A 72,089-nucleotide genomic window follows, 5' to 3' on the forward strand; every position below is an offset into this window, starting at 1 on the left:
GTTTCGAAATCAGCAACGGTATTCCTCCAGAAAGGATTCTTACTAGGCATGGTGGGAATTTTCTGGTGTACTCTTCCTGCCCCTATGGTGTGGAAGAGGTGACCTGTGACATTAGGAGGGAGAAGGTAGTGTTCAGAGTCAAGGGCCACTGCCTCGAATCCCCTTTCCAGGTCGACACCATCAAAACAGATCTCTCCACCCAACTAGACGATACAGCTGAAATTGCCAAGCCTGAGGTCTTTCCATGTTTCAGGCAGATGATCGAGGAAAGGATTAATCTGGCTGATGACTGTGAGACAGAGGAGCAAAGACAAAAGCTAAAACAGGTCTTCCTGGAATTCCAAGAGATCTTTTCAATGGACTCATATAACTGTGGATGCACTTCAATTCAATAAACCACCATTGCCACGGACTCCGAAATAGCTCCCGTATTTGTGAAACAATACCGGTTACCTCTCGCATCCATGGAGTCACTCACAGAAATTATTAAGAATTTAGAATCCCGTGGGATAATTAGTCCGATCCACAGTACCTTCAACAACTCGGTAATGGGGATCCTCAAACCAAACTGCCAATGGAGACTATGTGCAGACCTGAAGAAGTTGAACAAATGGGTCCACATGTCAAGAGGGCCCCTTCCCTACATCCCTCAGGGACTGGCCCAGATCCAAGGGTCAAAGGTGTACAACGCCGTTGACCTGACCAAGAGTTACTGGACAGTACTCGGGAGTAAGGAAGACCAATACAAGTTTGCCTTTACCTTCGGGGGGCAGCAGTACATGTGGACCTGAACCTCCTATGGATACATAAACTCTGGGAATTAGTACAACATCTTCCTACATAAGGACACGTCCGATTTGGGCGAAAGAAGAAACCTGGCCTATGTGGATGATGTTTTGAACAAGAGCTCAACTGTGGAGGAACATATAGCAGAAATCTGCTATATTCTTACCCAGTTGCAGGAGGCCGGAGCAAAACTGTCCTTTCAGAAGGCACAGTGGTGCAAGACCCGAGTTAACTTCTTAGGGCACGAGATCACACCTGAGGGTCTTAATCCCCAGACGAAGAAGGTAGAAGCCTTATAGAAAGTAAATGACCCTACCACTCTGTGAGAATTAAGAAGCCTTCTTGGATGTACTAATTATAGTCGAAAGTTCATTGAAGACTACGCAGAGGTCACTCGACCCTCGGCTTATTTATTAAAGGCCGGAGTCAAGTGGGAGTGGGGTCCAGAACAATCTGAGGCAGTTAAACAACTGAAAAGAAGCCTTACCCAGGCTCCTTTTTTGGCTTACCCCATAAAGAACAAGGAGTTCTTCTTGAAGACGGGGTTCTCAGATACTTCCCTAACAGTGTTATTGTACCAAAAGCAAGACAAGGTCAACAAAGTCATCTCATACGCGAGGAAGACTTTGTCCTCTGTGGAGGAAAAATTCAATGACTGCGAGAAGGTACTCCTGGCAATGGTGTGGGCGCTGAAAAATGACCGCCCATTCACACAGGAGGAGCACATTATTGTCGAGACTCCTCACCAACCCTTGCAGTATCTACAAAGTGACAGAACCCGGATGGGGAACGTTAGTAATTCCAGAATTACTTCCTGGATTCTGTCCATGCAAGGCGTTTCTGTGGAGGTCAGATATGGCCAAAACAAGAAGAGTCCCTTAGTGCTAGGGTTGGCGGATTTGAATGATTGTGCTCAGGAAAATTGTCTCAAGGACGAATGTCTAATGACCAACAACAACTTGGAGGCGCACTTAACTTCCCCACACTAGGTCTATGAAGAAGACATGTGTCAGGGGATGCCCACAGTTCAAGTGGATGGGTTCTCCTACCATGTTGATAGCAATGGGGAAATAGAACTGGTGACTGGCATTGGGAATGCCTGGGTGAATGATACCATGAACCCTCTGCTGGTTATAAAATAGGACCCTGAAGTAGTCAGGTTGCAGAGTTGATGGCTAATTATCAATCCATCCTCACTGCAGTGCACCGCCAACTCAATGAACTGGTCATAATCACTGGCTCTGATGTCAGGAATGGGTTTGGGAGCACCTGATTAACTGGAAGAATCGAGGCAGGCTTTGCGGCAACAAAAAACCCCAAGGGCATGTCAAACTGATCCAGTCAATCGACGATCTGGTGACCTCCAATGAGATGACCATCTATTGGAAGAAGATAAGAGGTAATTCCAAGATAGAGGGGCCAGATAAGACTGGGAATGACCTGGCTGACCAGCTGGCTAAAACCAGAGCTCTGCAGGGAAATTTCATAGAAACTGAATCCCTGCTGGGTGAAATCAAAATGGCAGCTGTCACCAGGTCACAAACTTGGGCTACAAGTGAACTCTCAACAACCCAGTAGAGTAAAGATGCCCCAGATGTAGATTTGATCTCTGCACAGAAAGAGGATCCGATCATTGGGAAATGTTATCGAGTCATGCAAGACCCCATAAGCTTTTCTCTAACAGAGTCGGATTATGCCAGTAAAGAGGATCTCTGGGTGTTGATGAAGTTTTCCAAGATTTTTCGGATCCAAGATGGTTTGTTGGTAAGTAGAACCTTATCTGGCTGTGACCAGTGGGTGGTACCTGCCTCATTCCGAAGAATGATGTTGAACCACGCCCATGACGTGGCCACTGCCGGTCAGAGGGGTTTTCATATGACATTGGAAATCTTGCGCGATGTTGCCTACTGGCCACACATGGGCCAGGACCTTGACACTTACCTAAAGGGATGTTTTATGTGTGCTCAATTCCAACCCAGTTCACTCACACACAGAGCTCCCCTACAAAAAAGAGGAATGACACTGCCTTGGTCATATGTGCATGTCGATTTCATCGAGCCAGTGAATCACTCCTCTAGAGGAAACAAGTACCTGTTGACTGTGACATGTTTGTTCACAAAATGGGTAGACAGTCTACCAGCCCTGAATTGTAAGGCAGAGACAGCTGCTGCACTAATGATCAACCACATCTTCTCTCATTTCGGCCTCCCGCAAAGGATTGAGTCAGACGAGGAAACCATTTTACCAGTGAGGTGATGGCGAAGATGTGGGAGATTCTAGGGGTAAAAAGAAAACTCCACATTGCCTACCACCTGCCCTTAAGCGGGGGGTGGAGAGATACAACAAAACAATTGTGAGTATCTTAAAGAGGTTTGTGGCAGACTCTGAACCCAGCTGGGACATCCAATTGCCGCTTGTCCTGATGGCTATTAGGTCTACACCATCTTCTGCAACAAAGATGTCTCCATTTGAGCTCATGACCAGACGACAAATGATGTTACCACAGCATCTGCTTGTCGTGAAAAGCATCTAGGCACTTGCGTTAACCTGCACTTGCGTTAATCTACTGAGCTATCTTGCGTGTATTTAGAGCGTATTTGAAGCATGGAGGAAAATGCTGAACCAGCCAGGCCTCTCGGACTGAGTGCGCCAGCATGCTTGCGAGGGGTTAACTGCGAAGGCCCTTCTTGAGACATAAACATCTAGTTTTGCAAGAGCCCTACGCAGCTTTTAGGAGCCAGGCACAGCCATTCTCTTCTGCGCTCTGCGAGTCAGGTGCACTGATATCACAGGAATGTAAAAGGCGCTTCCTACAACAACGTACACGGAGCCTGAGAGCCAAGACTGGCAGTAACTTTCCAGGCGAAAACATGTTTTGCTGCATGGAAGGTTTGGCCTAGAAGATTCTCGAAGAGCTGGTACGTCATAATGATTGATGTGCAGCCCCTAATAAGAGATATTTTCCTGGGCCAGTTAGGGGAGGACTCTTCCTGGGCTGTTTGAGAGAAGCATGTACGTAGAGAAACAGCGCCTGGACAACCAGCCAGCACTAGAAGGCCGAGGCTCCTGGCATCACATTCCCGCTCGGGTGCAGGCTTTCGGGGGCTAGGCCAGTCCCTGATCGGTGCCAGGCACTGAGTGGCGTCGGTCCTGAGTGTGATTCTATCATATCAGCATCAAAGATTCCTAGGAGCGTAAGAATAATTGCATATTCATCTGTGACTGATAATTTGTATTACTCAGCTTGCACTTTAATTCTCATACTATTGAAAACTGCTGCTTGATTCTAATTAGTTTATGTAGTAAATAAATGCAAGCATAAAATCTTCTGAGTGAGTGGCTTTCTTCCAGTCTGAGTTCATTGTGTCTCGCATAGTTTCGTACTTGTGAGGGAAGGTGATTAGGAGTTATATTGCACTAAGGGCTGGCCCCAGGGCGGTGCGGTTTCCCCTTTTCACTACATTTGGCATAGTCATTGGCAGGATTTGCAAGCACAATGCCTTTATGGAAGAAACAGGGGAAGGATGAATGCAATGAAGGGAATAGTGCACCCTGTCACATTCTAAGGTGGCCGGCAACAAATGCATGGTTGGTTGTGGCAGACATTCTGCATCGGTACTCTGCGCCGAGAACATGGGATATGCTTGAAAATGATGTTTCCCCGGCGGTAATTAGTGAGTGTTTGGAGAGTTTACCGCTTGGGAAATGCTGAAGAAGCAAAAAGCAGCAGGAAACGTGCACTGGTTGTTTCTGCAGGCGCTCCGGAAGTTGCATGAGAAGGAATTGCTTAAAGATGCACAGATACGGAAATTAACTGATGAGATTACCCTGCTCCAAGACCAACAAATTATAATGAGGGAAGCCCTGGAATCCTCCGTTAAGCGGGCTGATCAGATGGAGGATAGATGTGCCTCTTTAGCTGTGCGTGTAGCCATGCACAAGCGCAGACAGCGGCGAGGCAATCCGTCAAAGATAAGAATTCGAGCATTAATTAGGAAAGATACATGGGATCCAAATTTGTGGTCTGGTGAGGTTAGCGATAGTGAAACCGAACAGACATTTGGCTGGGACGAACCAGTTGAAGTTAGAATGGCAAAGCTAGACTGTTCCGAGGAAGAGGAGCTGGAATGTGCTCCAAAGAAATGTGTTTATCCAGCACAGCCATTAATCACTAACAAATCAAAAGGCCAAGCTGGTGGTGGAAATATACAGAATACTAGAATTGTCCCCGATTATACACACAGAGATTTTAGACATTGCCAAATTGTTTAGACAAAGAGCAGGTGAACCAATTTTGAAGTGGTATTTGAGATTGTAGGATACCGGCAGCGATAGCATCTTCCTAACCCCAGAAGAATTATTGAAGATAGGTTCAATCACTCCTAATGTAATGCTGGGACAGATGTTGCATGGCGCACTAGGGCAGCAAGGGTCGCATTCCTTGTTTAATTGGCTTCAGACTGCATTAACAACTTTGTATACCAGTCCAATGGATATGGAGGAAGTGTGGGGGCCCTGGAACTCACTGCCCGAAGCGACAGAGCAGCTTAGAGAGATGGGGTTACAGTGCATGATGTACAGTGCAAATTTAGCAGGACCCGGTATGGAGATGTTTACGGCAGGGATGCGCGTGTGCATATTGCAAAATGCCCCTGAAAGGAGCATTGCTTTCATTGCTGGGTCCAGCACAAGGTAAAGCAATTGGTGAGGTTGCACAGTTACTGGGGCAATTAGAAGGCTGGATGTGTGCAAAGCTGTGTGCCTAGTGGCTGCGAGTAATGATTCAGAGAAGAATCTTAGCAAAAATGCAAAGTCTAAAGAGAAAGCTGACACCATTCAAGTTAACGCAGGCAAATGTGGGCAGAACTGATAAAAGCAGGCATTCCGAAGGAAGAGATAGACGGTAGACCCACACCTGTGCTGCTAGAGAAATGGAAGAAATTACAGAAGCGGGGGCCAGGGAAAACTAACCCTACTGCACCCCCTGAGGAAGAAGTGTTGAAGCCCAAAGTGCAGGCAAAAATTTACCCTGATTTGGCAAAGGAGAAATGTGAGGTCCCAGACCCCATTTTTGATTGAAGGGCTGGCTCTGTCTTTGAGGTACGGTTAAATAAAGAGAACCAGGCCCAGAGACAGACGCCCTTTTGTGCCACTTACATTGTATTTGAATGACAAAGTGAAACAGGTTTTGGCTCTAGTAGACACGCGAGCTGAGGTAACCATTCTGAATGGCAATCCCAATAGATTATCTGGTCCCAGAATTTTGGTCAATGGTTATGGGGGAGCAGAAACTGTTGCAAAAGCTTTTAATGTAAAGATGTCAATTGGCGAGGGATTGCCCTTCACAGCAAATGTCCTGATTGCAGACATACCCGAGTACATACTAGGGATGGATGTGTTGTTGGGAAAGAGTGTGACAACCGATTTAGGTGAATTTGTGTTTGGCAATCGACAAATCTATGTAAAAGTAGTTAACCCTGTGGTGGTTGAGCATGCAAAATGGTCCCCCTTGCATTTACCTCCTCATGCTGAGCCAGTGTGCGTCAAACAGTACAGACTGCCAGGAGGCCACAAGGAGATTGGTGAAACTGTTGAGTCGTTGGTGAAAGCTGGCATAATGAGGCCGGCAGTCAGTCCATTCAACTCTCCGGTCTGGCCCATCTGCCGCCCAGATGGGGCGTGGCACCTAACAATTGATTTTCGGACCTTGAACAAGAAGGTGCCACCTTTAGCTGTGGCGGTGCCAGACATCATTACTCTGATTGAAAACCTCACGAGAGAAGTGGGTGAATGGCATGTGGTCCTTGACTTGGCCAAAGCATTTTTCTCCATTGATATTGACGCTGAATCACAAGACCATTTCGCTATAACTTGGAAAGACAGACAATTTACGTTTGCTAAATTGCCTCAGGGGTATTTGCATAGTCCCACTCTGTGTCATGGATTGGTTGCCAGAGACTTGAGGATGGTACAGTTGGATGATGTGTATGTTGCCCACTATATCGACGACATAATGCTAACCAGTGTTGAGAAAGAACGTGTGGACAAAGCTGCTGAAAAGTTGATCACACACATGCAAAACCGGGGGTGTGCCATAAATCCCAAGAAAGTACAGGTGCCCGCTCAAGAGGTGAAATCTTTAGGTGCAATTTGGTCTGGTTCAGTTAAGAAAATTCCTGAACCTGTGATTGATATGGTTCAACAGATGAATCCACCAGCAAATAAAAAAGAGGCTCAAATATTCATTGGGTTAATGGGTTTTTGGAGAAATCACATATCTCATTTAAGCCTGATACTGAAACCGATCAACAAAGTCACCAGAAAGAAACATGGTTTTACATGGGGCCTAGATCAACAGTCTGTCTTTCAGCAGGCTAAGGACGCTTTGCAGAATTACATCACGCTGGGCCCCATGACAAAAACTGATCCTTTTGAACTGGAAATTCTTGTCTACAATGATGTTGCTATGTGGAGCTTGTGGCAAAAGCAAGGACAGAAACGAGTGCTGCAAGGTTTTTGGTCAAGAAAACTCACAGATCCTATGACAAGATATCCTCCGCTTGAGAAACAAGTTACTGCAGTGTACTGGGCTCTAGTTGAGACTGAAAGATTCACAGGCGAGCAACCAGTGACAATTTGCACACAAATTCCGATCATGGGCTGGGTGCGCGACACTGCCGCGAGCGGAAAGAGTGGCAGGGCGCAAGACGCCACTCATGTCAAATGGAAATGGTATTTACAGCAACGTGCGAAAGCTGGCCGCACAGGGGTTTCCAGACTGCAAGAACAAATGCTGGAGGCAGTGGAACTGGAAGTGATGCCTGAACCTAGCACCCCAGTTGCGTTGCCAGAATCTCCCTTCAATGTTGCGTCCGCCTATGATACATTGACGGAGGAAGAACAACATTTAGCATAGTTCACGGTCGGCACGGCAAAGTATGATAAAGGGCAAAGACACTGGCAAGCTGTTGCATTCCAGCCCCACAGAGAAACACTGCTGATGAAAGAAGGTGTGGGAAGATCCAGTCAATATGCTGAACTGCAGGTGGTGGCCTCCTTGATTGAACAGGTGAAAGAGACAGAGACTGTATACATATGCACGGACAGTTGGGCCACATATCAAGGTCTGACGCATTGGGCTCCGGCATGGGGAAGAGACGGCTGGCAGATCAAAAACACTCCAACCTGGGGAGGGCCAGACATCTGGGAAGAGATGTGGCCCAAAGGTGGGAGGTGCAAAATCTGCATTGGGCATGTTGATGCACACATGCCCCCTGACACCTCACTGGCTGCACTGTTTAACAACGAAGTGGATCAAATGGCAAAGATTCGCCCAGTGACAACACCTGAAGAAGCTGAGGTATTACAAGGAATGGCGGACTGAGCACACCAAACCTCAGGGCATCTGGGGCAATTAGGAACCTATGAATGGGCTAAGAGGAGACAATTGCCCATTACCATGGATCATGCCAAGCAAGCTGCCTCCCAATGTTCCGTGTGCTGCGAAGTGAAGCACTATCAACTGGAGAGAAAGCCTCAAGGCCCTTTGAGAAGAGGTGAAAGAGCTGCTAGCGTATGGCAAATTGACTACATTGGCCCTTTGCCGCCCGTAAATGGGAAGCATTATGTGTTGACCGTGGTAGACACATATTCTGGACTGCTGTTAGCCTATCCAGTCGCCCATGCAGATCAACGGGCTACCTTGCAAGAAATGGAATACCTCATCAGGCACTATGGTATTCCGGATGAAATCCAATCAGATCAAGGCAGCCATTTTGCTGGACATAATGTGCAGAACTGGGTGCTAGAGCAAGGCATCAAATGGACACTGCACATCAGTCGGCACCCTGAAGCTTCTGCTCTGGTGGAGCGCAGCAACGGGCTGCTCAAGCAACAAATAAAGAAACTGACCGAGACTCACACTCTCAAGGGGTGGTCCAAACACCTGGCACAAGCACTGTTTGAACTGAACAATCGTCCATTGGGAAACCGGCAGACACCATTTGTTAGACTAACAAGTGAGAAGGTGGAATACACAAAGACTCTTATTGTGCGGAAAACAGACAAAGAAGCAAAGTTGCCTGTACAAGCTACTGCAGGCAGCATTGGACTTGATCTATCTACCTATGAAGATGATGTGATACCAGCGGGGCAAACCAAATCCATATAGCTGGGTATTGGCATCAAATTGCCGGCTGGCACTTATGGACGCATTGCTGCACGATCCAGCCTGGCGAAAAAAGGCATTGACATTTTGGGATGTGTGATTGATCCTGATTAGCCAGGGACTACATAATGCTGGTGCATCTGAGGTACCATTAACCAAATATGACCGAATTGCACAATTGATTTGTGAGCACGCAGTGGTTCCCCAAGTGATTGAAAGTAAACAAGCCCCAGACACCACGCTGAGGGGTGAGGGAGGCTTCGGTAGCACAGGGAAAAAAGGTGTGGGTTCACCAACCAAACAAAAAGCCTGAGGCTGGGGAAGTGCTGAGTCAAGGTGTTGGAAGTACTTAAGTGTTTATTGCAGAATTCTGACTTGCCTGTTTATATCCCTGCTACTAGGCTCACACCACGAACATAGTGCTACAGGACGGGGATGGGACTTGCCTTGCTGTGGGTACTCCTGACCTGCCAATCAAACGATTTCTCTGCAAAGAATGGGTTGATGCAAGACGCTGCATGGACTCTGAGAATCGCATGCACTACACCTGATGCTCCAGTCCTGCGTGATGATAACAATCGCACCGCAACCTGTGAGAAAAGCGCTACAAATGGTTATCTACATGGAACTGCTAAAGTACTGGCTTGGCACATTGTCGGACACCTTTTGTCACTGACCCATATGACTGGTGCTTATACAATACTAGGCCCAAATGTTTCAGTGAATGGATCCAACAATTTGTTTGATGTTTCATGTTTTTTCTGCCCCAAGAACTCCAGCAAGATTTTGTGGACTATAACTTGACTAAATGCATTTCATACAATTGTGCAACGAAACAGCCACTGCCGGATGGTAGTATGGTGTTTGTATCTAAAACTAATATTGTATATGGCAGGCATGCCACCTGGAGAATGGTGTTCTTTAAATCACAAAAGTTAGAAACTGTGCACATGCTAGATTTTCCAGTAGTAAGACAACATTTTAAATTGTAGGCCCGTAATGCACGTCTCTATTATTACAGAAGTACACTTAGATATAGATTTGTCACGAGGCAATGTTTCATTATTACAACCAAGCTGCTACAAATGGAGTCCATTTATGTGGCCCATCACCAAATTGCACGTAGCTAGGAGGCTAGATTAATTGATTGCGGGAGCAGCGGGGGTGGTAACGGGAGCTTTAAACACCTTTGACATAGAAACTGTGCGCAATAAGTTAGCCACCATGGATTCTGATGCCAGCACTGCCATAAAACATCTGGCCCAGTGGGGCCGATTGATAAGCCCTACCCTGTGAAACACTGCTACAAGTTTTGGCAACCATTGGAGATGGCAGAATTGTAGCTATGAAGACATCTTTTCTGACATAGGGCAGGTCAATAAGACTGCAAAAGACACCCAATGCATTTTATGGCAAACCTTTTCAAATCAGCAGGTGTTGGCTTTTCGCTCCGAGTGGGGGCGACTATCCTCAACCCACTGGCACACAGAGCTACAGTTACCAGCAAACATATGGATTAAACCGATTGCTTTTGATTGCATGAATAACACATGCCACACTTTAATGCAAGTTAGTAGAACTGCTTATGCCTTGGAAATATGGTGCCCTTTCATAGTCTTGCCTATGAAAATAAAGGGCTACTGATGGGTTCCACAAATACGAGGGGAATGGTTAGACAGCCAAATCTACACCATCCACAGTCAAACCTGCATGCCCTGGGATCAGGGGTGGGTGTGACCACAAACTGGGAGGACTCAGGACCCATGCATGCATTCCATAGCAGGGGAGTGCACATGGATGCAGTACCACATTAATGGGATCTGACATTTTCCAGCTAGACCAGCACAAGGCCTGTATAGTTACTAATCATTTCTTGCTTATTAATAATTATAGGTTGCTAGGAAACCCTCCAGTATTTTGCGTAGATCAGGTTGTGACTATCTTAGACATTGTTACTCACACCTTATATGCATTGACCCAGTGGTCTCACACCACTCTACATGCCAAGCTCACGGATCTGCTTACCTGGATTCTACCCTATGGGGTAATTACTGCCATGCTTCAAGTTATAAGACAATTTGCTCAAACAGCTTGGAAATATTTGCAAACGTTAGCTACCTCGGTTATCTCTGCAGAGTGCAAAATGATTATAGACAGGAATCAATTAATCAAAACCGCTGACCATCTGCAATCAGTTATTACTCACCACTGGTGGGATGTATTCACTGGATTGTCACCCTCCTCCACAAAGCTGCTTAATATAATGTTGCATCCCTTGCTGTGGCTGCTGATTTCCCTAATGCTAATTGCTATAGTTTTTATTGGGCTCTTGCGCAGAATGACTTTCCTCTATAATAGAATGACTGCGCTAGAAAAACGTTTGATCAGCCTACAGCACACCGTACATGCTTATAGATCATGGAACTGAGTCAGCATTTTCAGGCCTTACTTCGAAAGGGGTGGAATGTCGTGAAAAGCATCTAGGCACTTGCGTTAACCTGCACTTGCGTTAACCTACTGAGCTATCTTGCGTGTATTTAGAGCTTATTCGAAGCATGGAGGAAAATGCTGAACCAGCCAGGCCTCTCGAACTGAGTAAGCCAGCATGTTTGCGAGGGGTTAACTGCGAAGGCCCTTCTTGAGACATAAACATCTAGTTTTGCTAGAAGCCCTGTGCTACTTTTAGGAGCCAGGCACAGCCATTCTCTTCTGCGCTCTGCGAGTCAGGTGCACTGATAACACAGCAATGTAAAAGGCGCTTCCCACAACAACGTACACAGAGCCTGAGAACCAAGACTGGCAGTAACTTTCCAGGCGAAAACATGTTTTGCTGCATGGAAGGTTTGGCCTAGAAGATTCTCGAAGAGCTGGTACGTCCAAGTGATTGACGTGCAGCCCCTAATAAGAGATCTTTACCTGGACCAGTTAGGGGAGGACTCTTCCTGGCATCACATTCCTGCTCGGGTGCAGGCTTTTGGGGTCTAGGCCAGTCCCTGAGCAGTGCCGGGCACTGAATGGCGTGGGTCCTGAGTGTGATTCTATCGTATCAGAATCAACGATTCCTAGGAGCATAAGAATAATTGCATATTCATCTGTGACTGATAATTTGTATTACTCAGCTTGCACTTTAATTCCCATACTATTGAAAACTGCTGCTTGATTCTAATTAGTTTATGTAGTAAATAAATGCAAGTATAAAATCTTCTGAGTGAGTGGCTTTCTTCCAGACTGAGTTCATTGTGTCTCACATAGTTTCTTACTTGTGAGGGAAGGTGATTAGGAGTTATATTGCACTAAGGGCTGGCCCCACGGGGTGCAGTATCCCCTTTTCACTACACTGCTCTATAGGACTCAGGAGCAGACACTGATAAATGCGTCCACTACTCATGAGTACATTTAAAATTTAAGGAAGCACCTCCAGCATGCTTTTGCTTATGCTCAGCGCGATTTAGAAAAGTCGGCTGAAAGAATGAAGACCTACTATGATCTAAAGACCACCAAGAAAGAATACGAAATAGGTGACAAGGGTTACCTATACAATTTTCAAAGGAATCAGGCCAAGGTAGCGGAAATTCCTCCCATCATGGCGTGGTGCCTTTGAAATTGTAGATAAAGTATCTGTAGTGATAAGCTGCTAGGCGCTTGCAGTAACCTGCATTTGCACTAACCCACTGAGCTATCTTGTGTGTATTAGAGCCTATTCGAAGCGTGGAGGAAAATGCTGACATCAACCAGGACTCTCAAACTGGGTGAGCCTGCATGCTTGCAAGGGGTTAATTGCAAAGGCCTTTTTTGAAGACATAAAACATCGTGCTTTAGCAAGAGGCTCCATGCAGTTCGTGGGAGCCAGGCATTGCTTTGCCCGTCTTCGCTCTGCGAGTCAGGTGCACTGATAAGACAAGAATGCAAAGAATCAGTGCCCGAAGCCTGGGAGCCAAGACTGGCTGTTTCCAGTCTTGTAACTTTCCAAGCAAAAAACATGTTTACTGCCAGGAGGGAAGAGCCTAGAAGCTTCTCGAAGAGCTGACACGTCATGATGATTGACGTGCAGCTCCTAATAAGAGAACTATACTTGGACCAGGGAGGGGGGACTCATCCTGGACTGTTGGAAAGACGTGCGTATCAAGGACAGTGCCTGGACGACCAGCTGTGCGCTATCAGGGCCGAGGCTCCTAACATCACATCCCTGCTCTGGTGTAGGACTGTGGGGGCTTGGCCAGTCCTCCCCTCCTCTGCTGAGGAGTGCCGGGCACCAGATAGCGGCGAGGGTCCTGGATGTGATCAGATCGTATCTTCATCTACATTTCATTAGGAGCGTAAGACCAAATAATTGCATATTCATCTGTGATTGATAATTGGCATTATATAGCTTGCACTCTCTATTTCCACATTATTATAAATTGCTGCTTAGTTTTCATTAGTCATTGTAGATAATAAATGCAAGCATCATATTCTGTGTGATTGGCTTTTTTCCAGACTGAGTTCATCGTGCTTCTTAAACCTTATTTGTGTGGGAAGGTAATTAGGAGTGATTTACTTTGCACAAAGGGCTGGATCCCAGGGAGGTGCGGGTACTGTTTATCACTACATTTGGCGCTGTGAGCAGGGTTTTCGAGCACGATGCCCTTCTGGAAAAGAAATACAAAAGATGAATGCAATGGGGAAGATAGTGCACTCTGTCACATTCCAGGATGGCCGGCATCAAATGCTTGGTCGGGTGTGGCAGATATTTTGCATCGGTACTCGGCACCGATGGCATGGGACATGCTTGAAAATGATGTTTCCCCGGCGGTAATTAGTAAGTGCTTGGAGAGTTTACCGCTTGAGAAATGCAGAAAGGAGCTCAAGGCAGCAGGAAATATAGGCTGGTTATTCCTGCAGGCGCTCAGAAAGGTGCATGAGAATGAATTGCTTAAAGATGCTAAAATTAGTAAATTAACAGACGAGATATCCCTGCTCCAAGAGCAACAAATTATTATGAGAGAGACCCTTGAATCGTCCGTTAAACGGGCTGATCAGATGGAGGACAGGTGCGCCTCTTTAGCTGTGCGTGTAGCCACGCACAAGCGCAGACAGCAGCGGGGCAATCCATCAAAGATAAGGATTCGCGCACTAATTAGGAAAGATAACTGGGACCCAAATTTATGGTCGGGTGAAGTCAGTGATAGTGAAACTGAGCAAGCACATGACTGGAATGAGTCTGTTGAAATTAGACTTGCTGAATTAAATTGGTCTGATGAAGAGGAGCTGGAATGTGCTCCAAAGAAATGTGTTTATCCAGCACGGCCATTAATCACTAACAAATCAAAGGGCCAAGCTGGCGGTGCAAATATTCAAAATACAAGGATTGTCCGTGATTATACACAGACAGAGCTTTTAGAGATTGCTAAGTTATTTAGACAGAAGCTAGGTGAAGCACTTTTGACTTGGTTCCTTCGCATCTGGGACACGGGTGCCGATAGTATCTTCTTAACCCCAGAGGAACTGTTAAAGATGGGTTCACTCACTACTAATGTGATGTTGGGACAGATAGTGCGCGGTGCGCTCGGACAGCAAGGTTCTCATTCCTTGTTTAATTGGCTTCAGACTGCCCTAATGAATCTGTATGGGAGTCCAATGGATATGGAAGAGAGTTGGGGCTGTTGGCAGTCACTAACTGAAGCAACAAACCAGCTTAGAGAGATGGGTTTGCAGTGTGCACTGTACAGTGCAAATTTTGCAGGGCCTGACATGGAGTTGTTTACAGCTGGCATGCGCGCACGTTTGTTAAGAAATGCACCGAGTCACATGAAGGGCGCATTGCTTTCATTGCTGGGTCCAGCGCAGGGCAAAGCCATTGGTGAAGTGGCACTTCTGTTAGGGCAACTAGAAGGGCTGGATGTACGCAAAGCAGCACGTCTAGTGGCTGCAAACAATGATTCAGAAAAAAAGCGTGGTAAAAATGTAAAGTATAAAGAGAAAGCTGATACTGTTGAGATCACACGCAAACAAATGTGGGTGGACCTGCTAAAGGCAGGAATTCCAAGAGATGAGATAGATGGTAAACCCACATCTGAGCTGCTTGAGAAATGGAAAAAAATTAAAAGACAGGGACGGGAAAAAACTAAGCCCTCTGCACCCTCTGAAGAGGAGGTGTTAAAGCCCAAAGTGCGAGCAAAGGGTTACCCTGATTTGGCAAAGAACAAGTGGGAGGTCCCAGACCCCATTTTTGATTGAAGGGCTGGCTCTGTCTTTGAGGTACGGTTAATAAAGAGAACTAGCCCCAGAGACAGACGCCCTTTTGTGCCACTTACCTTGTACTTGGATGAGAAAGTAAAACATGTTTTGGCTCTATTAGACACAGGAGCTGAGGTAACCATTCTGAATGGCAATCCCAGTAAATTGTCTGGTCCCAGAGTTTTGGTCAATGGTTATGGGGGAGCAGAAACTGTTGCAAAAGCCTTTAATGTAAAAATGTCAATTGGTGAGGGATTGCCTTTCACAGCAAATGTTTTGATTGCAGATATACCAGAGTACATCCTTGGCATGGATGTGTTGTTGGGCAAAAGTGTGACTACAGATTTAGGCGAATTTGTTTTTGGCAATCGAAAAATCCATGTGAGAGTTGTTAACCCTGTTGTGGTTGGGCATGCCAAATGGTCCCCCTTGCATTTACCTCCTCCTGCTGACCCAGTGTGTGTGAAACAGTACCGGTTGCCAGGAGGACATAAAGAGATTGGTGAAACTATTGAGTCATTGGTGAAAGCTGGCATAATGAGGCCGGCAGTCAGTCCATTCAACTCGCCGATCTGGCCTGTCCGCCGCCCGGATGGGGCATGGCGTCTGACAATTGATTACCGCATTTTGAACAAGAAGGTGCCGCCCTTAGCTACGGCGGTGCCAGACATCATTACTCTGATTGAAAACCTTACAAGAGAAGTGGGTGAATGGCATGTGGTCCTTGACCTGGCCAATGCATTTTTCTCCATTGATATTGACACTGAATCACAAGACCAATTTGCTATCACTTGGGGAGACAGACAGTTTACCTTTACTAAATTGCCCCAGGGGTATGTGCATAGTCCCACTCTGTGTCATGGATTGATTGCCAGGGACTTAAAGATGGTGCAATTGGATAATGTATTTATTGCTCATTACATTGATGACATCATGCTGACCAGTGTTGAGAAAGAACATGTAGAAAATGCTGCTGAAAAGTTGATCACACACATGCAAAATCGGGGGTGGGCCATAAATCCCAAAAAGGTACAGGGGCCTGCTCAAGAGGTGAAATTTCTAGGTGCAATCTGGTCTGGGTCAGTTAAGAAAATTCCCGACCCGGTAATTGATATGGTTCAGCAGATGGCTCCACCAGCAGATAAAAAAGAGGCACAAAGATTCATTGGGTTAATGGGGTTTTGGAGAAATCACATACCTCATTTAAGCCTGATACTGAAACCCATTTACAAAGTCACCAGAAAGAAACATGACTTTACATGGGGCCTAGAGCAACAGACTTCCTTCCAACAGGCTAAAGATGCATTGCAAAATTACATCACGCTGGGGCCCCTGACAAAAACTGATCCTTTTGAATTGGAAATTCTTGTCTACAATGACGTGGCTGTGTGGAGCTTGTGGCAAAAGCAAGGACATAAAAGAGTGCCACAGGGGTTCTGGTCAAGGAAACTCACAGATCCTATGACAAGATACACTCCTCTTGAGAAACAAGTTGCTGCAGTGTACTGGGCTCTAGTTGAAACTGAAAGAATCACAGGCGAGCAACCAGTGACAATTTGCACAGAAATTCCAATCATGGGCTGGGTGCGTGACACTGCTGCAAATGGGAAAAGTGGCAGAGCACAAGACGCCACTCATGTCAAATGGAAATGGTATTTACAGCAACGTGCGAAAGCTGGCCGCACAGGGGTTTCCAGACTGCAAGAACAAATGCTGGAGGCAGTAGATCTGGATGCGATGCCTGAACCAAACACCCATGTGGCGTTGCCAGAATCTCCCTTCAAAGTCGCACCAGCCTATGATACATTGACAGAAGAAGAACAAAAGTCTGCATGGTTCACGGACGGCACGGCAAAGTATGATAAAGGGCAAAGACACTGGCAAGCTGTCGCATTCCAGCCCCATCGAGAAACACTGCTAATGAGAGAAGGTGTGGGAGGATCAAGTCAGTATGCTGAACTGCAAGCAGTGGCCTCCGTGATTGAACAGGTGAAGGAAACAGAGACTGCATACATATACACAGACAGTTGGGCCACATATCAAGGCCTGACACATTGGGCACCGGCATGGAGAAGAGATGGTTGGCAAATCAAGAACACGCCGATCTGGGGAGGGCCAGACATCTGGGAAGAGATGTGGTGCAAAGGTGAGAGGTGCAAAATCTGCATTGGGCATGTCGATGCACACATGCCCCCTGACACCTCACTGGCTGCCCTGTTCAACAATGAAGTGGACCAAATGGCAAAGATTCGCCCAGTGACAACACCGCAAGAAGCTGAGGTGCTGCAAGGGATGGCGGATTGGGCACACCAAACCTCAGGGCATCTAGGGCAAACAGGAACTTATCAATGGGCAAAAAAGAGACAATTGCCCATTACCATGGATCAAGCCAGACAAGCTGCCTCCCAATGTTCCGTGTGCAGTGAAGTGAAGCACTACCCTCTGGAGAGGAAGCCACAAGGCCCTTTGAGAAGAGGTGAAAGAGCTGCTAGCGTATGGCAAGTTGACTACATTGGCCCTTTACCGCCCGAGAATGGAAAGCATTATGTGTTGACCATGGTAGACACATACTCTGGACTGTTATTAGCTTATCCAGCCGCCCATGCAGATCAAAGGGCTACCTTGCAAGGCATGGAATACCTCATCAGACACTATGGCATCCCGGATGAAATCCAATCAGACCAAGGCAGCCATTTTGCTGGACACAATGTGCAAGACTGGGCACTAGAGCAAGGCATAAAGTGGACACTGCACATCAGCCGATACCCAGAATCCTCTGCTCTGGTGGAACGTAGCAATGGGCTGCTCAAGCAACAAATAAAGAAGCTGACTAAGACTCACACTCTCAAGGGGTGGTCCAAACATCTGGCACATGCACTGTTTGAACTGAACAATCGTCCACTGGGAAATCGCCAGACACCCTTTGTGAGACTGACAAGTGAGAAAGTGGAATCTACAAAGACTCTTGTTGTGTGGAAAACTGACAAAGAAGCTAAGCTGCCTGTACAAGCCACTGCAGGCAGCATTGGACTTGATCTATCTACCTGTGAAGATGGTGTTATACCGGCGGGGCAAACCAAATCCATCTCGCTGGGTATTGGCATCAAATTGCCGGCTGGCACTTATGGACGCATTGCTGCACGATCCAGCCTGGCAAAACAAGGCATTGACATATTAGGAGGTGTGATTGATCCTGATTATAGAGGGACTGTTTCGGTACTTTTACATAATGCTGGTGCATCTGCAGTACCATTAACCAAATATGACCGAATTGCACAATTGATTTGTGAACAAGCAGTTGTCCCCCTAGTAGTAGAAAGCAAGCAATCTCCAGACACTACATTGAGGGGGGAAGGAGGCTTCGGTAGCACAGGAAAAAAGGTGTGGGTGCACCATCCTAACAAAAAGCCTGAGGCTGGGGAAGTGTTAAGTCAAGGTGTTGGAAGTACTTATGTTGTACTTTTGCATAATTCTGATGTGCCTGTTTATATTCCCGCTACTAGGCTCACACCACGAACGTAGAGCAGTATGAAGGGGATGGGACTTGCCTTGCTGTGGGTGCTCCTGGCCTGCCAAACCAACGCTTTCTCTGTAAAGAGTGGGTTATTGCAAGACACTACATGGACTCTGAGAATCGCATGCACTACACCTGATGCTCCAGTCCTGCGTGATAACTACAACCGCACCGTAACCTGTGAGAAAAGTGTTACAAATGAGTATCCACATGGAACTGCAAGAGTTCTAGATTGGCACATTGTTGGACACCTTTTATCACTAACTCATATGACTGGCGCCTACGAGATTTTAGGTCCAAAAGTTTCAGTGAATGGATCAAATAATTTGTTTGATGTTTCATGTTTCTTTTGTCCCAAGAACTGCAACGAGTGTACTCGCCAAGATTTTCTGGACTATAACTTAGCCACATGTTCTTCATATAATTGTACGTTGAAACAGCCTATACCAGATGGTAGTATGGTGTTTGTATCAAAAACCAATATTGTACTTGGTAGGCATCCCACTTGGAGGATGGTGTTTTTCAAATCTCACAAAGAGGAGTTGGTAAAACTGCTAGATTTTCCAATAGTAAGACAACATTTAAATTGCAGACATGTGATGCACGCTTCCATTATTTCAGAGGTACACTTAGACATAGACTTGTCACGGGGCAATGTCTCCTTAGTACTACCAAGCTGCTATAAATGGAGTCAATTTCTATGGCCCATCACCAAATTGCGCGTAGCTAGGGGTTTAGATTCCTTGATTGCGGGTGCAGCGGGAGTGGGAACGGGGGCTTTAAATGCTTTTGACATAGAAACTGTGCGCAACAAGTTAGCCACTATGGGTTCTGATGCCAGCGGCGCTATAAAACTTCTGGCTCAGTGGGGCCCATTGATAAGTCCTACCCTGCGCAACACTGCTACAAGTATTGGCAACCATTGGAAGTGGCAGAATTTCAGCTATGAAGACATTTTCTCTGCCATAGGACAGGTCAACAAAACTGCTAAAGACACACGATGTATTTTATGGCAAACTTTGCTAAATCAGCAGGTGTTAGCTTTCCGCTCCGAATGGGGGCGACTATCTTCAACCCACTGGCACACAGAGCTACAGTTACCAGCAGACATATGGATTAAGCCGCTTGCTTTTGATTGCATGAATAACACCTGCCATGCGTTAATGCAAGTGAGTAGGACCGCTTATGCTCTAGAAATATGGTGCCCTTTTATAGTACTGCCTATGAAAATCAATGGTTCCTGGTGGGTTCCGCAAATATGAGGGGAATGGTTAGACAGCCAAAACTACACCATCCACAGTCACACCTGCATGCCCTGGGATCAGGGGTGGGTGTGTCCCCTAACTGGGAGGGTTCCGGACCCATGTATACATCCCGTAGCAGGGGAGTGCACCTGGATGCAATACCACATAAATGGGACTGACATCTTTCAGATAGATCAGCATACAGCTTGCGTAGTTACTAATCATTCCTTGCTTATTAACAATTATAGGTTATTAGGGAATCCTCAAGTATTTTGTGTAGATCAAGTTGTGACTATCCTAGACATTGTTACTCATACCCTATATTCTCTAACCCAGTGGTCTCACACTACTCTGCATGCTGAGCTCACGCATTTGCTTAACTGGACTCTATCCTATGGAGTGATTACTGCCCGGCTTCAAGCTATTAGACAATTTGCTCAAACTGCTTGGAAAGATTTCCAGACGCTAGCTACCTCAGTTATTTCTGCAGAGTACAAGCTAATAATAGACAGAAACCAATTAATCAAAACTGCTGACCATCTGCAATCTGTTACTACTCACCACTGGTGGGATATATTCACTGGATGGTCTCCCTCCTCCACTAAACTGCTTAATATAATACTGCACCCATTGCTGTGGTTGCTGATTTCCCTAATATTCATACTTATCGTCTTCATTGGACTCTTGCGCAGAATGTCTTTCCTTTATACTAGAATGTCTGCGCTAGAGAAACGCTTAATTGGCCTACAGCACACTGTGCATGCTTCCAGATCATGGAACTGAGTCAGCATTTTCAGGCCTCACTTCGAAAGGGGTGGAATGTAGTGATAAGCTGCTAGGCGCTTGCAGTAACCTGCATTTGCACTAACCCACTGAGCTATCTTGTGTGTATTAGAGCCTATTCGAAGCGTGGAGGAAAATGCTGACATCAACCAGGACTCTCAAACTGGGTGAGCCTGCATGCTTGCAAGGGGTTAATTGCAAAGGCCTTTTTTGAAGACATAAAACATCGTGCTTTAGCAAGAGGCTCCATGCAGTTCGTGGGAGCCAGGCATTGCTTTGCCCGTCTTCGCTCTGCGAGTCAGGTGCACTGATAAGACAAGAATGCAAAGAAACAGTGCCCGAAGCCTGGGAGCCAAGACTGGCTGTTTCCAGTCTTGTAACTTTCCAAGCAAAAAACATGTTTACTGCCAGGAGGGAAGAGCCTAGAAGCTTCTCGAAGAGCTGACACGTCATGATGATTGACGTGCAGCTCCTAATAAGAGAACTATACTTGGACCAGGGAGGGGGGACTCATCCTGGACTGTTGGAAAGACGTGCGTATCAAGGACAGTGCCTGGACGACCAGCTGTGCGCTATCAGGGCCGAGGCTCCTAACATCACATCCCTGCTCTGGTGTAGGACTGTGGGGGCTTGGCCAGTCCTCCCCTCCTCTGCTGAGGAGTGCCGGGCACCAGATAGCGGCGAGGGTCCTGGATGTGATCAGATCGTATCTTCATCTACATTTCATTAGGAGCGTAAGACCAAATAATTGCATATTCATCTGTGATTGATAATTGGCATTATATAGCTTGCACTCTCTATTTCCACATTATTATAAATTGCTGCTTAGTTTTCATTAGTCATTGTAGATAATAAATGCAAGCATCATATTCTGTGTGATTGGCTTTTTTCCAGACTGAGTTCATCGTGCTTCTTAAACCTTATTTGTGTGGGAAGGTAATTAGGAGTGATTTACTTTGCACAAAGGGCTGGATCCCAGGGAGGTGCGGGTACTGTTTATCACTACAGTATCACCTGTTGCTTACAAGATCAGCATCCCAAAAGGAGAACTGACAGAAGAAAAATGGGTCCACATCAACCAGTTGAAAATCTGCCATCCCAGACACGCTTGAGCCAAATGAAAGTCGAGCAGAGGAACCATCTGAAGAATGAAAAGGAAGGATGAAAAATCTATGTAAATATAAATATATTTCCTGGCCTGTGGTAGCGGCTGTGTAGTTAAAGTTAAGTTGCTAAACTCATAGGAAGAGCACTTTTTCGGCTGCTTTGCTCCCTTTTTCCATAGACTGAATGGAGAAAAGCTTTGCGCACGGCTACAGCCCGAACGGCTGGATGGATTTTCACCAAATTTCAGCAGGAGTGGGGGCTTGGGTCAGAAAGCGTGCTTCTGTGTGTTTGGTGGAAATCCAACCAGTACATTCTTTGCAAAATACTGAAATGTAAGCCCCAAAAAATTAGTGATATCTGGGTCAGCTCGGCAGACCCATTTCCCTGTTCGCTTCGTGGACCAAAGTCTCATTGGCCTGCGGTACGCTGTGCTGTTGGCGAACAGTGGATGTGGCCGATGGTTGGCTGGAGGGAAGTGTGCTGTGCGTCAAATTTTTGGGAAACGCCCACATGGTGTATCGAAGGATAGTGGCGTGCCGAAAGGCATTGGAAAACATGGTTTGCTGGTTCGGCTGGGTGAAAGAGGGCGAAGCGAAGATATTGGCAATGTTTTGTGTTGTTCGCTACGGCTGCCAGTGGTTATGTTGACTTAGTGCGTTTGCAATGTTTTACGGCAGTGGGTTTGTGGCAAAATGTTCCCATGCTTGTCTGACTTGGCTTGTAGTGGTTGTGGGTAAGGCGTTGCCTTTTTACTGCATGGGCATGGTATGTAGAAAGAGCCTAGGGTTTGAGCACCACCCCCACAATGTAATGCCTCCATGCATGGGACAGCAGAGCCTAGGGTTTGAGCACCACCCCCACAATGTAATGCCTCCATGCATGGGACAGCAGTGAGGCACTTAGCGGTTAGGTATGCGGCCGAGTTTGGTCACACCTTTGCTGTAAGGGAGGCTATAACGACATGGAGAAATGGAAGGATTGTTTGGCAGCACACTGTTGCGATATGGACCATTCCTGCAGCTACTGACATACACTGGATTGGTGGTTAGGTGCACAGGGGACTATCATATGTTGGTCAGTGTAGGCAGACTGTATAGGGGATGGGGAGTGCATTGGAGATAATATGAGGATATTTGCAGGCGGTGTACTATGTTGTGTTGTGCCTGCAAAGGCCCTACTGCCTTGTGTGCATGGCTACGGCCCTTGGCCGTAACAGTGTGGGCAATGGTTGGAGGTAGGTGTGATAATGTTTCCTTGTTTGGGTCCGTTAGTGTAGCTATATGTATTTGTAGGCTGCAAAGCACAGTGGGAAATGTTACCATGCATGCCTCTATTGCCTTCCAGTGGGTGCGTAGTAGGACTAAGCAATTGGGTGTATGGGCGGAGGCCGTAGGCTTAGCGCTTGGGCACTGTCTTGTTTTAGGGAGGGCAGTCAGACATTGGCACATGGAAGGAATTTGTATGCAGGTACTCACATACACTTTATCGGTGGGTAGTTGTAGAGGCGACTATCATTTTTTTGGTGAGTGCAGTCAGACTCCATTGGGGATGGGGAGTGCATTGGAGACAATATGAGGATATTTGCAGGCAGAGTGCTATGTTGTATTGTGCCTGCAAAACCCATACTGGCTTATGTGCATGGCTGGTGCCCTTGAACATAACAGGGTGGGCAATGGTTGGAAGTAGGTAACAGAAAGTTGTCTTGATTGGGTTAATTACTGTACCGATATGTACCTGTGGACAGAAAAGGTAAGTGGTCACATGTTTCCATGCATGGGTCTATTGCTTTGTAGTGGGTGTGGCGAGTAGGCTGTTGCTACCAAACCCGCAACGCAATGCTGCTATGTATGGGAGTACTGTGATATTGGTATGTGGATTGCAGACATATGTGCAAATAGTACTTTCCCTTTGCCTTAGGTCATTTGCATAAGTTATTATAAGCATACCTTGTGCCATACAATACACTTGTAAATATGTAAATGTCCTAAGATCCGCGCCTTTGAAGAATTACTGTGGAGGACACGGTGCAGTTCGTAAAGGAGCATTGGTGAGATAAGACACCATTTGCGTTAGGAGTGGTGTGGCCGTGAACGGAGCCTTGCTTCAGGGAGTGTAGTAAGAAAGTGGGACATGAAAGGATTGTTTTACTGCGTAAAGTTTGCGACTTGGCCCATGTACGCAGACACTAACATATAAAGCGTTGAGGTGTAGGTGCGCAGGCGACAACCTTCAGATGCTATTGGGGATGGGGAGTGTATTACAGATGATATAGGGATTTTTGTAATCGATGTACCATGTTGTGTTGGGGGTGGCAAGTGCCTACTGCCATGTATGGATGGCTATGGGCCTTTGACGTAACAGTGTGGACATTGTTCGGAAGTAGGTTTCAGAATGTTGCCATACTGGTATGTAACTCCAGCGTACACGGTTGGAAATATGTATGTCTCCTGTGGGTGCTCACTGTCACAGCATGGTTGTGGAGGAAATCCTGCAGTTGGCACACCAGTACAGGTGGCGTGAAGTGACTGGACTTGAATATGGTGTACGTCATTGGCCTTGTTGCCATTCACAGACTGAGATGCCACAATTAATGTACAGTATGGTATACCTCTCATAATACCCTGTACTTTGAGAGCGAAGGAATGTAGTGCAACATGACACGAGTTAATAAGCATTACACATGTAAAGTATGGATAATGTATAGTCCAACACATATACATTTGCCGCCGACAACATCATGAATGCCGTTACGTCCAGCCATATACAGAATGGCAGGCCATCTGACTGTTACCTTAGTTGGCGTACTTGTTGAGATGAGCAACAGAAGCGGTTGGAGCTTTTAGTCTGTGCAATTTTAATGTGTGCATCGCTTCCATTAGCTATGCCTGTGTGCCGCATACACCATTGCAGCAGTCACTGGCGTCAGTGACTTTACTTGTGGACAGTCATTCCTCACGGCATGTACTTCAGGTATTTATTATATGTGCATGCCAAGCGTAACAAACTCTGTTATGTGAGCATCTAGCTCTGGAAAGGAACAACATAAACAAAAGCAAAAGCGGACATGCGCTCACATAGTATACGGTTCCAAAACATTCCGACACAATACAGTGAGTGGTTGGAAGTGCTTTATTTTGACACAGAATGTAAATGACAATGTTTTTTCGCAAACAAAATCCAGTGACCAATGCCGTCTGTGCAATTCTGTACTTCTGTTCCCGTCTAGCAAAGTGGGAAAAGGAGTACATAGTGGTGCTTGGTGGCGCATGGTGAAGAATACATTTTCTTTGAAAGGTAGAGAAGGTAGCATCTGGTGCCTCTGTGATGCCTAACAGAATAAAGGTTTGCAGGTTGGTTCATATAGCAGGAACCGCAAGTGGACATACCGGGCCATATCGGTTGGCCCAGATAATAACGATGGTTGGTCCACCGGACGTCTATTGGAATGTGGAAGGTGTGGCACGCGCAGTAAGGTGAAAGCTATCTGAGTAGCAAGAGGAATACGAGTAGATGTAAGTGGCGGGTATTAGTTGCAGCGTATAGGACAAAACTTTGCGGGAAGGATAATATAGTAATAGCTGCCTGATGGACCATGAACTGTGTGTTAGTGCGTAGCATCATATGTTAACGCACTGCCTTGGTCTCTGGTTTGTAGGTAACACTGTGATTGTATGGCTGCACACAATAAAATGTCTTGGAACCGTTTGGGACTATATGCTGTTTTCATGTGTTTTCTTTTTACAAAAATTGACAGTGGTAGGAAGTGTAGTTGGACCTTCGGCACAATGTGTCTGCAAAGAAAGTAATACAACAAGAAACCTAATGGGGGTCACTTCGGATTGCTGGAGAATGGAGGAGCTGCTTTGGTAAGAAGTGCATCAATGAAATGTGAGCTGTGAGCTGTAGATGTTTGTGTGCCGGTTGACCGCTGCATGCACTTGTGGCCGTTGTTATGCTTGAGCTAAAACATGGCGCTGGTGCGCAGTGCATTCTGGGGGTACTCAGAGCCATAATTGATATTTATTCCATGCCTCAGTGAAAAGCTGTACTTGCTTTGCTGAAATACAAGCTTTCTAAACCTGGTATGCAGCCAGTCAAGGACATTCTGCTGGGAAAGCTGGTTTTGTTATGTCTTGCTATGAGTTATGGAATTGTTTTCCGTGGAGTTTTAGAAGAAGAGGGAAGCTTTGCTCCTTGGGGTTACTGTCAGTTGACCGGCCGGCAATCAACAGTCACTCAGCAATGCGCAAACACTAATGTCAGAAGGTTTGAGAAATTGCCACCCCCTTTGAGGATGGCACATATGCGGAGCTATCGGGAAGGTCAGGGGAAACCACAAAGACCTCAGTCAGAGGGGGACGCCTTGTTCCGACTTTCCTGTGGGCTTTTGTGCTCTCTGCCTGGCTGTTACCAGGGTCTTCCAGTAACTTCGGGCGAGATGAGGGATTCAGTTACGCCCACGGTGACATTTTCTTTTCTTTTGAATTCTCTGTCCTTTTTGTGATTTATTTCTGTGTTATCACTTGTTGCTTCCAAGGTATGAATAAATAGCCGTATAAGTGCTCATTATTTCACTAACTGCTTATCTGGTTGTGAGTTATTGCTTCGCCTACCTGCGTTCAAATTATTTTCTTGCTCTACAAATGTACTGGTGATGAATATTTGTCCGTGCACTCTTGGAGAGCAAAACAAACGTTCAGCACACTGAGGGTGAATAGACATAGTAATTGTGTGAAAGGGCATACAAAGGGAAGAACACGGAATGTAGCAGTGTACGAGTGCGCAGAAGGTGTGGTGCTTTATTGTACGACTTGCGTTCCATATTTGTCTTGCTTTGTATGTCTGCATTTGGAGAGGTTGGGTTAGATTGGCAGCAAAAGAAAGTACAATGACAGTTGCAATTTACTGGGAATGGTGGAGACATGGCAGTGTAACAGCGTTTTTTTTACTGCCGTCACAAAAGTCTGTGTAATGTACAGAGAGAAACTGAGCGGTAGAGTACATTTTAAAATATGCATACTGAGGGGCACGTTAATAAATGTTAATCATAATACACGTGATGTTAAGGTGTACTTACATAATTTCAGCAAATTCTAAGCTTCTATTGGGTGGCTGTAAAATTGCAGTGTACGACGTATGGGATCGTTGCAGACTACCTTTGGGGCACATGGACAGAGGAACTGCAGTGTAAGTTATGTATCTTTTTTTGCTAGACTTCTATACAATATCTGACCTTGAAGCTAAACATGCTTCCCCTTCAAGGCTGTTTTATAATGAGCGTGTGTGCTGTTAAAGGAGAGGTATGTTAGGTTTCGATTTCCGATATTGATGCATGAAAAAAATAAAGGAATCAGCCGGCAACGTGTTCCAATTGTAGCATGTATTTACGAATGTTGGTAGTGTCAACGTACGAGTTGATATGATGGTGCCGTAGAAATGCTGCTGTGAATGCACAGATGGCAAAATATATACAATGTGCTTTTACAGTGTGTAATGACCAGTTATATGTGCAGTGTGTTACGAGGCAACGGTGGGTGATGCCAGACTGTGTTCGCTGCTTCAGAAGATGTGGGTGGGTGGTCCATCGTATGTAGTTTGGTGTCGTGCTGCATGTCCTTGTTTGGGGCTACTGTTCAGTAAAGGAAAGCAGTTAGTGTGAACGTTTGTCTAACATTGTAAAGCGGTTATGGGCTTTAAATGGTGTTTCCTTTACATAATAAAAAAGGGAAACAGAAGTTTAAAAAGTTAAGCAGTAAGGCAGTGGTTGCAATATGGCTGGGGAGCTATGATCTATGCGCTGCAGTGAAATATGGGTTGGATGCGTTTCTTGGAAATGGTGTACATAACAATGAAAATGACCTAATGGCCTACACAGTGCCAGTGGGAAGCAAGGAGCCAAATGTTACAGCAGTTACGACAGTTACGTAAGATGTATTGATGCATGCATGAAGTTGTATTGTGGTGATTGTGCAGATTGTAGGGTAGGTTACTGTAGTGGTGTTAATTCAGTGTGTGCACTTATGATAGGCTTAGGTGACAAGTGTACGTAGAAAACAGGTTATACATTCTGTCGAAGAAATAGCAGCTAATGTCAACTGTAGTGGCTAGGAGTTAGTTGGCTGTGTTATGTGTGGGGTAGTGGTACGTGGATAAATGTTTGTATGTATAGTTCTGCAGTGCAGCGGCAATAGTCGGCAGGGTGTACAATGTTTAGTATATGGCTGGAGGCCCTACAATTTACAGGGTGTAGTGAAGCGTGTAGGGCGTAGGCACAAGCTGCATAGTGTAATATAGGTGTGCATTTTAAATGGTGGTATTGGTATGTGTATAGCAGAAATAAGTGCACGTATTGCACTGTGGAAATTGTAGAGAAGTATAATAGCAATCATTGCAGACTTACTGTTTGGATTGAGGATGGCCTGGCCTGTGTTTTGTGTATGGAGTGTAAAATGTTGTGATACTGGTTGCTGCATTATCTGTGGGAAAAGGGAACAGAATACGTTAGCGCCGGTATTTCGTTAGTTTGCAGTCCACTACATAGCATACATTTCTTTATTTTGTGGACCCTCATAACTAGTACTTCCTAAGTACTATGCTTTGAACCAGTGTACTGTGCAATCAGCACAGTTCCTGTGGTTCTTTGCATAATCATTGGGTCTGTGGGGGAAAACAAATCCATGCTGGATTAAAATAAAACCTTCAAAATTGCGTTGCTGCTATGGTGCACAATGAATGATAGTGACGTTTGGAGTGGTTACAGCACTTTTCAAGGTGTACTCTTGAGGAAATGTAATGGTGTACGATATCTGGACTATACATGTTGGTAGGATGGGTGGGAGTATTTTTGACTGTTCCCACGCTATGCTATGGATTTGTACTGTTGCGTTATAAGTGATGTATGTTTTGGAAATAGTGACCTGTTGACTGTGGTACATGGTGAAACATTTTGTTGACACATTAACAGCCCACAAGCAATATAGAGTGTGGGTTGCTCTTGCAGAGAAAAAAAAAATGTGCAGGGAGCTGCACTACACATGGCATGTTTTAAATGCACTGAAATAAGTGGTTATATTCTGGCAATGGTACAACAGAATGAAAAATCTGTGTGTGATAAGACAGCACAAAGATTTAGTGGGTTGCGGGTTCTTTTGAAAGATCGCACATTGCATTGGAGTGAGCTTGTGAAGCCAAACTACAAGGTTACGAGAAAAAAATAAAAAAAAATGTATGCCTTTAAATGGGACATTGATCAGTTCAAAACAGGCTAAAAGACGCTTTGACATTTTGCTAAATTACATGGAGTAGAATCTGATGACAAGAAAAAGTGCCTCTTTTGAAAATAAGAGTCTTGCTGTGTGTGCAGAGCTTGTGCCTTGAAGATAACTTGCACTGTCTTGGGCGAGGTGCGCGAAGAAAAAAAAAACTGTTGGAAGAAAGCAGTGCAGGAAACAGTTAATCTGGATGAACTGTCTGAAACGAGTGCCTTTCATTGAAGCCGCCACAGTTTAAGAGTTATAGGCAAAGAGATAAGTTTGCTGCGTGCTCATGGCGCTGCCATGTGCACATGAAAGATAAACAATGACATTCCTGCATTCCATCCCCTGTGAGAGACACCGTCAGTGTGAGCAAAAACTGAGGAGGGGGGTGCAAAGACAGAAAACTCTGAAACAGAACTGAAGGCAATAATTGCTGTGAGTGAAAAAATGAAAAAGAGCACAATCTACCGTACGCATGCTGATGTACGCATGCTTTCTAACACCGGCATGCAATAACAGAGCTGAGCAGAAGTAAAGAATTTGCCCAGTATTAACACTGGAAGGAAAACAAATACTGCATGCAGAATGGCAGACGGGCACATCGCATCTGAACATTTGGGGAACCTGTGCATCTGTGAATGGGCTAAGAAAAGACAGCTGCCCATTTCAAGAGACATTGCCATGCAAGCTGCATCCCCATGCGCCATGTGATGTGATGTGAAGTGAAGAGACATTGCTGTGCAAGCTGCATTCCAGTGCTCCATGTGATGTGAACTGAAGTAAAGCGCTGTGCACTGGAGAAGAAACCTCTAGGCGCTTTGAGAAGTGAAAATACACAGCTGGCAAAATGCAAGCTACATTGCCAGGGCTGGAGTAACTGACAAAGACATTATGGTGTTCCAGATGGATGCAAAACTGACAAAGGTAGCCGTTTTGCAAGAGACAACATGCAGAGCGGGGCTTTGGAGTATAACATGAACACTGCACATTAGCCATGATCCAGAAGCCTCACGGCTTAGTGCAAGAATGAATGATTTGTTGAAGCAACAAAAGGAACTGATTCAGACTATCGCTCTCAAAGGGGTGGCCCAAGAAATCAGCAGACACCCTTTGGGAAAATGACAAGTGGAAAACCAGAGGCTTGAAAGACACTAGCTGTATGGAGAAAAATAAACAAAGCTGCTTGTGCAACTGCAGGCGGTATTGGACTGGAAGACTTTACCTTTGAAAAATGGAGTGATGCTAGCAGGGCAACCTAAATCAAGATCATGAGACACTGGAAGCAAGTTGGCGCCTGGCATTCGTGATCGCTCTGGTGACAAAGGAAAGCATTGATCCACTGAGAAGTGCGACCTGGGTACTTATTATATGGCTTTTGTAAAATCACAGATCAGTCTGAAGTACCATTGACCAACTATGAGCGCATTGCACAAATGAGTTTGTGATTAGGCAGTTACACCCCGTATGGTTGAGTGCAAATAAGTCCCCAGTAACACAAAGAAGGGTGACAAATAATTGTGGTAGCAATGATAAAGTGTGTAGTTACCTGATGAGACTTTTGAAGGTGGGGGTGGTGTTAAGGGAAGGGGTGGATAACGCTGATATTGAGGTTTTGATGACATCATAACATGAAGAACAATGACATTGTACTTTTGATGAAATCCTAACATTTTCTGTTTGTATTTTGCCTAGGCAAAAAACCAAGACAGTTGCGTGCCATGATTGGGGTAGATGTGTGCAATTTGCGGGTGACACTGATCAGTCAAGCAGACGCATTCTCAGAGAAAGCGAGTCACTGCGAAATATATGAACATTGAACGTGTCCTGCACCGCACTCAATGCTGCTAACATGCATGACGTATGAGGACATTTGTTCTGCAACCTGCGAAAAGTGTCCAACAGAGTAATAACTTTTGCTGAACTGGCACGGTGCAGACTTGGCTAGTTATCAAATATTTGATGCTGCACATTCAAATGATTCAGTTGCTGGAAATAACTTGGTTGATATGTTTTGCCTTTCTTGTTTAAAGGACTGTGGACAATGGGTTGTGGACTGTAACATCATGCACCACAAACAGCTGTGTGACACAGCACTTGAATGCTAACACATTGAAAAATGGTTTTTAAATGCATTTTTGAGATGAATCTGAAAAAACTAAATGGGTTTGCTCTTCCAACTGAATTGCTTTAACCAGAGATGCTTTGCTTTTTTTGAAAGAAAAAAAAAAACTTCTACGTTGCACGTAGGCAGGAAAATGATTTATGAATTGTGTGGGCAGCAGGATTATGCAAGCAGGAGCGTAATTTATTTTGAGATAAAATGAGTGCGCACATCAAAGTCAGCTGTGCGTTGGTTAACGTCCTTAATTGGAAGTAATGCTGCCAAGTGTGTGAGCCCTAATTTGAGATGGTAATCTTTGAAACACTGGATACTTTTGCAGCCAGCCTTAAGGCAGGTAAATGAAACCATGACTGACTTGATGTTTGATTTTATGACACATAGTGTGACACGGTTTTTGTTAAACCAACCAGTTTCAGGTTTTTGTGGGGACAGCTGTCTCCAGCACACTAATGCAAAGAGTCACCTTTTGATTGTAGACATTTGGAATAATTCTTTGGAAAAGCGCTACAAATGAGTATCCACATGGAATTGCTAGCGTACTGGCCTGGCACATTGTCGGGCATCTTTTGTCACTGACTCATATGACTGGTGTCTATGAAATCCTAGGCCCAAATGTTTCAGTGAATGGATACAACGATTTGTTTAATTTGTTTAATGTGATGTTTTTTCTGACCAAGAACGGCAGCGAGTGTTCTCGCCAAGATTTTATGGACTATAACTTGACTAAATGCATTTTACACAATGGTGTGATGAAACAGCCACTGCCGGATGGTAGTATTGTGTTTGTAGCTAAAACTAATATTGTATATGGTAGATATCCCACTTGAAGAAGGGTATTCTCCAAGTCACACAAGGTAGAAACTGTGAACATGTTAGATTTTCCAGTAGTAAGGCAACATTTAAATTGTAGGCTGGTACATTGTACACCTCTATTATTACAGTGATACACTTAGACATAGATTTATCACGAGGCAATGTTTCCTTAGTACTACCAAGCTGCTACAAATGGAGTCCATTTCTATGGCCCATCACCAGAGTGCGCGTAGCTAGGGAGCTAGATTCATTAATTGCAGGAGCAGCGGGGAGTAACAGGAGCGTTATTTTCTTGTGACATAGAAACTGTGCACAATAAGCTAGCCACTATGGGTTCTGATGCCAGCTCTGCTATAAAACTTCTGGCCTAGTGGGGCCCATTGATACGCCCAACACTGCTACAAGTATTGGCAACCACTGGAGATGGCAGAATTTTAGGTATGAAGACATTTTTTCTGCCATAGGGCAGGTCAACAAGACTGCTAAATACACACAATGCATTTTATGGCAAACATTGTTAAATCAGCAGGTGTTGGCTTTTTACTGAGTGGGGGCGACCATCCTCCACACACTGGCACACAGAGCTACAGTTACCAGCATACATATGAATCAAATCGCTTGCTTTTGATTGCATGAATAACACATGCCATGCTTGATGTAAATTAGTAGAATTGTTTTTATTTAGATAACCTGGTGCCCATGGGTTCACCTTGCTCATGAAATTAGATGGTTTCTGGTTGGGTTCCACATACATGGGGGAAGTGTCTAATCACACAGCCCATAGTCACGTTTGAATGCCCTGGGATCAGGGGGAGGGTAGGCCCTTAGAGTGAAAGGCTGCCAGGTTTTAGAATTGGTAACCATACATAAATGCAATAGTGCATTGTAGATTAGACTACACCGGATTGCCTTGACATTCTAACTGCATGCTGCTTTTTAACTGAAAATCAGTTATACAATAATTATTTAGGTATTGTTGTGTAGGCCAGGTTTTGGCTAGAGTAAATGTCCATGTTCACTTTGTGTAGGTATTTTTGTGTAGGCCAGGTTTTGGCAAGGGTATATGTCACTGTTCACTTTGTGTACATTTTTGTTTAGGTAGTGTTTTTACTAACCTTGCATGCCACGCTGACCTACCACTAGAAGATAGTTTGCTTAAACCTCTTGCAAAGCCCCAAGGTCTTTATCACTGCACTAAATACTATATTGATGAGTATTAGTCAGCATTGTCGCACACACTTTTAATAGGGGTGGAATGTAGTGATAAGCAAAATTGCAACTTTGCCAATCAGGGCTTTAGATGACAGCATTAGCCGCTGAAAGCCAATAGTTTATTCAAAGTATGTGCCAAAAATGCTGACAGTAGTCTGTTGTAGCACTTCCATTATGCAGTAGTGAGCTACAAGGAATATGCAGGCCTAGTAGGAGTGATAGGTCACATTATGCATTGTTGATAGACAGGCAGGGCGAGGGCCCCAGCTCTGTAGCTAATAGACATTTTTGGAGTGTTTTGAACATTATGGCACCTATATAGCGCTTAGATAGCCAATCTTAAGCGCTATCAACACTAAACTATGAGTGCATGCCTTTTAGAGCTTGCTCAGATGGGGTTAATTCATCTCGGCTTCTGTTTGAATATTCTGCCTTTCTAACTGTAGTCCTGCATGGCTTCGTAAGCTAATCTTCCTTTCTCTGGGAAGGCACTGATAAGACATTCCTGAGCTTTCGCGCAGATGGGCTCCAAGCAGGGAGGGGCACAGAAAAGGAGCACAGTAGAAATTCACAGAGTTGGGTTTTTCCATGAGCAAGCCTATATTTTGCACAGGGAAAGTTCTGGAACTGTGCGTCATGGACTGATAAATATGCATGCCCACATGACTCAGGTGGGAGATCGACCTGTGGACTTGGTTCGAGCAAGATCAAGTGCCCGGAATTTGGAGCTCTGACGGTACCCTACAGCGCTGTCCTCTGAGCGGGGCTTGTTACAGCTAGCTTATGAGGGCCAGGGTCTCCCAGTGCTGATTGAAGGGGCGTAAGACTGTGTTTCTCTATGTTTCTCTATGTTTTTCTAAGTTCTATGTTTCTCTATATTTTGCATTTCTCTAAGTTTTGTGCTTTGTAATCTTCTCTAACTTGAATCCCAAAATGTAAATGAAATTCAATGTTTAGAATAAATACTAAAACTTATTGAAGGTGTCATTTGTCACTAGCTTGAGTTCACTGCTCGGCACAATGGAACCTGTATTTTGGGCTGAATTGGGTATTTTTTGCTCCCAAGGGCTGGCCCCGAGGAAGATTTTGCCCTTTTCAAGACAGTAGCAATCAGTGTAGAGTGACTTCACCTATGTTGTAGGCAGCCAAACCTTCAGGGGCGGTTATAACTGCAGAAAGGTTGTTGTTTGTTAATTGTTGGAGGTATTTACTGATAATTTCTATTAAGAATGTTTTACCTGACCCAGCTTCACCACTTACATACAGCAGTACAGGTTTGTAGTTGTCACAGGTGCAAGTTTTACTTTTGTGCTGTATATCCTGTTCAATGGTTTCACTTACTTCTACAAAAATGGTACGCTGTTCATTGTTTAGTTGGAATTTAAGTACTGGCAACTCTTCTGTAGAGAGCTCATACTGAAGCATAGTGGTGGTTACCTCTGTCATGGCTAATTCTGCCTCATTTGCTATGAGTGGCTCTCCAGGTGGTTCTTGGCTGCCTGTTTGTGAAGGTTCACTGCTCTCAGAAGTGTCTACAGTTAGTTGTACTTGAGGTTCTTCTTCTTGTTGGCGTCCACTGTTCAATATGGTTTTGTACCGTTTAAAGTTTTCATCTGTAATTGTACTTTCAGTGGCTCTGAAAGCATCTTCATAGGAGGTGTAGGTGGCTAATACATTTTCTTCTTTTCTCCATGGTTTGAAATGTTGCAGTAGAGCCATGTTCTTTGTGTTGAGGAGTCTTTAAGGACAACTTCATATGATTAATTAGGCTGCATTTGGTAAGCTTCACCAGGCTGCCTTCACAACTTTACACTCTGTATCTACCCTTTTCCTGTGTGCTCGTAGGTCACTATGGGTACTTTCTGAAGGGATTTCGCAAATGACATATTTGTGAATGAACTGCAAAACAGTTTCATCACTTTCCTCACCAAATGTAGGAGAATTTTTAATCCACAAAAGCATGTGGATGTGTGGTGCTCCTCTGGCTTGATATTCCTTTCTCCAAAAGAAGGGTTCCACTTCTCCGAGGGGAGGAAGTGCTTTATTGAAAATGAAGTGCAGCATGGCAAGGAAGCAATGATGAAAGTATCGTGAAATATTTACTGGATCGAGACAGCACAGCTCTCCTGGTGTTTTCATGTTGTAGGGAACGGTAGGTCAATAGGACCCCCCTCCCACTACATGTCCCACCCTGGTTGAGTGTTACGCTCACCTGACTCCCACGGAGGCGCAGGCCTGGTTTGGAGTGCTGTTGCCTCTTCTATGTTGAAGCGCAGGACTCGGAAGATAGACAGGACCGGACCCTCAAATCTGGCTTGTGTGGCTCGCAGAATTATCCTTCTGTGTGTGAAAAGGGAGTATTAACAATCTGCGGGATAATGTGTAAACCTCCCACTCCCTTCTCACCCTCCACGAAACCCTTCTGCGATTCCCTGTGAAGTCTCACCTTAGGGTCTGAAAGGACGAGCTCTCCATCCTGCTTCTGATGCAGGGGCGCGTTGTAATCCAGTTACTTTACTGGATCTTGGATTGTAGAGAGTTCAACTTTGCTTGACCTTCCCGGTAAAATATGCTGAGAATTCTGTTTATAAGTATGAGCCCGAAATAATAATTGTCCGTTGTCTCTATTTCAGGTGCAGAACAAAGATTCCGAGATGAGCAATGGAACCGACGAAGGAAACTCAGGTGAGTTGTTTGATGAGAGGTTCCTTTAGTGTCCTTGCATTAATGCACTAATCCTTGTGTCTTATTTCCCCATAGGCGCCGGGGTTCGGAAATGCCGGAGATATGGCACCGACCCGAAGTGAGAGGTGCAGTTCCAGTAGATATCAGGTAAGTCTTTAATGAGCGTTCAGGTAATGTCTTAGCATTCGCTCACTAACGCTGATGTCTCTTTTTTCCCCTTAGGGGCCGGTGTCCGGAAATGTCAGGATGCGGCACCGACCCGAAATGAAGTGGGAATGACCCAACAGGTAAGTCTTATGATGGAAAATTAAGGTTTTCTTATTCTCTTCCCTAGCTCACCTTTGTTCTTGTCTTTTTCTCCCTAGGCGCTGAAATGTGGCTGCGGGTCCAGATGGTCGCTGATGAACATGGAGGCGCCCAGTAAAGGTGAGTGGAATGCGGCACTGCAGCGATCGATGCGATGTGCTTTTAAAATGAATGTCTTCCTTTTTAGGATCGTCGGCGAAATATCTCCGGGATGCGGATTTAGCAGGTAAGGACTCTTCTTTCTTCTATTCTCTTCTCCCTTTGCAGGTGTACCAGGATGCTGGCGGGCGTGGCAGAAGTCAGGAAGCAGGAGCAGACACGGAGAGCGTCCAGCTGCTAGATGCAGAACAACGCCAAGCGTGAGTTGCTGCTTGGGCGTGGCTTAAATAGCCTTCAAAGTAGTTCCAGGTATGTATCCTTCCTCTCAGGTATGTATTCTTCCTCCGGCCACACCCGTGTGGTTAAGTAGTCCCCAAAGATAAAGTAGTCCCATTCAGGCCTCTAGATGGCCTGGATGTTGCAGCATGGTCTGCATCAGGTAAGTTTACACCAAGCACCTTTCTACACAAAGTCATCTTTTATGAGCCTGGCGCCTATGGTGCCAGGACTGTTGTCCAATATGAGCCTGGCGCCAAAGGCACCAGGACTGAGTCCAAAGGGCCCCTATTTGGGGCTGCTGAGACTTCCCTCGGGGACATGATGTCTGCCTCTGGGGTAGCTGGGCCTGGTCTGGCTCCTTGGAGGTAGGCATCATGACATTGAGACCCATGACTCGTCGGCAGCCCCGGCGGCAGGGCGGCTGCAGCCCGACACGTGGGGCTGCACCATCACGTTATGTGACAGAGAATAGACGCCATCTTGTATTAAGCCATCTCCATCTTGCTAGAAACGTGCATATCTAACCCAAGGCAGAAACACTGAACGCTGCAGAGTGACCCCCACTTGACCGCGCTCACAGAGGCCCACACTTCCCCCACCTCCCACTGCATGGCAGATCCGCTGAAGACTCGTTCTCACGAGTCACCAGACGCGAGCAAACAACAAAATAAAACACTGTAGCTGTTGACCTTCCGCAGTACATCATTGCCCCAGCTATGAACGAGAATACTAGGATGTAACTGAGATCAGCCCAAACCCTGCAGGCCCTGACCCCTGTACCAATCCCCCCAGCTATAGACGGCGTGGCGCCTTGCACCCATACCCACCCCGAAAGCCCTTGCAACGTGCAGAAACCATTTATGCAATATGTGCCTTGTTGACTAATGTTCGCTGCTAATATAAAGAAGAATGGGTAAAGAGAAAGATGTGCAACCGATATTACATGTAATGATGAGATATACAAAGACTGGACAGCTGATAACTGTGAACAATAACTTGTGTTGCTCTCTTAAATACACTCTTTACACACACCTGCTTGACACTATCTCATGTTCGTATGTCAACTGTAAATGTGAAATGCTATGTAAAAAAAGTATGATCATCAGCTAGTATCCCATGTAAATACAAATACATATGAGTGCTTTTAGGAACCCCATGTGTGGTTAGTCGCCCCTCACCCATACGACAGTAAAACCACCTCGTGCAAGATGCCACGCACGGAGCTGCAATGCCATTCCCCCGCCCCCCGGCCCAGGCTCTCTCTTAATTGGTAGATGGTGTTCAAACAGCAAAGCCTTGCCTTCCAACCCGACCCTGCTGGACCCGTTTCAAGCATCCGCCACCCTCCCCCGTGTCATAGGCTGCCACAGCCTGACTCGGTGACTTACGAGCTACCTGGTCCTAAATCCCACCACCTTTCAGGCACTGGTTACATGCCCCCCACGGGTCAGTAGTACCTCCGTTGACCCCGAGTTAATGACCCTAGAAAGAGGGGCGCCCACACGTGCACCAACAGATCATAATACCATCCCTCACCGGAATTGCCAAGGATGGTTAGTCAAGCACCCCCGCCCATGCCCCTGACTACGCCCATGGAACCCGATTGTTTGGACCTAAGGTGCCTCCCAAACTGATGTATTAAGACACTCCAAATCGCATATAAATGGTCCTGGCCATGTATTGATCTAAGGTCAGCGCTTACAAGAGTTGCAACACAACAGGACACATGAAGTGTGATGAATGGGTGGGAATGTGTGGCCGAAAGCCCAGCTGACCTCCCGCCCCATGTGGCGCAGCACCAACGTCCGCCAATCCTGGAAAATGCAACTGTACACAATGTATACCACCTAGCCATCACCACCCAATCCCTGAGACTCTGTGGCCCCTATAGCTTACCTCATGCATGACGTGTATTTGTAATATAACTAACTGTCTTTGCTATTGTCAGACAGAGCGCTCTCAGAGTTTGCAGAGTCCTTTGCATGCCCTATATTGAATTATATAAAGCTCTTTTGAACTTACCCGCACTTGGTCCTGGCCTCATTCCCCTTCTGGGGTGTGTCCATTATTGCCTCTCACTAAGGGGGGTGCGTTTCTGGGGACACTTACAATGTCTACACCTGTTTTGTTTTTGTTTCCTATGCGTAGGAAAGTGTGCAAATCTTCCCATGCATACTCAGCACAACTTAAAGTAACAAACCGTGTGGGAGGGCCAAGGTTGCGTAGCATACACCGTGCATCTGCGTGCCGTCAGAACCAGTACTCTTTCGTACCACACATGTTTGCCAAGAGATTTGTAACATTTGACTGTAAAACTTCGTCCCTCTCTTGCACCTTTTGAAGTAGTTGTGTAGCAGACATGTTTTGGAAATGGGAAGCTGTTTTTAATGTGTGGGCAACTCCATAACATAATGTTGCTAGTTCACTTTCAAAGAGCAGGTGGAATATGTACTCCACGTTCAGTCTAAATCTACGGTCTTCAGAATACATTCGTAAACAACGGTATTCTGATTATGTTATTTGTCTGCTTCTGTCATCATATCTTCCTCCTTTTCCAGTGGGGAAGAGTAGAGGAAAGGCTCATGCTTCCACACTTTTTTCCTATATACTGATTGGCGCTCCTCTGGCTTGCTGCATTTGATATGTTTCTAGTGCATCGTCTAAGGTGTCTTTGGAGTGCAGTGGGTGAATTGTATAGTGGTCTAAAATACTGGAGGCTGCACTAGGATCTAGACGTTCAAATTGGCCACTAGTTGAGGATTTATTTTGGTTGTTTCTCTCAGGATTTCTTGAATGTTTATTTCCTTGTAGTATTCATTGTTTTCTTTAAGGTACTGCAACGCCTCTCTAACTTTGGTTAAATCCACTAGGTGTTGCCAAATTGTTTTGTCTTTTGTAGGTAGACCATTTACCAGGATAATCAAAGATCTGTGTATTGGCCTTTGCACTCGTAGAGTGTCTTCATTTTCTTTGAGATCTGATGGTAAACAGACTACTTTACCACGAATGCCTTTCAGTAATTCGGTGGAAGGTGATTTTGCAGTTTTTGGTTGAAGACGTATTATTGCTTGAAATGGGTGCTCTGTTTGTATTATAATGCTCTCATACAAATTAAGTTGCTGCAGTGCGTTTGGCACTGGAAATAGTTCCAAATTATTACTAATTGCCCGTGAAGGCCTTTGGTTATTGTCAAGTTTTGCAGTGCAGTATGTGCACAACATGGAGGTGTTGGTAATGTCGTACTTGTTTTCTGCTAGAAGGTACAGAGCGAATTGAAACTATTGGTATTCCTCATTGCCTTCTATTTTCTGTATTATATCTATAGTATTGGTGGTCTTTTTAGAGAAAGTTCTACGACAACACACACATATCTGGTTTGGCATTTCAGTAGAAGTGCTTTTGAACTTTTGTATTTCTTTTCTGTATGTAGTTTATAGCTGCACTGTTGTCAGTACTATTGTCTGAAAATATTGGAGTGTGTAAGAGCTCTTCAGTTCCACAGTATTTCCTTTGGATGTGCTCAATTTCATCGAGCACTTGTTTGGCTGTACCGTGTAGGAGAATATCATTTAAATGTTGGAGTACTAAAGCTAGAGTGTTTGCATAGTACAGTTTGTAAACTAGTTTTCTGACTGTTGAATGGTGGGTTGCTAACATTTTAATACAGTGGAAGGTGCTACAGGCTAAGGAATGTCCTCGTATTCCAGTGTAGTTGCGCACTGGACAGGAGTCCATAGTTTGTAGTATTTTCATTTTCTTTTGTCGTTGCCTTTGACATACTGATTGAGGAATTGCTGCACATTTTTGATTAGGTATTGGCGAATGTTGCACATTGATGTGCAAGGCCATTTGTAGGTGAGGCGTGTTGGTTAGGTGGATTGAAGAATAACATCTAAGTTTGAAGGGGATATTTCTGAAAGCAGTGTTTCCTCTTCCATTATGGTATTGTGTATCTTTTCATACCCTTGTCCACTCCGATGTAAGGCAATTTGGTTAGTTTGTTGTTGTTTGTATCAGTCTTCATTGACGTATGGCTCTGAGTTGGTGGCGTGACTCCACTCACCTGTACAGATATTGCCAAAGGTATCTATGCTCACATTGCATTTGTTTCACAGTAGTGGTTGCAATTTACCAATTAATCTTCTTAGTGGTTTCATTCTCTTCAAAATTACTATAAACAATTTCCGCTTCACGCCTATAGCACTGTCTACAAGAGCTTGTAGGATGGCTTTTCTGCGGTAGGTTTTGAAGGTTGAGCGTGATTTCTGCCTTCTACTTGTAAGGTTCTGAAGGACTCTGTGGTGGAAACCTTTTTGTCAAATTACTTTTTTAGAATGCTTGCTTGTGATTACATTGCCATTTGTACGTGCTCTCTTAGCAGTAGTGTCCTTTGCACTGTATTTAGTGGTTTTCTTTTTACATTCTCACATTTTGCCAGATCACCTCAACTGTCTTTACTAGTAGATGCATCAGTTTTCCTTAGTGACTGAGTTATCTCTTCTCCTTCACCTTTCTGTTCACGTTGAGCTTGCAGTGGATGGCTACTTTCTGTGTTTGTAGGTTGCGTTGCTCTCTTTCTGTGTTGCTTTTTTACGGAATTGCCATTTGGTAGGCATTGTGTAGTAGCTGTTAGCGAAGAAAGGGAAGTGTGGTTGTGCACATTTTCACATGTATATGTGTGCAATGTGCATCAGTGGGTGAATGGGAGGGTAGGCAGCTATTGAACTGCATGTGTGTGGCTGTGCAGTGGTGTGTAAGGTTAGGTTGGGGACACTATGTTAGTATGTGGGCATTATTCGAATGGTGGTGACGTAACAAACACTTAGCACCTGTAAAGGTGTGATCAGTAACAATGAAGTACATACTGCTGGATGGGCACACATCTATATGCTGCAGTACAACAATAGTGCACTCGTTTAGTAAGACATACAAGAGTATGCTGGTATTGTACTTACTTTGTTGATTACACAGAGTAGGTTTATTGTAGGCTCCTGTATTAGAAGATGGTAAGAAAATATGTTGGCTAATGACATAGTGCTTACATTTGCCAAGAGAGAGCACATCACCGCTGCCAGAAAAGCATCCCATTGGCTCCCCATAAAGGAAAGGGTTATATTCAAGGCGCTAAGCATCACCCACAAAGGTGTCCATCTCTCAGCCCCAGCGTACCTATCTCAGAGAATCCACCCAGTCACGTCCACAAGACCCACCAGGACACCCTATGCCAATATGCTCTCCGTGCCCAGGGTAAAAAGAGCTAGAGCAGGTGGCGCCAGCTTCCCCTACCTTGCCGCACTACATTGGAACAACCTCCCCACCTCTCTGCGAGCTGAACCCTCACTGTCTGCTTTCCGCAAAGCCATGAAAACTACCTTGTTCACCTAACCAACCTCCCATGTTTTAAACTTTAATGACTAACATGTATGATGTACTATGATGTATGATGTACTCTGTTGTATGATTCTCCTTAACGCTTGACACAGGATCCTGCCTCACTGTAACCCAAGGCACAACCTATACCTGTTACTAAGTTCCTTTACAAGTAACAGCGCCACAATGCCCCTGGGCTGCCTGCGCGCTATATAAATGTAATAAATAAATAAATAAATACATTTGTAAATTACATTCTTCAAAACTATAGGGGGATGTCTTGGCAGGAAGACGAAGGCCCTCATTACAACCCTGGCACTAAACCATGGTGCTATTAGCACCATGGTTGGTACCGGTGTTGTAACGAGTCCGCCATGGTGGAATGGGGAAATACCGCCCCATTCCAAGGTTGGCGGGGCGGTATTTCCCCATTTCACCATGGCCCTTCCCCATTCCCATTTTCGCCCCATAGGGCTCAATGGGACTGGGGAAGGCGCTAAGTACGGTACCGCAAGTTGTGGTACCGTAATTAGCACCGAGGTCCCCTTGCGGCACCCTACTTTAACGGCTGGTAAAACCAGCCGTTAAGGTCGGGTCCCGCAAAGGGACCTCGTAATCAGGCGTTAAGGGTTTAATGGCGCCGACACCTTTTACGGCGCCGTTAAACCCTTAACGCCAGGGTTGTAATGACCCCCGAAGTGTGTATGTGTATAAATGGAAGGTGTACAATATGAAGGGCACTTGGGAGCATAACTATGTTTGGTAAGGGATTAGGTGGGCTATTTGGGCGTTTAGTGTATCACTTGTTATGAAAAACGTGCTTGTATTAGTGTAGGTCTATTTACTTGAAAAATGCAGTACTGTGCATTGTGGAAGGATGAGAAAAAAGGTGCGGAAAGATGTACAGAGTGCAAAGCGCAATGGTTTTGGGCAGCCATTTGCATGCAGTTCTTTGCATATGTATGCTTAGTACATGAGTGCAGGCATTGCTTCTGGGTTTTAATTTCATTATGCACATTTACGAAAGTTACTGTTGTGAATGTGGCAATAACTTTTTTTATTGCTTAACTGCTGTTGTTATGCATGAGTGCTGGTGGAAACTGTCGTTATGCTTGAAATGTATGCATTTTGCATAGTTTGGTCGGAAAAGCTGCCTGATAGTTTTGTGTGCGATTAGTACAAACTTGCTAGGAGGTGCTTTAATGGGGGAAAGCATTGTGAAAATAACGGAACAAAAGAATAGAGTAACCTTTTCTTTTGTATACCAATGCCGGTTGTGGGCAAATGGAATTTTTGGCACCACCTTCCATTGTAGGAGCGATTTATTGGTAGGTGATGGGAGACATAACAGTACACATTTTGAGTACGTTATGGAGATTTACTCCTAGGTACACTGTTGCTACGCAAGTATAACACAGTTGGCACTCTACTGTAGAAAAAATAGTAATACCTACTGGGTGTGGTGATGGGTAGCGATGCTGATGTTTGTGGTTGCAGAACGCGTAGATCATTGTACAGTATTTTCTCGTGCAGGTGCTTTCGATTTACAGGATATTTCACCTCTGCATGTTTAACGACTGTTACGCTCTGTTCAATAGATGTGATAGGATTACATGCAAAGTTCTTGGCTGTAATTGGTGGGTGCGTATGTAATACTTTAACAGTAGCCAATCACGGAGTGCTGCTGAAAGAGTACTTGAAAGGGAAGAAGGACTGGCCCTGCTTTACTGGGCCACTGCCCTCACGGTAGTTTGGGAAATCGCACGTGCTACATGCTGTCCTTTGTAATGTGCTTGCTATGGAAATGGGACTACGGTTTAGTGATTCATGTGTATGCCTGCTTTTGTGTTCCATGGTAGGATGTTCTTTTGTGCCCATGACACCATTAGTGCTTGTAGTGTGATGTTTGTCAGTGATATTTTTTTCCCCCTATTGCAATTAGTAATTTGTTGCACTATGTACAATGTACGCTGCAGAGACACATGTAGTAATGTACGTAGAGCAACCCCTAACAAGGAGCACACAAAAAGGTGTTTCTTTACACGTCCCTTTAGCAAAATTAGAAAAAAACACTTTGCATAACTTGCTACGAAGATGCCCACTTTCTATGACGCTTAAAAATGGTTTGTGCAGCCCCCTGCACACAGGGCAATATGTTGGCGAAAGCCGTGGCTTTTGGGGGTGCGCACGTGCTACATCCGGGTCTTTTGAGGGTGGCTGCAATGGAAATGGGACTGTGCAGGAGTTGGGATTGGGCAATATGAATTTGTGGGTGTAGTGTGTAGCAACAGATTGTGCCAGAACGTCTGTTTGCCAATAGGAGTGGTCATGGCTACGGGGACGAGTGTGCCATTCAGTAGGCGGACTATATGGCTGTTGGGCGACTTGTGTATACATTGGGTCCAAGTTTATGCAGAACGTTGTGCACTAGCAGCACACCTTGGTTTCCATAATGTCGATGTGCACTGGTATGGAATACGTGGGATGCAGAGGTTCCATGTGGGTCTTCTTTGTGCCAGTTTGGTGACGCTTGCTCATCCAGACATCATTATTGTTCATTGTGGAGGGAACAGTTTAGGGCATGTTACCAGCATTCCACTGCAGTTTGCAAAGAAGGAGACATTTCGGCAACTCATGGAATTGTTTTCAAAATCACACATCATTTTTTCTCGCATTGCCCAGCGACAGATGTGGCTGCGTTCTTCCTTCTAGGCCCACAAATGAAAAAAGCACATCGCAATGTGAATAGGGCTGTTTGCGCTTTTTTGCGCAATGTTGGCATGTTCTCCTTCCACAATGAAAACATTACGTTTCATTGTAGGAACATTTTGTGTTCAGATGGAGTTCATCTGACTGATGCTGGCAATGAGATCTTTCAGCGTAATATACAAAATGCCGTACAGCGCTTCCTGCAAGCGTAGGAAGCATTTTCCCTGTGAGCCACTACTTCTTTTTGCAAATGCGTACAATGCTTTTGATGGCATCCCACTGTCCATTGTTGCCATCTCTGTATGTGGTGCTTATAGGCAGCGTCACCACCGGCATGCTTGCATTTAACTTCTATTTGTGAACAGTGCAAGGTGGCTCTGAAAAGAGCCTTTTTGTTCCCCCCACCTTCTGGCTGTGTAGCATTTTTTCTGTTGTTTTAAGACACGCCAGAAAAGCTAGCAGTGAGAGGGAGATTTGGCAAACGGTAGCAACCACAGGGATAAGAAATCGTACGTGGAGAGCAGAAGATGTGGGGTGCACCTTACTTGGGAAGGGGGCAGTGTTTGTCATGCTCCCAGACTGAAGCCTCAAAAGCACTTCGCAAATGTTCTCCCCTACACAGTACCACGTTGCAGTATATGCACAATACAGTGACCTTTGAAAGATAGGGGTCTGTTGCACTGCGTATGTCCTCCAAGGCTGCTTGCGGGACGCCGTGGCCCACTGGAGTGTCCCTACTGGTGGCAGGAGCAGATACGGAGGATGCTGTAGAGGACAATAAGCTACTGCCGGCTTGGAAGGGGACAACCCTCCGAATAGCTGCCTGGTGGTTCGCTTTCAGGTGCTGCCACATGGAGGTGGTGCCATAGCTGTATAAGCCAGGTTTTCCGCAACTGAGTACTATGTTGCACTCAGTGCACTGCACCTGGTTTGCACAAGATTTTGGCATATCTCCAACGTTCCTGAATAGTTTCCACACCCAGAATTGATGCTGGCTATAGGCAATGGGGATTCCGTCTACTTTATTCTCGTTTCCTTTTCGATGTCCCTCCACATTATGACGCCTGTCCCCTTTCAGAAGGAGGTGTTGGTGGTGGGGGTGTGTGTGCTCCTGAGTCAGAGGTAGTAGCAGAAGCTCTGGTTGCCATTAATTGCAGAAGTAGTTTGCAGGCACACAATTGGTGAGAAAGCAATTTCTGCCCGAACTAATGTGCAACAGTGCTCTTCTCTAGAAAGCCAAACAGAGCACTTGTGGGGTGTGCCCTTTTTTAGGGCTGATGTGGCGCATGTGACACAGCAAAGTGGCACTAACTCTTTCCCTACAATATCTACATGTAGAAGGAAGAGTGGAGGATCTCTGTAAGGGTGCACTATCACTGTAACACTACATACATTTCAGTACAATGTCCTCTTTCGATGTGTACGGATCTGGGTCGGGTCTGCCAAATAAGGGACCATGCGCACCGTTGATCCGTTACCATGGTGATGTTGCCATTGTTCTCCATTTGCAAGCTTGTCTGCCGGACGTATATTGGCCTTTGTGGCCACGTGCATAGTTCTCCTACCGATACTCTTTGTAACGCTCACCTTGTTCCCTCGGAGGCGCGGGTCTTGGCTGGGGGGTGAAACCGTCTTCAAAGTTAGGCGTAGGGTCCGTTTGGCTCCCTGGTTTGGTCCCCTTCTCACCGAAAGCTTGACTTGGAGGATGAGATGTCTACAAGTGGAAAAGATCAGGGGGTGTTAGTAGCTGGAAGGTTAGATGAAGTCTCTACCCCCACACTCTCTCCTCCCGTGGTACTCGGTTGCTAACTGTGCTCACCTTAAATAGGTGAATGCCGGGCTCTCCATCCTGCGTCTTGTGCAGGGGCTCTGGGTCCAGTTACTTCACTGGTTTTGGGATCAGCCTCTTGATTGCAGAGGGTAAGTAGAGAGCGATGCCGCCGTTAATTGCACGAGCGGATTTTGCATATATCAAGTCCTTAATGTCCTCTTTTAACGTCCCTTTCTTGCAGGGTTGGCTGAGAAGAAATGATGGCGAAAGAATGCCAAAGTTCGTGGAGGCACGTAAGTAGAAAGTCTGTGCAGGGCCTTTCGACGCACCTTAATGTCTCTCTCTTGCTTTCAGATGGAGAATGATGAAGGCGCCGGTGATGATGCCCAGGTTCGTACCGAGGCGCGAACAAGATGATGGAGAATATGAAGGCACGTAAGTAGAAAGTCTGTTCAAGGCCTTTAAACGCACCTTAATGTCTCTCTTTGCCTTGCAGGTAGCGGAGTGCGGTGCGAGCTGACTTTGGAGCGTACGTCGCAAAGGTAAGCCGTTCAGAAACAAAACGTTACTAACCAATGTTCTTTTGTCTTTGCAGGGCTCGATGGCGGAGAAAGGGTGCGGCGAATACCTTAAACACTCCGGTGGATCGGGTAAGTTGAAGCGCTGACCTTGACTCTTCTAATCTGTGTTTTTGTTGTTGTGCAGATGCTGCTGAAGACTGAAGACTGGATCCTCATCAGGTAAATCCGGAGATTTCGCGTTCACAGGAGCTGGAATGGAAGATTCCCTGGAGCTGACACGGTGAGCGTCCTGCTGCTGATGCAGAATAACGCGAAGCACGTGGCACCAATCGGGTGTGGTTTAAATAGTGCACAGGAGTGCTTAGGCGTCTTCTTCCACAGCCTCGCCCAGGTAAGAAAAAGAGTTCCAGCTTCCAGAAGAGTTCCAGTCCTAGGGAGTGGTTCCAGCCCCACCCAGAAGAAAAGTAGTTCCTGCCAGAGGAGGATGAAGACTTCATCCTGTTGGTAAGGAAGCAGCATGGTCTGCTGCAGGTAGGTCCACCCAAGCACTTCTGAATTTGCTATGAGCCCGGCCCTTCTTGTGCCGGGACCAGTCTCCACAATGAGCCTGGCACCACCGGTGGCAGGACAAGGCCCAAAAGGTCCCTAAAGGGACTTGCTGGCGTCTGCAATGAATGTTATGAGCCTGCTTCCAAGGGCGTTGGGCTTCTCCTGACTCCTTGGAAGTAGTGGTCATGACAGCACCCCCCCTCAAGGCCCCTCCCAAGTTCGCCTACTCCGGGGGTCTTGGTTTGTCGGGAAAAGTTCGGTGAAACTTCTTGACCAGACGGGGTGCATGCACATGTTCCGATGGTTCCCAAGATCGTTCCTGGGGTCCATAACCTTTCCAGTCAATCAGATAGTATAGTTTTGATTTGGAAATCTTGGAGTCTAGGATGTTCTGAATTTCGAACTCCAGTTCTCCATCCACTAGGATAGGGTCTGGAGATTTTGTCAAACGGGTTCCAGGTTGCATGGGTTTTAGCAAGGAGACGTGGAAGACGGGATGAACTTTCATATGAGTAGGTAAGCCCAATTTTACTGCCACTGGATTTATTATGGTGGTGATCGGGTAGGGTCCCAGGTATCGTGGATTGAAAGTACGTGGTCCTTTTAAGGGTAAATGTTTGGTGGACAGCCAGACTTGATCTCCCACTTGATATTGGGGAGCTTCCTTTCGATGTTGGTCTGCACCCTTCTTGTAATGTTCCTTGGCTTGCTGAAGGTGGGAAGTGGCTTCCTTAAAGGCTTGAGTGATTGTAGAGTGCAGGTGATCTACAGCAGGTGTTCCAAGAGTCTGAGGTGGATCAAGATTTGAGGTGCGGGGATGGATTCCATACAAGAGGAAAAAAGGGGTTTTTCCAGTTCCAGAATGGACTGAATTATTATAAGCGTACTCCGCAATCCAGAGGATTTCTTTCCAAGTGCCTTCTGCTTGCTGCAACATGCAGCGTAGATATTGTTCCAGAGTTTGGTTGGTCCTCTCGGTCTGCCCGTCGGTCTGGGGATGATGGCTGGTTGAAAGCCTTACGTCAATTTGGGCTAAACGACAGCAACTCCGCCAGAAGTGGGAAATAAACTGACTTCCTCTATCCGAGATTAGAACTGAAGGAAAGCCGTGCAACCGAACGATGTTCTCGAGGAATTCCCGGGCTAGAATTGAAGCTGTGGGTAACCCCTTTAATGGAATAAAATGAGCCATTTTAGAAAATAGGTCCACAACTACTAAGATCGTATTATATCCGGAGCATGGTGGTAAATCCGTGATGAAATCCATGGAGAGAGTATGCCACGGGTGAGGAGGAATGTCTATTGGATGTAAGAGGCCTGATGGTTTCTCCTTCTGGCTTTTGTTCTGAGCGCACACCCCACAGGAGATTACAAAATCTTTAATGTCCTTCCTCCAAGAGGGCCACCAGAAATGTCTTTTTACTTTTTCAGACGTTTTAGCAATGCCGGGATGCCCTTCCATTAAGGAGTCATGGTAACATGAAATGACTTGTGATTGTAAATCCGTACATGGCAGATATAATCTACCTTGAAAGTATGGCAAGTCTTTTTCCATTGTAAAGTCTTTCCCCTTGAGTTTCCAGTCTTTTATTTCTGCTGGAGTCATAAGTTTTTTAACTTTCGCTTCAATATCTTCAAGGGATTGTGTGTTAATTAAACCCAGGATTCTTTGTTCCGGAATTATTGGTACGGGTTCAGGACTAGTCGTGAGTTCATCTACTCCCACTCGGGAGAGGGCGTCCGCTTTTCCATTCTTGTTGCCTGGTCGGTAAGTAATTACAAAGTCAAACTCAGCGAAAAATAGTGCCCAACGGAGTTGTCTAGAGGATTGAGCTTTGGCTGATTTTAAGTATTGTAAATTGCGATGATCCGTAATGACGGTGACTGTGTGTCGGGCTCCCAGGAGATAGTGCCGCCAGGCCTTAAAGGCGGACTTAATAGCTAAAAGTTCTTTATCGGTAATGGTATAGTTGATTTCGGGAGCCGTAAATTTGCGGGACCAAAAGGCCACAGGGTGCAACTGGTTTGTTTCTGGGTCCCTCTGCGAAAGCACTGCTCCCATCGCGAGACTGGAGGCATCGGTCTCAACAATATAGGGAAGTTCCGGGCGGGGATGTTTTAAAACCGGAGCTGAGATGAATTTAGTTTTCAGTTCTTGAAAGGCTTGTTCGGCTTCTGTAGACCATTCAAAACGTTTGTTTTTTCTGAGAAGGGCTGTAATAGGTTGAACTATTCGAGAGAAGTCTGGAATAAACCTACGATAAAAGTTGGCGAAGCCCAACATGCTTTGGACTCCTTTTACTGAGGTTGGTGAGGGCCACTTAAGAATAGCGTCCACTTTTCTTGAGTCCATGTGAACTCCGTTAGGTGACAAAATGAATCCCAAAAATTCGACCTCAGTAACGTGAAAAACGCATTTCTCCAGCTTAGCAAAAAGTCGGTGTTGACAGAGCCTCTCCAGTACCGCTGTGACGTGTTTTCGATGATCAGCCTCTGAGGCCGAGTAAACCAGAATATCGTCAATATAGACAACTACACACACATCAATGAGTTCTCTGAGGACGTCATTCATAAAGTACTGAAAAGCGGCCGGTGCGTTACATAATCCAAAGGGCATTACTTGATACTCGAATAATCCATACTTAGTACGAAAGGCCGTTTTCCATTCATCGCCCTCTTTTACTCGTACCAAATGGTAAGCTCCTCTGAGGTCCAACTTAGTATAAATACAGGCACTTTTAACTTGGTCAAGTAGTTCTGGGATCAATGGTAACGGATATCTGTTCTTGATTGTTATCTGATTCAGGGCACGGTAATCTATACATGTTCTCAGGTCTCCCTCTTTTTTTGGAACGAAGAACAGAGCTGAGGAGGCTGGGGACTTTGAAGGACGGATAAATCCATTAGACAGATATTGGTCCAAATATTGTCTTAGGTGAAGATTTTCTGGTTCAGTAAGGGCATAACTTCGACTGCACGGAGGAGTGGATCCCGGAATCAGGTCTATCTGACAGTCGTATGACCTGTGAGGAGGCAGGGTGTTAGCTTGATCTTTCCGAAAGACATCATGATAATCCCGGTATTCAGAAGGCAGTTGTGGAGTCTCAGAGGAGATTGCTGCCAGCTTGGTGGGAGACTGAGGATAACAGGTGGAAGCGCATTCTGGAAACCAAATTGTCTTTGCTCGCCAGTCGATTTGAGGATTGTGCTTCTCCAACCAAGGGATTCCCAGAATAACTTGAAACCGCGGAGCCTTGATCACGTCAAACACGATCTTCTCTTGATGTCCATCTTGGCCTACCAACGTCACTTCCAAGGTGGTGTGAGTTACTGGTCCGGAAGCTATTTCCGTACCGTCCACCGTGGTAATGATGTCTCTCACCGCCTTAGGACAATGAGATAAATTCATCCTGGCGGCCATTTCACAGTCCACGTAATTGCCGATCGCGCCACTATCAATGTATGCTTTTATGGCATGCATACGATTGGGCTGCTCTGGACTCACGAGGACCATAGGCATGACGAAATGCGAGGTCAAAGAACTGGTTTTAACGCTCGGCAAGCAGACCTCTACACTTGTCGGGCGAGGTCGTTTTCCGACTCAGAACCTTCGGCACCTTTATCGGATGCTCCTACCATCTTTTTCTTTGGTTTCACAGGGCAATCTCAAAGAAAGTGTCCAGAATTTCCGCAATAGAGGCATAATTGCAATTGTCTTCTCCTTTCTCGTTCCTTTTGGGTTAGGGGTCCTTTCACGACCCCAATTTGCATGGGTTCCACGGAATCATTTCCTTTAGCGGAGCTCTGTGGTCTTGAAAAAACACGGGATTCAAATCTGGAACGATCGGCCTTCCGATTCTGCAGCCTGTGATCTAATTGAACCACCAGATCGATATATTCAGAACAGTCTTGTGGCGGATTTACCACCTGGGCCAGAACGTCTTTAAGTTCCCCTCGCAGGCCTCTGTAGAAAAGCGTGATTCTCTTGTCTTCCGGCCATCCGGTTTCCACCACTAGTCTGTTAAATGACGCAATGTAAGTCAAGAGGTCTTGATTACCCTGTCGTAGTGAAAGAAGTTCATTATCCAAGGCCTGACCATGGGAGTGTCGTGCGAACAATCTCTCCATACTAGCTTGAAAGTCTTGGAAGTTATGAAGAACAGGGTCATCCTGAGTCACTAAAGGTATAGACCAATCTGCGGCACTGCCACTAAGATATGAGAGCACGAAGGCCACCTTGGCCTGGTCCGTTGGAAATGCGGCGGGTCTACACAAAAAGTGCAAGCGACATTGATTGAAGAAGACAGCGAATCTCCTTGGATCACCAGAAAAACGCTCGGGCGGGGCCAAAGGTACATTTCCTGGTAGATTAATCTGCACCGGATTAGTGGAAGTCGTTGGAACATGGCTCCCTCCCGAGGCGGGCAGAGAAGTTTGTCCCGCTTGGGCTTGTAACAACTGTCTGGCAAGATCATCAGTTCGCTCCTTAGAAACAACTAACTCTCTCCTTAAGGCATTCGTTTCCTGGCGTGCTGCGTGTACTTCTGCCCTCAACTCCCCAAGCAATTGGGCCAATTGGTCTGTGGCTGAGGTTTCCATTGCGCCTGGGCGGGAAATATGCAGTAAGGCTTCGCGTTCTGTAACGCTCACCTGGTTCCCTCGGAGGCGCGGGTCTTGGCTGGGCGGTGAAACCGTCTTCAAAGTTAGGCGTAGGGTCCGTTTGGCTCCCTGGTTTGGTCCCCTTCTCACCGAAAGCTTGACTTGGAGGGTGAGATGTCTACAAGTGGAAAAGATCAGGGGGTGTTAGTAGCTGGAAGGTTAGATGAAGTCTCTACCCCCACACTCTCTCCTCCCGTGGTACTCGGTTGCTAACTGTGCTCACCTTAAATAGGTGAATGCCGGGCTCTCCATCCTGCGTCTTGTGCAGGGGCTCTGGGTCCAGTTACTTCACTGGTTTTGGGATCAGCCTCTTGATTGCAGAGGGTAAGTAGAGAGCGATGCCGCCGTTAATTGCACGAGCGGATTTTGCATATATCAAGTCCTTAATGTCCTCTTTTAACGTCCCTTTCTTGCAGGGTTTGCTGAGAAGAAATGATGGCGAAAGAATGCCAAAGTTCGTGGTGGCACGTAAGTAGAAAGTCTGTGCAGGGCCTTTCGACGCACCTTAATGTCTCTCTCTTGCTTTCAGATGGAGAATGATGAAGGCGCCGGTGATGATGCCCAGGTTCGTACCGAGGCGCGAACAAGATGATGGAGAATATGAAGGCACGTAAGTAGAAAGTCTGTTCAAGGCCTTTAAACGCACCTTAATGTCTCTCTTTGCCTTGCAGGTAGCGGAGTGCGGTGCGAGCTGACTTTGGAGCGTACGTCGCAAAGGTAAGCCGTTCAGAAACAAAACGTTACTAACCAATGTTCTTTTGTCTTTGCAGGGCTCGATGGCGGAGAAAGGGTGCGACGAATACCTTAAACGCTCCGGTGGATCGGGTAAGTTGAAGCGCTGACCTTGACTCTTCTAATCTGTGTTTTTGTTGTTGTGCAGATGCTGCTGAAGACTGAAGACTGGATCCTCATCAGGTAAATCCGGAGATTTCGCGTTCACAGGAGCTGGAATGGAAGATTCCCTGGAGCTGACACGGTGAGCGTCCTGCTGCTGATGCAGAATAACGCGAAGCACATGGCACCAATCGGGTGTGGTTTAAATAGTGCACAGGAGTGCTTAGGCGTCTTCTTCCACAGCCTCGCCCAGGTAAGAAAAAGAGTTCCAGCTTCCAGAAGAGTTCCAGTCCTAGGGAGTGGTTCCAGCCCCACCCAGAAGAAAAGTAGTTCCTGCCAGAGGAGGATGAAGACTTCATCCTGTTGGTAAGAAAGCAGCATGGTCTGCTGCAGGTAGGTCCACCCAAGCACTTCTGAATTTGCTATGAGCCCGGCGCTTCTTGTGCCGGGACCAGTCTCCACAATGAGCCTGGCACCACCGGTGCCAGGACAAGGCCCAAAAGGTCCCTAAAGGGACTTGCTGGCGTCTGCAATGAATGTTATGAGCCTGCTTCCAAGGGCGTTGGGCTTCTCCTGACTCCTTGGAAGTAGTGGTCATGACACTCTTTTCATCCCCGGACTACTTAAACACATGGCACACTTACATTGCACATTTCTACCTATGCTTGCTGTGAGCACGATACAGTAGGTGGAATGTTTACGTGCAAAAATACTCGCAGGACATGGGTGCACGCTTCCAGCTAGTACAACTACATCACACGTTTATTAGCATATGTTCACCAGGGACAGTGTTACCAGGCATCACAGTACGATATACGCATGGGCGCAGTTGTGCCACAGATAAACAGACGCTCCTGCAACTATTTACAGACGATTGTGTGCATGCAAACATGTGGCCCGTAGTGGCGCCCTATGGATGCTTTTATTGTGATTGAGCATAGGGCACCCAGGTGCGGTGGTCGCCTGCCCCTCCATTTTTCTCAATTGCAATCATCCCCACTAGTGCTATGCCCTTCACACTTACAACGGCCTTCTTAAACAACAAAATCAATCTTTATTAGCACACATTCATAGCGACTATTCGGAAAGGGAAGGGGTACAAGAAACAGATACAAATTTTGGGGATTATCCCATTTCAACAAGCTGCTGGTGAGGTGAAGAAGGGATTGAGGTCTCATCGAAGCGTCTCTCATGACACTCAATTTGCAGGGAAGGGGGGCTGGGAAATGGGGAAGGCGGGCATGGGCAAGTTGGCCAGTGATATCTTATTTCCCCATTATATGTTCTTCTACAAAATTTCTCAAGGCGGCAAATTGGAGGAGCAACTGATAGATTTTGGCGTCCAGGCTGTCAGCTTGCATATGTCCAGTGTTTACTTCAGTTTTGGTGGCCTTATGTTCCTGTGGAAAAGTTGCTGCTTCTGGTGTACTGCTTTGCATTCCGGTATGTTCTGTTAAAAGACAACAAATGTGGTTAATTCACATGAAGTATTACATTGTGATTGTGTTCATCTTGCCACTGCGTTCCCTACCTATGGGGTTACTATGCTCACTCATTTGGTAATGCGGGAAACTCTCCTCGAGCCATTCAATGGTGCTTGCCCTTGCAGTAACTCTTTCCCTTTTCACAGTGCAGCAGGTAACAATGGGCCTATCGTCATCACTAATTTCTTCATGCGGAAAATTCTCCTCCAGCCTATCAAGGGTGGAAGCCATTGCTGCGCTCAAACAGAAAACATCATGCTTTGCTACTATTGTACACTACCGGACCTATGCAACATAAACTTTTGTGTACTTACCACGTTGCTCTGACGTTCTGTTCCCGCTAGTCGTCGTCTGCTCCTCTGCCTCTTTGTTCTTTGTTTGATTGTGCAGCAGGTGTGCGGTAACATTGATGAAGGCAAACGCCACTTCTCTTGTTGGTGCTTTCCATTATGCTGCATGTAGCATATTTTGTACAGCTATGGCATTTTCCCTCCCCATTCACACACTTGCTGCTGTTTGTATATGTTTTTTGTCTTTGCTGCATGTTACCATTTTTTATGACCACCCCTCCCTTTCTGGGCACGTTGGACTCCACCCGATCTCTGCAAACGTACGCAGTGTTCCCTTCCTTCGTGCCTATTACTATAGAGCCACCGGCTTCAGTATGTTGTACACTACAATTTTACAAACTAAGCGTATCCTGTAAAAAAATAATACAATTCAGTGAAAGACACATTATTACAGGGACGCTATGGTACAATTGTGCAACTCAAAACCCTATCTACTTTCCTCAAAAAGCTATAATATACGAACGTTATACTAAAAATCTATGAAATTCTATAACAAAAAACATTGTTAAAGGGACGGTATGGTTAAGTTGCGCTGCTAAAAACATTTCCCCTTTATTGAACAAACTAGTCTAAAGCAACGTTATGGTTAAAGTGCCCTAGTAAAAACCTATGAAATTCACAAAAAAAAAAACATTGTTAAAGGGACGTTATGGTTAAGTTGGACTACTAAAAAACCTATGAAATTCAATGCAAAAACATTGCTACCACGACGTTATGGTTACAGGTAAAACCTAAAAACCCCAGAAATTCACAAGTTATGGTAAGGCACGCACCCATGACCACGTGTTATTGTACACAATGCGAAAATAAATAAAATGTATTTTGTGAAATGGAAATGTTATGTTATAGCTGTATGTTGTTGTTGTTGTAAATTCTATGTAAATCTTCCCAGGGTGAAAATGTGTGTAAAAAGTACTGAAACTCTTTTTCTGTGTTTTATTAGAGAACTAACCTCCTTAAACGTCCAGCCTGGAGGTGAGAGCGGAGTCCACTGAGAACCCAGGGACCTGGAAAGGAAGGAAGAAAGGGGGTGCCGCGCCACGCCCTCCAACCCAAAGATGGAAGGGGCAGCTGGAGTGTCCACTCCCAAAAGAAGGAACAAAAGGGGGTGCCATGCCATACCCCCCAACCAAAGATGGAAGGGGAGACTGAAGTGCCCACTCCCTGATGAAGAAATTATGCCTAAGGAAACCCCCTCGGCTCTGCTCTTCCCTAACAAAGAGTCACGGAAGAACAGGGGGGCATGTGGGTGCATTTAAAGGCCCCAAACACCAGTCCCTTTAACATGAATAGCAAGATTTTAAACACTGAAACAAAAACGGCCTGGCTTTTTTTTTTTTTTTCCAAGTAAAGTCAAAGAGCCATGTGGAAAGGGTTTTACCTGTCATTACCAATGGACAAGCAGCATTTTAATTTACCAAAGAAGGAGGGATCAAAGATCCCTGTCACATGGAAAATAGGATTTTTAAACATTGAAATCCAAAAACGGCTTGCACATGTGTGTGCAAATAAAAACAGCTTTAAAAAAAGTCAAAGTGGAATAAAATATCACTGCTCACAGAAAAATGTCAGGAAAACAAAACATGATGTATGGGTTGACAAAAGCAATGTATATTATGTTTCACTTACACAACTCCAGTGCCACTTGAAGGCCACTTTCTCTTCTGGAAAATGTCAGCCTAAGGCAGACCCTGTTTCTGGCTGTGGTCAATACTTCACAAAGGAAATCTTCCACTTCCAGCCTGGATGTCACACCTCCCATCCAATGACCACTCACAATAACATTTCCTGCTGAAGGTATCGAAAGCTCAGTGTTCTCCAGACTTGCTGGCTCTGAAATCAGGGACTTCGGGAAAGTCATCCTTGGCTGGAGCATGACTAAAAGGTGTGAAGACTGGGGGCTACAACTTCAAAGAGCAAACCTCCAACACAAAGGAGACTGATGGAAGGTACAGGCAGACCCAGTGAAAACCAATGGCCAGAAGCAGAAATTGTCATTTGTCACACAGGAAGATTCATAAATAAGTTAAATGGACTATTATCATTTAGGCCTTTTTCTCAGCAACTATAATGTGGATTGGTTTCATTTTTGTATAGTTTTTTTATGTAATTTCTAGGCGATTTTGGGGGTCTAAGATGCATCTACCTGTGACTCTGGGAACTGTAATGGCCAGTTAGACTAGGTTTCTGGCTGATATGAACATGTTCCAAATGTGAGAGTTGGTGAGCGGGTGGAAAATGAAATTAGGCATATGCTTAATAACGTACATATTCATAACTGTTGTACTTTTTATGGAATGACAGAAATGTGCCACATGGCCATGCTACATTGTACAGATTTGGTGGTCCGCTTATCTAATTCTCCATGATTAGCTAAATCAAACAATATATTTAGTATGGCAGTTGATAGTAAAATTATGAAGTTGTGATACATACCTAGTTTTTGTCAAAATGTTGAAAGGAGAACAAAGGGGCCTTTACAAATGGGAATTGCCATACGGTGCTCAAGACCCCTAAACCAATCCCGACTTGGAGGCGGCGTTTGGAGGAGAGAGAGGGTAACTGTCCAATCCTAGTGGCAGGAATTATTGCAGGGTACCTCCCTGAGATTGTAAAATTGGTGATGTCATTGCTGCTATATAAGCGGGGCTGCACTAGGACAGAGGAGACACACAAAAACCGGGAGACAGAAAAAGGAGAAAGACAGGAGGACAGAGAGAAGAGAAAGACCATCAGGAAGGCTGCTGAAACTTACCATCTGACAGCTGTAAGGAGACACCAGAGGAAATTGCTGAGAGTGCATCTAGGTGGAGCTGTCTATTTATAGGAAGGCCTCAAAGCTGACTGGGTCCTGTGGTGGAGAGTGTAAGGCCATATTTGAGAGTGGAGTGACCAGACCCCTGCCCTATCTTTCCAGAGTGTCCTCAGATGCAGCTGGCTTTCTTGAACCTTAAACAGAGGCTTGCTATGTAAGTAGAACTAAGCCCTGGAAAACCAAAAGGTGGGGGAGTCTGCTTGCCTTGAATCCTTTCCCTTTATCGTGGTTGGGGCGGGGCAAAACTGTGTAGATCCTTAGCCTACTTGACCAACAATATTAATCAAATTAATTCCCCATTTGGCAGAACACTATGGGGTGCATTTTGTAAAAATTCGAAATGAACAAAGCTTCCTTCCCAGTGTGCGCTGAAAACTATAGCCTATAATTTAATTGGGTGATCCTTGTTGTCGAGCTGACCTCGACTTCTTTTAGGAAGAGGGGTGTCTTTGTTCTTAAATTGGTCCAACCTTTTTATCCAGCTTCCCCAACACAGCCTTTCAGTAAGGGGGGGTCTGAAATCCAAATTCCCCAAAGCATTCCAATTTTTCTGTCTGACTTTCCAACCTAGACCAAAGCAAGGGGGGGTCTGAAAAACCAAGCGATAAATCACCCTGTGTGTTAATTTTAAACCAAAAGTGTGGGCAAAATTATAATTGCCATATGTATTTTGACCAATCTTGAAATCCTGCTGCTACCCTTTTAAGCCTGCAGGGTAATCAGAATCACACAACATTACCTAAGTGCCTTCTTTATTGATCTGTGTAATTATTCTGTAAAGTGCAATTTACAGAAAGGAAATAATTGGGTCTGTGTTCTTTTTAACTCACTTTTGTGATTTATTTATGCTGAGAGAAGTTAATTGTGTTGTGCCACTGAGAAAGTGGTGTTTTTGATATGTTCATGCTAATTTCTTTTACTGTTGATTTAAATAAATACCAATATATTTCCCGTACGCCAGCCTGGTTCTTAGCTCATTGTTAGCTCATGGGCGAGGGATCTGAGAGGCATGATATGTGTCTGAGATAGGGCAAAAAAAGAATATGTTAAATAGTTTGTTGCATAACCACTTGAGTTGGGAGGGAAGGAACTCCCCGGGTTGAGGGTGGGTTCTCAATAAACTGTTACAGTATAGTCGATGCTCAGCTATTCCATTGGTTAAGTTCTACGAGGGGAACATTGGGTCTCCTTACGAGTTGGGCGGTAAAAATCAAATTACCGGCATGCCGGTGCAGCCGTGTCTGTGTGCACTGCTGCCGGAATCAACAGCTGATTCGGAGTCAGTGGGCACGCGCATACCGGCATGCTGATAACGGCTGCACCGGCATGCTGATAAGGCCCTCCAAACCCCTGATACTGGCATCATTCAAGCCGCAGACACGGGCCCCGGCATCCTAGATGCCGTAAAGAACGGTACCGTTCATACCGGTACCGGAAGTGCCTGTACCGGAAGCAACGTCATCGCACAGGAACAGGAAATGCTCCGGCGGCCATCTTTACAAACACAATCCATTGCAATCCTCTGCCTACAGCACCTGGATTTCGAAACTGTGGACAGTGTTAACAAGGACATGGCCAAAGCTACCCGGAAAGGCGCAGTGCGGCAGCGAAAGCCACGTTTTTCAGATGAGGAACTGAACATGCTGGCCGACACTCTGGTCCAGCATGCAGATGTCGTGTTCTGTGTAGACCTGTGCCATGCGGCACAAATAAGAAAAAAGAACATCTGGGAGGCGGTAACGCAAAAGGTCTCTACAGTCTGGACAACCCCATGCACAGTTAAAGACTGCAGGAAACGTTGGGACGATCTGCGGCTGCGTGTCCGCAACATCCTGTCGGCAAAACGCACCCAGGCAACAGGTGGTGGAGCATCATCGCCTATAAAGCTGGCACGGTGGGAGGAAACCTGCAGCTCAGTAATAGATATGGAGGTTTACTGGAGGAGCTGAGATAAAGATAGGTAATCAACAACTGAATGCAGTGGGGGGCAGCCCCCCCCACTTAAAACCAAGTAGAGAAATTCGTATGGACTAATTTGGTGTTGTAATTATATGAAAATGGTATTCATAATGTTAGTATATACTAGTAGTCTAAAGGGCGCCGTGTTTATAAGGTCAAAAATGTCTTTATCATGATGTGGTAAGGTGGCAAGGCACTGAATGGATAATAAGGTTTTCTGTACACAGACAGAAAAGAGCTCTGACAAATGCCTTTTACTGGAAATGCATGTAACTGAAAATGTGGCTAAAATGAGTGAAATGAAGTAATGGTTCAGAGCATGTATTATGAGGTAATTCTGTAGTTGAAACATTCAAGGATGCCGAATTGTCAGCAATTAGATAAAATGTGCTAAAACCCAGACATTTAATTGGGCCGAGTCTGGAAACTTATCTAAAGGGTCCAGCTGCATTAACCATACTTGGGCAGGGCACCGGGAAAAAGTAAGAATGAGCGCCAGAATGTATTTCATTTTTAAAGGTTTAGTTCAATTAAAAAATAAATGACCGGTGAGTGAATGCTTAAATGAAGAGTTTGCCTAGACACGGGTTGAGAGAGTGGGGGCTGGATTCTCCCTCTGACTAGCTATAAGAGGGAGCTCCATTTTGAGCTCAGGGGGCCAGTTCGTGTACCTGACAACGATGCTGTTTGTGCTCTGTGATTAGCTTGGCTTAAAATAAAGAATGATGAATTTCACTATCTCCATGCTGAACCAGTGAGTGGTCCTTATTGTTTGGTGTTGGAGTAAGTAATCCTGCACCCTTTCCCCCTCAAGGTGCAGCTATCTAGTCTTAAGGTACTCGAGGGCGAGCTCTGATCCCATGGGCCCGTCAGAGGTCACTCGGACTTCGATTACAGAGGCCACTGAGGGTAGTGGCCATTCAGAGATGGGAGTTCCATCACTGGAGGATGACGGTGATTGACCCTTAGCGTTACACAAAAGTCACCACACACACGCAATACCCCAAGTACAATGTAGGAGTCCAAATGGCAAGTAGATGTGAGCAAATACATGGCCCATCACCTCCCACCTAAAGTCAGCCCTACAAAAATGCAACATCGCTGCCATGAAAACACACAACTAACCCCACTGACACAAACCACATAAGCCGCCATTGGCAAACACAAGCACCATCTGCATACACACACATATACATCACCACAAAGATACAGGCCTGACCACTGTGCCATCCCATTGCATAGTGCACACATCACCTCTGCCGATTGCACACTTCACACACCCACCATGACCATGCACGAAGTGTAACCACCAATGCAACAACGCACATTGTGCAAGCACGTCAAACCCACATCTAGACACCACATGGCACACAGCCCCTGAGGCATGGCCAGAACATGCAAGCCACGATACATATGTCTGCCACCCAACAGACACCATGCCCATCATGGCTGCACCAGAAAGATGCCCAAACACTGCAGCCCCCACAACTCCTCTAAGCACCATGGCCGCCCCTCCAACATGTACACGACAATGCACAGGACTCCAAAAGTACTAGCATCGATGTATATAGGATGTACGTTCACCCATGACTGATGCCGTGCCTCTCTATCCCCCACAGGCACGGGATCAGACAGCAATGCCGAACACACCGCATCACCTAAAAAGCCAACATCACGCCTGAGCAGAGGGACCGACGACGTCTCCAGGTTGTCGACATCAAGGGCTGGCCACAGGCATACCACCGCTCCCAAGCCACAGCCCCCCAGCCAACAGGGAGCACAGTCTGGAGAAGCAGATGAGCACCTAGCTCCAACACCTAGCCAGGAGCCCCAGCAACAACACACTGGTGCCATCAAGGCACCCATGCCAAAAGGCACCCCTGCCACCAAGGTGACTTCAATGAAAACTCCGGCACCACAGCACACACCTCAGGTGGATGAGGAGGGATCACCAGTGGGCAGTGATGTCGAGGGGTCACAGTCGACGGCCACGAGTGACCTCGGTGAGGAGGCACAATCCGCATAACAGCGGAGGAGGAGGAACTGGGGGAGGCGGACACCGCGGGCCTTTGCATGTCTGAGGAAATGCCACACACCCCTACCATGCCGTCTACACCAGTGTTGTCCTCCGAACATGGCTCTGATGGACGCAGCTCTACGGAGGACATGCCTATGGTAGCATGCAGCCCGGAACCACGCAGACTCCACCACCACCTCCCGTGCACCCACCAGCTGCGGAATCTGTCCGAGACTTGGAGAGGCGGTTAACCTCCATGGAGGAGTATTAGGCAGAATTATATGCAGTACCCTTTGGGAACACTATACACAATTAGGACTACAAGTGGCAGCACAAATTCACCTTTGGTACTGTCTTGAAATGGGCCAAATCTTCCTCGGGGCCAGCCCTTGGGAGCAATAATTACCCAATTCAGCCCAAAATACAGGTTCTATTGTGCCGAGCAGTGAACTCATGCTAGTGACAAATGACACCTTCAATAAGTTTTAGTATTTATTCTAAACAGTGAATTTCATTTACATTTTGGGATTCAAGTTAGAGAAGATTACAAAGCAGAAAACTTAGAGAAATGCAAAATATAGAGAAACATAGAGAAACACAGTCTTACGCCCCTTCAATCAGCACTGGGAGACCCTGGCCCTCATAAGCTAGCTGTAACAAGCCCCGCTCAGAGGACAGCGCTGCTGGGTGCCGTCAGAGCTCCAAATTCCGGGCACTTGATCTTGCTCGAACCAAGTCCACAGGTCGATCTCCCACCTGAGCCATGTGGGCATGCGTTTTTTATAATCTCGTGATGTTAGTCCATGACGCACAGTTCCAGAACTTTCCCTGTGCAAAATATAGGCTGGCTCATGGAAAAACCCAACTCTGTGAACTTCCACTGTGCTTCTTTCCTGTGCCCCTCCCTGGAGCCCATCTGCGCGAAAGCTCAGGAATGTCTTATCAGTGCCTTCCCAGAGAAAGGAAGATTAGCTTAGAGGCCATGCAGGGCTACCGTTAGAGAGGCAGAATATTCTAAGGGAAGCCGGGATGTATTAACCCCATCTGAGCAAGCTCTAAAAGGTATGCACTCATAGTTTAGTGTTGATAGCGCTTAAGATTGGCTATCTAAGCGCTATATAGGTGCCATAATGTTCCAAACACTCCAAAAATGTCTATTAGCTACAGAGCTGGGGCCCTCGCCCTGCCTGTTTATCTACAATGCATAATATGACCTATCACTCCTACTAGGCCTGCATATTCCTTGTAGCTCACTACTGCATAATGGAAGTGCTACAACAGACTACTGTCAGCATTTTTGGCACATACTTTGAATACACTATTGGCTTTCAGCGGCTAATGCTGTCATCTAAAGCCCTGATTGGCAAAGTTGCAATTTTACTTATCACTACATTCCACCCCTATTCAAAGTGTGTGCGACAATGCTGACTAATACTCATCAATATAGTATTTAGTGCAGTGATAAAGACCTTGGGGCTTTGCAAGAGGTTTAAGCAAACTATCTTTTAGCGGTTAGTCAGCGTGGCATGCAAGGTTAGTAAAAACACTACCTAAACAAAAATGTACACAAAGTGAACAGTGACATATACCCTTGCCAAAACCTGGCCTACACAAAAAATACCTACACAAAGTGAACATGGACATTTACTCTAGCCAAAACCTGGCCTACACAACAATACCTAAATAATTATTGTATAACTGATTGTCAGTTAAAAAGCAGCATGCAGTTAGAATGTCAAGGCAATCCTGTGTAGTCTAATCTACAATGCACTATTGCATTTATGTATGGTTACCAATTCTAAACCTGGCAGCCTTTCACTCTAAGGGCCTACCCTCCCCCCTGATCCCAGGGCATTCAAACGTGACTATGGGCTGTGTGATTAGACACTTCCCCCATATATGTGGAACCCAACCAGAAACCATCTAATTTCATGAGCAAGGTGAACCCATGGGCACCAGGTTATCTAAATAAAAACTATTCTACTAATTTACATCGAGCATGGCATGTGTTATTCATGCAATCAAAAGCAAGCGATTTGATTCATATGTATGCTGGTAACTGTAGCTCTGTGTGCCAGTGTGTGGAGGATGGTCGCCCCCACTCAGAGTGAAAAGCCAACACCTGCTGATTTAACAATGTTTGCCATAAAATGCATCGTGTGTATTTAGCAGTCTTGTTGACCTACCCTATGGCAGAAAAAATTTCTTCATACCTAAAATTCTGCCATCTGAGGTGGTTGCCAATACTTGTAGCAGTGTTGGGCGTATCAATGGGCCCCACTAGGCCAGAAGTTCTATAGCAGAGCTGGCATCAGAACCCATAGTGGCTAGCTTATTGTGCACAGTTTCTATGTCACAAGCATATAAAGCTCCTGTTACTCCCCGCTGCTCCTGCAATTAATGAATCTAGCTCCCTAGCTACGCGCACTCTAGTGATGGGCCATAGAAATGGACTCCATTTGTAGCAGCTTGGTAGTACTAAGGAAACATTGCCTCGTGATAAATCTATGTCTAAGTGTATCACTGTAATAATAGAGGTGTGCATTACCAGCCTACAATTTAAATGTTGCCTTACTACTGGAAAATCTAACATGATCACAGTTTCTACCTTATATGACTTGGAGAATACCCTTCTCCAAGTGGGATATCTACCATATACAATATTAGTTTTAGCTACAAACACCATACTACCATCCGGCAGTGGCTGTTTCATCACACCATTGTGTGAAATGCATTTAGTCAAATTATAGTCCATAAAATCTTGGCGAGAACACTCGCTGCAGTTCTTGGTCAGAAAAAACATCACATTAAACAAATTAAACAAATCGTTGTATCCATTCACTGAAACATTTGGGCCTAGGATTTCATAGGCACCAGTCATATGAGTCAGTGACAAAAGATGTCTGACAATGTGCCAGGCCAGTACGCTAGCAATTCCATGTGGATACTCATTTGTAGCGCTTTTCCAAAGAATTATTCCAAATGTCTACAATCAAAAGGTGACTCTTTGCATTAGTGTGCTGGAGACAGCTGTCCCCACAAAAAACATGAAACTGGTTGGTTTAACAAAAACCGTGTCACACACTGTGTCATAAAATCAAATATCTAGTCAGTCATGGTTTCATTTACCCGCCTTAAAGCTGGCTGTAAAAGTATCCAGTGTTTCAAAGGTTACCATCTCAAATTAGAGCTCACACACTTGGCAGCATTACTTCCAATTAAGGATCTTAACCTACGCACAGTTGACTTTGATGTGCGCGCTCATTTTATCTCAAAATAAATTACGCTCCTGCTTGCATAATCCTGCTGCCCCAACAATTCATAAATCATTTTCCTGCCTACGTGCAACGTAGAAGTTTTTTTTTTTCTTTCAAAAAAGCAAAGCATCTCTGGTTAAAGCAATTCAGTTGGAAGAGCAAAACCATTTCGTTTTTTCAGATTCATCTCAAAAAGTGCATTTAAAAACCATTTTTCAATGTGTTAGCATTCAAGTGCTGTGTCACACAGCTGTTTGTGGTGCATGATCTTACAGTCCACAACCCATTGTCCACAGTCCTTTAAACAAGAAAGGCAAAACATGTCAACCAAGTTATTTCCAGCAACTGAATCATTTGAATGTGCAGCATCAAATATTTGATAACTAGCCAAGTCTGCACCGTGCCAGTTCAGCAAAAGTTATTACTCTGTTGGACACTTTTCGCAGGTTGCAGAACAAATGTCCTCATACGTCATGCATGTTAGCAGCATTGAGTGCGGTGCAGGACATTTCGCAGTGACTCGCTTTCTCTGAGAATGCGTCTGCTTCACTGATCAGTGTCACCCGCAAATTGCACACATCTACCCCAATCATGGCACACAACTGTCTTGCTTTTTTGCCTAGGCAAAATACAAACAGAAATGTTAGGATTTCATCAAAAGTACAATGTCATTATTCTTCACATTAGGATGTCATCAAAACTTCAATATCAGCGTTATCCACCCCTTCCCTTAACACCACCCGCACCTTCAGAAGTCTCATCAGGTAACTACACACTTTATCATTGCTACTGCAATTATTTGTCACCCTTCTGCATGTTTCTGGGGGCTTATTTGCACTCAACCATACGGGGTGTAATTGCCTAATCACAAACTCATTTGTGCAATGCGATCATAGTTGGTCAATGGTACTTCAGACTGATCTGTGCTTTTACAAAAGCCATATAATAAGTACCCAGGTCGCACTTCTCAATGGATCAATGCTTTTCTTTTTCACCAAAGTTATCACGAATGCCAGGCGTCCAACTTGCTTCCAGTGTCTCATGATCTTGATTTAGGTTGCCCTGCTGGCATCACTCCATTTTTCAAAGGTAAAGTCTTTCAGTCCAATACCGCCTGCAGTTGCACAAGCAGCTTTGTTTATTTTTCTCCATACAGCTAGTGTCTTTCAAGCCTCTGGTTTTCCACTTGTCATTTTCCCAAAGGGTGTCTGCTGATTTCTTGGGCCACCCCTTTGAGCGCGATAGTCTGAATCAGTTCCTTTTGTTGCTTCAACAAATCATTCATTCGTGCACTAAGCCGTGAGGCTTCTGGATCATGGCTAATGTGCAGTGTTCATGTTATACTCCAAAGCCCCGCTCTGCATGTTGTTTCTTGCAAAACGGCTACCTTTGTCAGTTTTGCTTCCATCTGGAACACCATAATGTCTTTGTCAGTTACTCCAGCCCTGGCAATGTAGCTTGCATTTTTGCCAGCTATGTATTTTCACTTCTCAAAGCGCCTAGAGGTTTCTTCTCCAGTGCACAGCGCTTTACTTCAGTTCACATCACATGGAGCACTGGAATGCAGCTTGCACAGCAATGTCTCTTCACTTCACATCACATCACATGGCGCATGGGGATGCAGCTTGCACGGCAATGTCTCTTGAAATGGGCAGCTGTCTTTTTCTTAGCCCATTCACAGATGCACAGGTTCCCCAAATGTTCAGATGCGATGTGCCCGTCTGCCATTCTGCATGCAGCATTTGTTTTCCTTCCAGTGTTGATACTGGGCAAATTCTTTACTTCTGCTCAGCTTTGTTTTTTGCATGCTAGTGTCAGCATGCGTACATCAGCATGTGTACGGTAGATTGTGCTCTTTTTCATTTTCTCACTCACAGCAATTATTGCCTTCAGTTCTGTTTCAGCATTTCTGTCTTTGCACCCCCCTCCTCAGTTTTTGCTCACACTGACGGTGTTTCTCACAGGGGATGGAATGCAGGAATGTCATTGTTTATCTTTCCTGTGCACATGGCAGCGCCATGAGCACGCAGCAAACTTATCTCTTTGCCTATAACTCTTAAACTGTGGCGGCTTCAATGAAAGGCACTCGTTTCAGACAGTTCATCCAGATTAACTGTTTCTTGCACTGCTTTCCTCCAACAGTTTTTTTTTTCTTCGCGCACCTCGCCCAAGACAGTGCAAGTTATCTTCAAGGCACAAGCTCTGCACACACAGCAAGACTCTTATTTTCAAAAGAGGCACTTTTTCTTGTCATCAGATTCTACTCCATGTAATTTTGCAAAATGTCAAAGCGTCTTTTAGCCTGTTTTGAAACTGATCAATGTCCCATTTAAAAGGCATACATTTTTTTTTCTTTTTCCTCGTAACCTTGTAGTTTGGCTTCACAAACTCACTCCAATGCAATGTGCGATCTTTCAAAAGAACCCGCAGCCCACTAAATCTTTGTGCTGTCTTAACACACACAGATTTTTCATTCTGTTGTACCATTGCCAGAATATAACCACTTATTTCAGTGCATTTAAAAAATGCCATGTGTAGTGCAGCTCCCTGCACGTTTTTTTTCTCTGCAAGAGCAACCCACACTCTATATTGCTTGTGGGCTGTTATTGTGTCGACAACATTTTTCACCATGTACCACAGTCAACAGGTCACTATTTCCAAAACATACATCACTTATAACGCAACAGTACAAATCCATGGCATAGCGTGGGAACAGTCAAAAATACTCCAGGGGCAATTTAGGGGCAATTTAGAAAAATATAAATTGTTTTTTCCCCCCAAACCATTGCAAACTGATTCTGCAATTTCAAATCAATACACAAAAATCGAAAATCCAAATACCATTCACTCACTTTCTTTTTTAAGTGAGTCTCTCATCCATTATAAGCATGGCACAGCTAAAATGCAATTTAGCCATTTTAGTGTGTTTCCTTTAAACAGAATTCACCATCAGCACAAGGAATTTACAGTTGCCAAAAGAAAAACAAACCCTTTAGGCTCTCAGCACAGATGTTACTCTTTCTACTAAACACGGCTCATTCCCCACGTTATCTTCAGGAATGTCAACACTTCAAAAGCATACATTAAAAAAAGCAAACCTTCGCCTCCGTACATTACAGCCCCCCACTCGCTAGCACACTGGGGCTGAGTCAATGGTTGAATTACTGTTCACAATTTGCATGTCAAATCCTTGCAACTATTTTCCCTGCCCTCATGACAGAATAGAGATGAGAACTCCGTCTCACTTTGCATTTCAAATTACAACTTTAAACTGGGGAAACCGCATGATAAAATTCTTTCCTAATTGCACATACATCTTTCTTGACCATTCATCGGAGCGCTTTAAACAAAGCCATTTCCCGCTTGTTTATCGCCTTGTACTCCCTGGCTCCATTCCCAAGCAATAAGTCAGTCACGACTGATTTACTGAAGGGAGTCTTAACCACACAAGCTATCGGCCACGGCAAGCCGACACAACGCTGCTGTCTTTTGAAGTCTCAGAGCTGCAGTGAGACCACCAAGGAAATGCGACAGCCTGCTCCTCACTCTGCACTGTGTTCTCTCACACAATTTGTCATTTAACAGCAAGGCACTGCTCTGCACAAATCCCACCAAGCTGCCACCAAATGTCTTGAAATGGGCCAAATCTTCCTCGGGGCCAGCCCTTGGGAGCAATAATTACCCAATTCAGCCCAAAATACAGGTTCTATTGTGCCGAGCAGTGAACTCATGCTAGTGACAAATGACACCTTCAATAAGTTTTAGTATTTATTCTAAACAGTGAATTTCATTTACATTTTGGGATTCAAGTTAGAGAAGATTACAAAGCAGAAAACTTAGAGAAATGCAAAATATAGAGAAACATAGAGAAACACAGTCTTACGCCCCTTCAATCAGCACTGGGAGACCCTGGCCCTCATAAGCTAGCTGTAACAAGCCCCTCTCAGAGGACAGCGCTGCTGGGTGCCGTCAGAGCTCCAAATTCCGGGCACTTGATCTTGCTCGAACCAAGTCCACAGGTCGATCTCCCACCTGAGCCATGTGGGCATGCGTTTTTTATAATCTCGTGATGTTAGTCCATGACGCACAGTTCCAGAACTTTCCCTGTGCAAAATATAGGCTGGCTCATGGAAAAACCCAACTCTGTGAACTTCCACTGTGCTCCTTTCCTGTGCCCCTCCCTGGAGCCCATCTGCGCGAAAGCTCAGGAATGTCTTATCAGTGCCTTCCCAGAGAAAGGAAGATTAGCTTAGAGGCCATGCAGGGCTACCGTTAGAGAGGCAGAATATTCTAAGGGAAGCCGGGATGTATTAACCCCATCTGAGCAAGCTCTAAAAGGCATGCACTCATAGTTTAGTGTTGATAGCGCTTACGATTGGCTATCTAAGCGCTATATAGGTGCCATAATGTTCCAAACACTCCAAAAATGTCTATTAGCTACAGAGCTGGGGCCCTCACCCTGCCTGTTTATCTACAATGCATAATATGACCTATCACTCCTACTAGGCCTGCATATTCCTTGTAGCTCACTACTGCATAATGGAAGTGCTACAACAGACTACTGTCAGCATTTTTGGCACATACTTTGAATACACTATTGGCTTGCAGCGGCTAATGCTGTCATCTAAAGCCCTGATTGGCAAAGTTGCAATTTTGCTTATCACTACAGGTACAAGCCTGTACTACACAGTAAAGTGGTAGCAATGGCTGAGCAGCCAGACTTATCTCAAGAGCAAGTGAGCAGTATCAGATAGTTACACAAAGGACAGCAGTTACTATGATTCAGGCAAACACTTACTCAAGGTTTCCAAGTAAAAGAATATACATTTATTTACTTTTTAGTTATATAACATTTCACTGAAGTGAAGCAGTTCAAAAATCAAACTCTTAATACACCACACCACTAAGCTCACAAAAATGAAGTGGGAGCAAAATGGCACTCTGTTAATTAAAAAGGGAGGGAAAGACAAAATTAGGCAGAAATGGAGCAGTATCAACAGTTAAGTAAGCAGGGCAATCTAGAAAGAGGAACTCCAGTAATAGGATCAAATCAAATAGGCTTAGAGCCAAAGTCAATAGGACAAAAGTCTTTTGCTCAAGATCACACGGTTCAGGGGAGTTCGCGGTTAAGTCTTTGCCAAGAGTTCCGGACGAAGTTGGGCGGCAGAAAAGTTAGTTCAAAGAGTAGAGAAGGACGAGCCTTCGGATTGGAGAAAGACGTCACACACTTCCACTGCGGCTGGACGAAACGAACAACCGGATGTTGAACAGAACCTTAAATGGAGAAGAAACTGTAGCTGCGGCGGACGTTCCTGGAAGTTCCAGCAGGCTCACGGTTCCTAAGCGACTGTCGACACAAAGTTGGAAGACTGGAGGGTCCTGCACTACCCAGGGAAGAAACCAGCAGCGGAGCAAAGCAACAAATAAAAGGTGCGCTCCTCAAAACCCAAGCAGGGTCCGACCTTCCTGGCTATCCGGCCCACTGTAGCTCTGTACAGCGAATTCGACCAGAGGAGGAGTCCTGGCTTGGGGTTTGGGTGAACTGGTTGGTCCCACCAGCTCAAGGGAAGAAGATTCTTGAAAGATCCCCTCTGTCGTTGGAGTCTGAAGATTCGGACCTGCAGCAGGGCTTCATCGGGTGGTTCAGTCGTTGTAGGGGTCCTCTTTTGTCAGCTCCTCTTCGGTTCTCTCGTTCCAGTGACGACTCTGCTCTTCCAGACCCAGAGACCTGCTTTTTATGCAGTTTTCCCCCATTCACACAGCCTGGCTGTCAATCACACAGCAGGGTGGCTGTCCCGGCCGGACAGTCACCTAGCCAATCAAACCCACGGCAGAGGTCCTAAGACCCCTCCCTCACATCCTGCCTACCCAGACTTTCAGGCACCTAAAGGAGGGCTTCTGTGCAGAAGTCTGCGAAAAGACGGTGAACAAAGGAACCAAACCTGGTTTGGCACGTAGAGACTAACACGAGAAAGACTTTTCCAAAAAGAAATGGCGACTAAACCCAGCCGGAACAATTTTCAAATCAATATGGTCAAGCGGGTTTAAGTTCGAGGCTACCAAGACAGCCTTAAACAATACCATGGTTATTTAAGATAACCGCGGTAGAAAAAATAGGGTAGTTACCACTGCCACCAGCCAAGTCTTAATGGAAAGGGAGCAAAACAGTGCTCCAAGAGAAACAGACAAAAAGGGATACGAATTAACCCTTTCCAGTACTCCATGGAAGATGGGGTGTACTGGGTCTGTGGTTTAAAGAGACTACATAAAGTTAATGGTAACTTTACATGTTTCTGGGAGACAGTAGTCAGTCCCAGAAAAATTGAGTCAGTGAGAAGTCTAAAAGACAACCCTGTGTCACTTCACTGAAGGTGCTGTGTAACATGCATTGAAAAGATGATGCATATGGAGTAGGTGAGGCTCCATAGCCCAAGTTCACACAAAAAGGTAAAACACAAACAGCAAAACACATGTAAGAGTGGGATAAAAGGCTCACACTCTTACCAAGTGAAAAAAATAAATCCTAGAAATCTAGCAAAGCTGCTGAGGGACTCAGTAGGTAAGGGAAATTAGCCATTTATGAGAATTCTCCCTAAATAGGAGCGCCGGCAGGGCATGCAGGATATGGTCAGACAATACATTATGGAAGGAGAAGCCACGCGCAAGGCCATGCAAGATAACATCAGGACAATAAGCCGTGCCATCTACCGTGTGGCCTGGCGCGTGCATGAGGGCATGGCAGCAATGACAGAGGCGGTCAGCCAGTTGGGGGCCACCATGGCCCAACATCGCGCTGCAGATCCCGACCCACAACCACCCCTCTCGACCAGCTCAACACCGGCGAGTTCTACTCAGACGAGCCCGGTGCGCAGGTCAATACGGAGTCTGCGCCGGCCAGACGAACAACCCCCTCCACCCAAAAGGGGGCATCAGTAGCCTAACACAGTTGAACTTGAAATGGGTGCAGGGGGTGTGGGTGTGTGGGGATGTTGGGGGAGGTTGGTGGTGGTTTGGGTGTTTGGGGATGTTGGAGGAGGGGGGTTGTGGTCGTGGGTGTGTGGGGATGTTGTGGGATGGGGGTAGTTTGTTGCATATTGAAGGGCTCCTGTTCACTGTACATAGTGAAGTATCATTTAATACAACTTGTGTGCATAAGAAAAACACATGATTGGATATTGCTTTCTGAGTGTGTGTCAATTTATTTC

Source organism: Ambystoma mexicanum, chromosome 1q, assembly GCF_040938575.1.
Source record: "Ambystoma mexicanum isolate Mex_15411 chromosome 1q, UKY_AmexF1_1, whole genome shotgun sequence".
NCBI classification, from domain to species: domain Eukaryota; kingdom Metazoa; phylum Chordata; class Amphibia; order Caudata; family Ambystomatidae; genus Ambystoma; species Ambystoma mexicanum.